This window comes from Momordica charantia, assembly GCF_013281855.1.
Source record: "Momordica charantia cultivar OHB3-1 chromosome 2 unlocalized genomic scaffold, Mcharantia_2.0 BLBB01000002.1, whole genome shotgun sequence".
NCBI lineage: Eukaryota > Viridiplantae > Streptophyta > Magnoliopsida > Cucurbitales > Cucurbitaceae > Momordica > Momordica charantia.
The window spans coordinates 11,233,358-11,295,380 of record NW_028275160.1 but is presented as its reverse complement, the minus strand read 5'-3'; the positions used below and the strand labels follow the sequence as shown (position 1 = coordinate 11,295,380).

The window sequence follows — 62,023 nt, the reverse complement described above, 5'->3', positions numbered from 1 at the left end:
TATTAAAATGTTACAACACCTTTAAGTATCTCCAATGGTATGATAATGTCTATTTTGAGCATAACTCTTACAACTTTACTTTCGTTTTCACCCAAAACATCATGGATCACTCCCATCCCTGACGATAAGTATCTCTAATGGTATAATATTGTCTATTTTGGGCATAGCTCTCACAAATTTGCTTTCGTTTCCACTGAAACATTATAGATCACTCACATCCCTAACCATGTGGAATTTTGTTTGCGCACCTTACCACCTCAACTTACTTTTGCAAATGAGTTAATGTCTTCGAATGACTATTTTAGAAACTTATTTACACAAATATCTAAAGTTTTCCAATTTTATACTTTTAGATTTCTGCATGTAGGATTTTATTTTAATATCGATTTTACCCCTTATTTATTGCATTTACACTTATTATAGTTATTTGTTTTTTTTCTAAATATAAAAGATTATAATCCTTTAATTATTGTGCTCCCATACAAATTTTCAACACTAATTCCGTAATTCACTCCTTCAAAAAGATTTATTCCTTTGATTTACCAATATTATTAATTACAACAATATCCAAATCTTTGTCTCTCCTTGTGTAATTTCCCACCGCCGTTCGAAACGATTTCCCCTCATTCAACAGGTTCATCTCTTCCCTAACCTTTAATTTCCCCTTGTTCCCTAACCTTACTGTTTGAGTGGATGTTTTGATATGTCCTCATATATACACTATAAGATATATCACCATATATACTGATGACAAATCGATGGAATCAAACTTAGTATAAGATATATCCCCATGTATACTCATATATACTGATGACAAATCAATTGAATCAAACTCACTATAATAAGATATATACCCATATATACACTAGTTCACACTTACATTTTGCACCACTGAAATCTATAAAAATAGAGTGTTAAACCGTACATAATTAGAAATCGAAAAAAACCATTGAAGATATATGGGTATGGAAGGGGTTTAAAAGTAAAAAAAAAAAAAAAAAAAAAAAAAAAAAACATGGGTTTTCAACCTTGTTCAAATCTGAAATCGAAACTTGGAGGATATATTGGAATGCAAAATATATCATGGTGACACAAAATAACCTTCCGGTCGACGAGATGAAAGAGACGAAGGAGAATCTAAACGAACTGCTCCGACGATAAAGAAAAACGGATACGGCGGTCGGAGACGAAGGAGCGCAGATGACGGATGGAGACGAAGAATGCTAACGGCGGCTGGAGAGGGAAGAACACATACTGCCGGAGACGAAGGAACAGAGCAATCTTTGAATGAGAGAGGAAGAAGAAAAGTTGGAGGAAGGAAGGAGGGGTTTTCAAAATTTTTCAATAATGGAGGATTTTAGGGATTTGGTTACTATTCTGAGGATTTGGTATTTTTTACTTTTGGAAAGTTTAATTAGACAGAATTTAAGGGATTTAAAATGTAACCTTCCAATTAACCAATTTTGGATTTTAAAAATTAATTAATATTGAGTTGTAGATACAAAATGATATACTAGTATAAATTGGGTGATGAGTACCATCTTAAATGGGGTTGTTTCGTGACAAAAATGTAAATTTTATACCTTCAATTCTTTTATATAATTATATAATTATGATCTCTAAATAACTTATCAATGTACTAATCCCTTTACAAATTAAAACTAATTAGGTAAATCTTACATTATCCAATAAAATTAACCAATCAAATAATTATTTTTAAAGCTCAAATACAGACAAAGTTCTCAATTCTCATTACTTTGACCTCAACAAATACGATTTGAGTTGGATTTGTCAACTTGTCGGTTTTTTTTAACACCCCTACTTTTTTCATAAGCAAAAGTTTTATGTTTTTTTTCTTTTTTTTTTTTTGAGAAAACAAAAGGTCTATGTTATGCTGCAATAACTTCAGCAAAATATATAAATTTAAAATTCCATAGGTTGAATTAATAAAAAAAGAAACTAAATTTATTTACTTATATTGTACTTTTGCAACTCACACTTAAGAATGTCACATTGGGAGTGATTTTGACGACACTAAGATTATTTTTGCAATTTCCTAAAATTATTTGTTCATCATTATGATTATTATAATCCATTATAACCAGAGTAATAAATTTCCATCATGTCAACCTTCGAACAACACTAAAAACTATTTTTGTCACTACTAAAATCCTTTCATTTTAGAAATAATAAAACAATATATAAGTAATTTTAAGAAAAACAGGATAAAAGTGATTTTGACTCATAAAAAGACCTGGAGCGAATGAATTCAAACTATAGTGTGGCCATCTATCTAAGATTTAGTATACGAGTTACGTTTACCAAATGTAGTAAAATCAAACAATTGTTCCGTGAGAGATGTGCGCAAACTGATCCAAATACTCGTAAACATCAAAATAAATTTGAAAAAAAAAATGATTTTGGCTCAGATCTCATATTTAAAGAGGCCAAAATTTACTTCATATTTCGAGTAGAACGGCCAAGGCAAGTAGTATCTTTTTTTTTCTCACATTGGATAATTGGTAAGCGTGGTTAAAAACCAATTTTGGCTCTCAACATTTTTTAGATTCTTTTCTTTTTTTTTTTTTTTGGGTTCTCGATTCTTTTTCTTTTTTCCTTTCCCCTCAAGAACTAAAATGAATGCAAAGGCCTTTCTTTAGTCTTTACTTACTAGCTGCAAACAGCTTCAACTGCTAATTTCTGAGTTGCACTTGGACACAAACCTCTGTTGAAACCCACTTTTCCTAGCTTTATTCTACACTCTTTTCTATTCAGACACGCCTGCACAAACACACATCAAACACCTCAATATAAATTATAATAATCTTACCACAACCTCTACACTTATTAACCAGAGCTACGGATCGATCTCTTCGGTTTCGGTTTTAGTCATCATAGTTTAATTCTTTCGAATGGGAGCTCCTTTCTCTAGGGCTGTCCTTTAATTTGGCTGTTTTCTTCGTTTGCCATTGTATATTTTTATTCATTTCTCGAGATGAAATAGCGATCTCTCATAGGCTATATCAGTTCATAATCTTCAAAACAAAAAGTTTTCTTGTCGTAAGAAGAGTGTCGACCACTTCAAAGTCACTTTTCGAAAAATAATCTCTAATGTGTTTCTTCAAAGGGTGTTGTTAAACCAATCTGATTTTTTTAAAATGCTTTTTACCAAACACGGTAGATTTTTTTTTTTATAAAGAACGCTCTTCAGCATCTAACATCACAACACACATCACTGACGAAATTAGTTAGTAATTATTCTAAAAGTGATTTTAGAAAGTATTTTTATTTGAAAAGCAATTTTTTCAAAAGCCATTTCAAACATATGAGATGAAACACTGCATAAGAGAAGGAAGCAAAAAAGTTACCTTTTCAACCAGGGAAGTAGACTCGGGATCATGACAGTCGCCTATGCTATAGGATCCACATGTTCCCTGGGGAGTTCCAAAGCTTGCAAATTTAATCGTCGCTATACGGGTGTTGTGGGGGCACTTCAAGTGGACGCTTGATTTGTTCATCCTGCGAATGTTTTCGACTTCGGACGACGACTCGATCAAGGGATGGCCTACTCCAAGATGGGCACATACAACTGTGATCTTACGTTTAGATAATCTGATTTTTGTTGGATCTCCACCCTTCTCCTCAAAAATCACCAAAATATTTCCAGTTGGCTTGAACCAAGATCTTGGAACATGGTACCTATATAAAGTTAGGCCAGACTTTAGCATTATTCCCTTCTCAAAACAAAATTCATATATATATATATATTTGTAAGAATGGGCATTTTTATGACCATCTTTGGGTTGGCTCTCCACATCCAGTTAAGCATTTGTCTGGTCGGAATTTTCCCCTGTAATCGCATTTCTGAACGCACGCATCATGAATAGAGCTTCTCCTTGGCCAATATCTTCCTATTTCTTCCCCATTCAACCATGCCAGGCCTTTACCCATATCAATCATATCCAGCCCAACAGGATCGTTACCAGATGGAGCATCCAGAATAACCTACAACATTGATTACCAACGAAATCAGTCTCCTTTCCACCAGATAACAGTAGATCTTTTTCTCTCGCAGCAAATGAATGATTATGTGTCAAATACTTACCTTGTACCAAGTCAGAGGTTGTTGCTTTGGGGGTTCGCTGGTTGATAACCACTTGACATTTTTTATCCCATCTGGCTTGTTAATACCGAGGTGCTCCCCTTTCAATCCAATCTAAGAAATACAGAAGTTAGAGAATGGATCTATATCGTGACCACTATGATAATGTTCGTTCCCGGAATCCCTTCAAAAAATTATCAGGCCCCTCTAATGTTTTCGGTTCTGAAATTGAGTTAGTCTCAATAAAACATTACATCACAAATACGGGTGGAATCCAAACCTAGGACCTTTTAGGAGAAGTTATGCATGGCTAATTATGAAAGTGAGTTGCATGTTAGCATAATATAATACATAATGTAAACCCCAAAAGAAGCTTCCATTCAGGAGGTTCTTGTTCTTCTAGTGTTTAGGAATGGAGAAGATGAGAGATAATAAGTTAGAAAAAATGAAATATTTTGACCAACATTGTAATGCATGTTCTTTCTCTGAGGCCAACATCATTATTAAAAGGAACTTTACGGACAAGAAGCAACAGTTCTTTTTGTATATATCTTCAAAGATATATAAACGGAAAGACACGTCCACATGCATCTAAGTTAAATTAAACGATTGATACCAATACTTTCCACAGATAAATATTGGTTATCTAAATATTTAGGAGAATATTTTGTTGACTGATGAGAGAGAGAAAGAGAGCTACCTTGTAGGACCAAGCATGAGAAGACAAGTCCAGTATACCATTGTTAAACCCCTCTATGGCAACTTTTGTAAGTCCCGATCCAACCCACTCATAAAACGGTCCTGCATTCTGCAATGTAGAAGAACAGTAAGATATCAAAAACAAATAGAAGTAACCCCAATCAAATGAGGTTGAGTCAATTGTTTCAGGGTTTCAGTGTGAACTTTTATGAAGATATATGTGTTATCAGTCATGATTCTGCAAGGCCTCATATATTACAAAAAAGGCAGCAATAGTTAATCCCCTCACGGTGATTGGTCAAGCCAGCTTTTAAAGGGTTTAGAGGGAATGGTTTTAAACTATGAACTACAGTGATCACCTACTCAGAATTTAACCTACAACCTACAAATATCTTTAGCCACCAAATGTAGTCGGATGCGTCCAAACTGACTAACACTCACAAATATGTAGAAAAAAAAAGAAAAGAGAAAAAAAAACAACAAAGGCTCCAATGGTGAGAATAGGAGACAAGATAGACAGACACCCCAAAGAGAGGCATGTTTAAACATAGCCATAGATCACATCTCCCCCATGAGCTTTTAAACAACAATACTTCAATTTTTCGATTGCTTCATCCACTTAAAATACAGTATGGTTTGTGGCAATGCGGATAACAGCAAAAGGAGCAACTCACTTGTAGACCAACGGTCATGCTTAGCAGAGCAATGTCATTTTTTCCCGCCTTGAGAGAAATTCCTTTCTTAAATCCGAACGTAATATCTGATCCGTTTCCACTTGCAGTAACTGTATAAGACAATTGAAATAAAATTAGTTGTTGCATCCGAAATGTTTTAGTGAGAAAGTTTAGAATGATTTATTGCATAATCTATTCTATACATGAAAAAATAACTCGGGGAGAAAGTCATTTCATATAATGATTGAATAAATAATTAACTTCATTGAAAACAAGAAAATCATTCATTAAAAATACGTGTTTCTATTATCTTTTTAATTAGTGGTCACATTTTAACTATTGAAAATTATAAACTTGTCACTCCAATAAATTACTTTTAATACTTTGGTTCCATACTATAAGAATAAAATATTCGTATAACCTACAAAAAACTATTATTTCATTTATAATAAGAAAAAAATGTTTACTGCTGATTATTTGTTTATAATCTGCAGAAGTTTTCTATATAAAGTAATCAATTAAATTACTTGCAAATCATAACCTAAGTTATCTATTTACAAAACAAAAGATTAACTTACACGCCATCCATGTACAGTAGGCCTGTAAATGGATGTGAAGCTAAATATATATGTGGTATTAAAGAATATCCTTCAATAGATAATTAAGCACCTTGCAGTTGCTTGTTGATAAAAGCATGAAGAGCATGGCCTTTTGATTCAACCGCAAGAACCGGTTGACTTCCCTTCTTTAGAAACTCTTCATTTTCATTCACAAAAATGCTGCCAGTAAGGTAAAATATCAGTCATTGAAAAGTAGACACAACCTCATTTTTTTCCAAACGAAATACAATTGTAAAAGACTGCAAATAACATGCATTAAGACTAAGATACAGAAAGGCTTATGTATATTAACGTATGAAAAAACTATATTCCTATTGGTAGCAATGAAACATTGACACAAAGGACTGATAAAAAATAATAATAAAATAATTAAAAAAAAAAAGAAAAGAAAAGAAAAGAAGAAAAGGCAATTACAAAATTTCCACATCAGAAGGAAACCAAAAGTATGGTCTGTCTTCCTTCAGTCCTCCAATATATAAAAGATAACAGCAAAGTTGATAAAACCCTGGAGAAATGTTTCGCTTAGATAGTGGTCTAAAACAATGTAAGGAATGATGATTAGTGACAAATTCTAAACTGAGTAAATCATTTGCTCTGTCCATTACCATCTTTATCCATTTTCATGTAGTAGCAAACCAATAAACCTAAGTCTACCAGTCTTCTGGATCGTTATATAGATATAATTTTAGTTACTTATTCAAAGACAAACCTTGTTGTATACCACAGGTAGTCTGTAGTATCTTTCGTGGTATTGAGGTGGTCAACAAGTCCATTTTGAACAAAGTCAGCATGATCCCAAATTCCAGCTTGCTCGGCGAATACTTCCCATTTTAGCGATTTCAAGTCTTTATTTGTTAAATCCGCTGATGGATGCAGAACTTCTGGAACCATTTCGACCCTAGAGGTTTGGGACCTAATCTGTTGAAAGTGTTATGTCTAAATAGCAGACTCAAATTCCATAGAATAGAATCAATCATATTTAGCGTATCCTTTTCTAAAGAACACACATAATATCTTTTCTGAGAGGACACATTTAAAAGGATCGTAGCTTTCCAAAAAAAATCATCAAAGATAACTATAAAATAGATGCAAACAAGATGGTGTTCGGATTCGAGCAATAATGGGTCAAGAGAAGCACGGAAGTATTATAAAATTAAGCAGGTTGAGGACCGATTATTCAGCTTTAGAGTTTAAAAATGGAAATTTAATCTGCTTCTGGAATGATGTTTGAGCTGCTGATTATACCTCAAAAAATATGCTTATGAGGCTCGATGCCATCCAAGAACTTAACTACCGTTAAGCATTTGGATAGCATCTAAGAGTTGGGACCTAAAATTTAAAACCCTAGTGGAGTGAGGTGGAAAAAATGGTAGCATTGTTCAAAAAGATTTCCGGAAAGCAAGCAACCAACATGGATGGCGAGCAAATCTAGGACTTGCTTTCATCAGGGTGGTTTTCTCCTAAATCACTATCCTTAAAAATGATACCTAGAGGAACATTGATTCTAACATACTTGACGAGAAACAAACACGTGCCTATAATAAGATGATAACATCCAAAACATGACATTAATATACATAAGATATGACTAAAACTGGATCAAGGTCATGATATACCAGAATAAAATACGGAAAAGCATCAGTATTTACCATTGCCGTGTTAAAGACAACATTCTTGCAGTCAGGCAGAATACTGACAGACCATGCAGGTAAATTATATGATACATTTCGGAATTGGACTGTCTTGTCATCTTTTTCATCTACGTTTGCAATAAAGGCAGCACAGGCTCCAGACGAGTCAGTGTAGACATCGGCCTACACTTTACCAAATAAAATAATCAATAGGTTTTTCCAAATAACATGAAAGAAAACATGCTCAATCAACTTTACTACCAAGGTTAGAGGAAGAGGAAGGTAAGATAATAAATTTTTTGGTTAAGTTACAAGGTTGGTCCCTAAACTTCTAATTTTGCGTCTTGTCCCATTAGATATATTAATCAATGACTAATTTAAACATTTAACAAAATACTGATTACAAAAAATGGAAGTAAGCACCAAGTAGCATGGAAGAACATTACCTCTAGAGAAGGACCTAACGAGGTATAAGTTGGCTCACTGTTAAGCACAACACTCTCAGTCAACTTTATAGCCCTATGAAGTTCCTTAAGGTGTCCCCATTTTGGTTGCCTGGGTAAGCCTATGGATTGTACAAGAAACAACGTAAAATCATGATGCACTGCCAGTAGGATTCGACAAATCAAATGCAGAAAAGACAGATTACCATATTCATCAATAGGTGCATCGTAGTCATAACTTGTGGTGATAAATGGCCCACCAGAGGTACGACCAAAATTTGTTCCACCATGATACTAAAGCAAAAGAATATTATTTTATAAGACATGGATAAATTACTTTAACAATAATAGTAAACGTACATAGTATAATAAATAAATAATATTAAAGAGCAATTCAATTACCATGTAGTAGTTTTGTACATTGCTGCTTTATAAATAAATAATATTGAAGAACAATTCAATTACCATGTAGTAGTTTTGTAGACTACCGCCTTTCTGGAAAAACCGAGCAACTGAGAAAGCAATATCTTCTGGAGGCCTGTGAGGATCCCTTGCCCCAAATGTTTTAAACCTGGAAAATGTGGAAACTGCTGATACCAAATAACTATATGACTAAAGCACAGAGCAGAAAGGCAGATCTGCAAATTTCTAATGTTTGACTTGGATGAGGGTAGATACAGAAAAAGACATTAAATAAAGTTAGTGAAACAAAATTTAAGAAGCTTCCGTATCAGATTTTATCTTAAAACAATTTCTAACCACCAAAATTTTTTTTTTTTATGAGAAAGCAAGCTTTTCATTCGTAAAACAAAAGCATATGAACAAGGGCATACAAAAAAACAGCCCGCAAGGAGGAACCCCACTAAAGAAAGGGTCTCCCGTCCAAAAGATAGCTAATGAGGAGACATTGAATCTAATGAGGTCCCAAACAGACTCCCGGTCTCTTTCCACTCCCCTAAAAATCCTATTATTTTTCTCAAGCCAAATCCCCACAAGATAGCTAAGATAAAAGCTTGCCACAAAAACTCCTTTTTTCCCGAAAGGGAGGAGCCAGAAGCACTTCCTCCAACATAGCCTTGCACTCCAAATTCAAATACCTCTGCTGAATCTACCAAAGTATAAAATTTATAAAATTGGGGGGGGGGGGGTTATTTTTTAGCATCCCTCCCAAAGTTTACCTTCCTTCACTAAAGTGACAAAGGTATTGTTCATTTTAACGGTTAAATTATTCTAAAATTTTCAAACACTTAAATGTGAAAATTTCACAAATATATTTTATTATGCACCAAATAGAGTTATCACACATTTTTTTGTCGAGCTTACCTGAGAGGTAATTGGCACTCCAATCCCCACCCTACATGTTCATACTCAAAAAATAAAAAATAAAAAATAAAAGTTATCACTCATTAATGTGTTTCCTCTATTTTCATATATTCAGGCTGTATAAACATAATTATCCAAGGTGGAATGGTAAAAAAAATAAAGAACTCCATATAGAATGCGCAGTTACAAATAAATACAAACTATGACCAAGTGATAAAAATAATATTACCATCCAGGCCAATTCTCAGTCCAAAACTTGGGCTTGTTTGGAGAATTAGGTGTGAATTGGTCACAGTAGAATGAATTGCAAGTATTAATCTGAAAGGGAGAAGAACAGCTATTAATTATTATATAGGGCAATATCAATATGCTCAAATATTCAAATGTAGCTAGTTTAGAGTGTATGGATGGTGCAATCTCAAAATCAGGAAAATCATAACTGTAGGAAGGGAAAACTGCAGAAAAAGTAATGTTAGTTTGAATTCCTATAGTACTGCCCCTTCACACGAAGCTGTCACAGTATGCATGTGCTAAATTTCAGCCAGCAACAAACAAGAATTTTTTCCGTCATGAATAGTATAACTGGAATTCCATTGGGTTGTAACAACTGTAGCTTGGTAAGAAGTAAGCATATGAATGTTCAAAAAACCAATAATATGAAACATAATGTGCTAAACCAGAAATATTAAGGAATTACAAGATGACCACAAGTTAGGGAACTCATTATGGATGCTAGAGCTATTGATTTCAGCTTTGAAATGAGTAGAATAATCACTTACACTTAGAATAAAGTGTCAAGTCAACATCTCAATCCCTCGCATGTTATTAATTATGTATGCAACCAAGTTAGTAGTAGTATTTAAAGATTTGCTAGCTAGAAAAGAGCCTGTACCCCAATCACAATAAATTAAGAATTAAAATGAATGCTAAGTGCACTATTTAATAAATAAAAAATATATATACATTCTCTGAATTCACAAGCAGTGCTAGAAAATGATTGATAAAAAATCTTTAGATTGAAGTTTCAGTTTTGATCAACTACACAATTCAAAGGTCAACTTCTCAAAAGAATGTAATGGAAGCCAAAATAAAAGATGGGCCAAACCAAGAAAATAGGTTAAGTTACAAGTTTATTCCCTAAACTTTCAGAATTGTCTAATAGGTCCCCAAACTTCATAGTGTCTAACTGGTCTCCTTAAACTTTAAAGGTGTATAATTGGTTCATTAACTTTAAATGTGTATAATATGTTCATGAACTTCAAAAGTGCATGTCAGGTTCATGAACTTCAAAAGTGTATGCCAGGTTCATGAACCGTTTAGGGAATAAGATCTTATTAAACAACACAACATTTAATTGTATCCAATGTCCATGAATTTGAGAAATATCGAATAGGTTAAGGACCTATTAGACACAAATAATTGAAAGTTAAAGGACATATTAGGCACTGTTAAAGTTTATGACCTAAACTTGTAATTTAACCAACAAATCATGACCTAAACTTGTAAGTTATCCAACAAATCATTACCTAAAACTAAATTAACTCCTTTCAGATTTTTGGTTCTATCGCTCATGAATAACTAGCAAATAAGTAAATAAGTAAAAATAGAACAAATAAGTTGTAATTGAAAGTGATTCGCACCACAGGATCAGGAGCATCATATTGCTGACACATTATCCAAGGAACACCTATATTCTGAGAAACAGCCATTTGAGCTGCCCACATAGCATATGGCTTCCCTCCTTCTCCATAAACTCTTTCTATATCCCCATACTCATTTTCCACCTACATGAGAAACATAATACATTAAAAAATTTCAGCACTCAATGCCTTTTAGCTTGAGGATTTCTCACTCTCCTCCATTCTTGAAACATTTTTCATTTTAATAGTCTTCATTTTCAATCCGAGAGAAATTTATGAGGAACAGCACTCAGTCGCAGGCACTTTAAAGAAGGCCTGGAAAACGAACCAAAAGATCTCGTCAATAATAAATATAGTACTAGAACTACTATAACACTTGCCTGAGACAAGATGATGGGACCCCCTTGTGAAGCAAAAAGCTTCTCCTGTTTCATTAGGTTCACTATGTATGTAGTGAACTTCTGCATGTGATTCTGAACTCCGACATAGTCATAATAAGCCACATTGACATGAAAAAAGTTAAATAAAACTAGCTCAAACATAACGAAAGGAAAATACTCAACAGAGCTGTGATAAATTCAAATACTAATTAAAGTTCAAAACTGCCATTTTCATACCTTGAAAGATGCATTATCAGTGCGAAATACAGTATTAGGAATGTAATGCAGCCAAACAGGCACTCCACTGCAAATAAAAAGCTTGTCTAAATAATTCAGGCGATGGTTAAGCATAAGCTGTAAAGAAGAGTGCAGTAAACTCTGTGAATGCGATGCTCCAAAAAACTACTTTTTATTTGTTCATTATTAATATTATTATAATCCTTGACTAGTTGAGCTGTGATTTGAGCTGTGATCCTATTTAGGAAAAGAAGGAAAAAAACCTCATGTTCTTAAAGCTTAGTAAAGGTGCTAAAATATCCGCAAAATAGCCCCGAATCTTTAAGGTTTTTCTCACTTTGATCTTTAATCCTTTAAATTTCTAGCAAATAAATTTATTAACATAGAGATAATTGTCATTAATTATTGTGGAAAAAAAAATGGATTTTGCTAATCGTCAGGTTAGATTTATGTTAATGCAAATCAGAAATACTCTCATAGCTTTATGTTAGATATTTAATTTCAATTTCTTCATGAAATAATTATTTAAAATTTCATATAAATTTTAAATTACAAATCCAATTTTTTTTTACCCTAAAGTATTTGATAAAATTTGAGAAAATAATTGTTATAAACAAATTATATTAAACAAAATGTTTTTCCAGTTTAAATATTGAAAAATGTAAGAAAAAATAAACTCTATCAATTAAATGAGAGGGTAAAGCTAAGTAATTAAAAATTAAAAAAAAAAAAGAGAAAGAGAGTAAATATTAGAAGTTTTAAAAGTTTGTTGTTAGCAAATGTGTCAGATATTTGGAAACTAATTCCAAAAGCTACTGATAAATGATAATGCAAATCAGCATAATTGAAAAAAATAATTTTACTTAGATTAAAGAATAATACTTACCTGGTCATTAGATTGGAATCTCTGATAAATTACAGGATTAAGTCTCAAGCTCAGCAGTAACTGATACTTATTTCTACGTAGGGTACTTATCTCTAACTCGTGAGTTTGAGTCCTCACCCCACTCGTAAGAAATATTATTCTTAATTTATAAAACAGTTAATACTTTATTATAGTCCCGTTTTGGAAAGATTTCAAATCAATACCTAACGGGACCTTTAAAAAAAAAATACCAAACGAGGGCTAAACGTCAAATCTCACCCGAAGTTCCATTCGGCCGCAACAAATGGACCAATGCGCAAAATCACATACAATCCGGCCTGCTGAACAATCTTCACGAACTTTACCAGATCAAACCGCCCGCCAAAATAATACTAAAGAATCAGAAAAGAGAAAAAAAAATTCAGTGAGAAAAAACAACAAACAGTTAGTAAGAGATGAGAAAACATTTGTTTATAGAATCTGCTCACATGATCGGGGGCAAGTTCATGCCCATTCCAGAAGACATAAGTCTCAATGGCATCGACTCCTCCTTCCTTGGCCTTCTGAACCAGACCAGGCCACATCTAAACAATCCAGGGGAAAAAAATTAAGGCGTAAGAGCTCGATAATCTCCTAGTACATTCTAACCAGACGCAACGAGGAAAACAAAAAGTAGAATCCAACAAATCGAAAAAAAAAAAAAAAAAATCCGTCTCACAATTTCCTAACACATTGCTAAGCAGACGCAACTAGAAACTTGGCGGAAGAAGAAGAACAACAACAACAACAACAACAGAAAGCCGAATCAATCAAACAGCAAGTGAAATGCGCAAGAAACAAGGCATAAAATTAGAAGATAGATAAAAAGAAAGAAAAGAAGCCAACACATTGCTAAGCATACTTGAAGAAAGAAGAATAACAGAGAATCGAATCAACAAAACAGCAGAGCAAATGATGAAGCAAAAGAACAAGCCGCTCATTCTAATCCAACACAATGAGGAACTAGTACCAGAAGAACAACAACAAAAAGTCGAATCGAACAAATCGAAGAAAAACAACAACAACAAAAACAAGAACAGAAAGTCGAATCAATGAAACAGCAAATGAAACGAGCAAAGAAACTCACTCCGGGGACGCTGCGAGGGTAGTGGATGGAGGCGGAGATGAGGAGCCTGCGGCGGCCGTCGATGAGGAGGGAGCGGCGGTCGTAGGTTACATTGGCGGAGAAACAGAGAGGGAAGAAGAAGGCGAGGAAGAGGAAGAAGAAGAAGAATGAGAGCCTCATGGCGATGGTGTGAAGAGAGAATGGCAGTGGGCGTTGGTGTATTTATGAGAGAAGGGGAAGGAAGGCAAAATCATGTGCTGCGGTGACGGTGGGGAGTGACACTGCACACTCCACCTGCCTTCTCTTCTCTGATAAATAATTACTGCCTAAGAAACACTATCACTTTTCCATTTTCAAATATCCAACCTGTTTTTCCGTTTCCCTTTTTGTCTTTTCTTTCCTTTTTTTTTTTCCTCCGGCATTAGTTTACCCGATTAAAAATATTTACATCTAACTAAAAGGTTGTGAGTTTGAATCCACCCAAAAATGAGAGGTTTCTCGTAAATTTAAACATTGTTTAACTAGTTGAGACGTTATTTACATCTTTAAAAGTTTGAGATTTGAGTCTATGGTGCTCCATTGTTGAACTTGAGAAGTAACTTATGGTGTTCGACAATAGAAATATTGATAGAATTTATCGAGAAATAATTTATGGATATTATATTAATTACTTTTGGCTTTGGTTTATTTTAGTTATCGTAATTTTTAGTTCATATTTACAAAGATTTTATATACAACGAAAACTCTTTAATACAATTTTATTACTACATTTCAAGAAATTTTGTAAATGAAGTGTCATGCTGAGATTGTGTTAAAAAAATGATAAAAATAAAAGTTAATGGACCAAAATAGTTACTCTTCAAAAGTAGGGATCAAAATGAATATTTTAAAAGTACTTCGAAAATGAACAATAATTAAAAGTACAAGGATCAAAATGAACGTTTTGAAAATAGATGAACTTTTTAAATAATATAAACAAAAAATCTCTAGAATGAAATATCAACTCATGTGTTATATCAATATAAAATCCACGAAGATATACCAGAATAATATTCAGGTGTTTATTATTGGTGAGTACTTTATTTTTTGAAACTATTTTTTATACAAAATGTGAGAATGGAGAATCAAACTTACAATCTCTTGGTTGGAGATATATGTTAATTACCGCTATACCTATTTTGGTTTTTTTTAACGTTGAGTACCATCTGACAACATTTTATATTTTGAAAAGCATAAAAATATATATTATTATACATATATCTTTCCTACTTGTAAAAAATTTAAGGGTAATCTACAAAAGATCAATGTTAATCACCGTAAATGTCTAAGTATTTTTCATATAAAAATGTAGATGAAAATATCAAATAGGTAAGATAGAAATTTAAGGACCGCCATTTGAATTCGGTTAAATCAAATTAATTCAGTGAATATTTATTTGCATATATATATTTTTTAAATCATTTTCGAATTACGTGATCCAAAATAAAAATAACATTATTTTTATGTTTTCAGTATTTTAAAATTTTGAATTTAAAACTTCAAAATGCATAATTATATTTTTAAAAATTTGATAAATATATTATTTCATGTTATAAACTCATTTCATTTCTATTAAAATTAAAAAATGTAAAGTATGATATATTATAAATTATATAATATTATAAAATAACAATTCTACAAAATTTATAATATAGATGTTAATAAATTAATTAATATTATTTTAGATCGAACTAAATATTTAATTGTAACTACCGTTAGTTTACAAATATATTATTAAACAATTTGAACAATTTTTTAAATTAAGGTTCAAGTTCTATATCTACTATCAAACACATATTCGAAAATATTGATAATATTAAATATAACTTGTTTTTTTATTGAAGCGTTTGTTTTAAATTGAGATTCAATTTCCAAATCTGCTATCAATACATATTTGAAAACGTTGAAAATATGAAATATAACTCTGTTTTTTTTTTGTTTTTTTTAAATCCATTGTTTTAAAATCGAGATTCAATTCTCAAATCTACTGTCTAACACATATTCAAGAACGTTGAAAATATGACATATAACCATGTTTTTTCTATTGAATCTCTTATTTTAAATCGAGATTCAATTTCCAAATCTGCTATCAAACACACATATTCGGAAACATTGAAATATGAAATACAAGCTAGTCTTTATAAACGTAAAACCCTTGACCTTTCTAGTCTTTAATCGAGGAGGGACCCTTAACAACTATACATGTTCCTTTCCGAGTACATATATCATGCCTAGACTCAATCTTGGGGATATACTTAACAACTATACATGTTCCTAGCAGCTAGTCTATAGTTAATAGCTTGGCATGACCCTCATCTTCACGCTCTCTCCTCTCGCACTCTCTCCACCAGAGGTACTATAGCACCCATAAGGCCATACAGAGTCTCCCATCTATTGGGAGCAAGCTGTACATGCACTAGGTTGACATCGTTCAACAACTCCTGAGCAAAGGCTGAAAGTGGAAGATGCACACCGAACTCGAACAGACATGTCCAGTAGGCGACTCCTCCAACTTCTCAACCTTCTCAGGGTACCTCATACCTATGCAAGAGGGTACGTCATACTTGGCTCTAATGAAGTCTATCCACCCTCTACCGAGCTTTGACGGACAATCATCATTTCTAAAGGTTTCTTCCCAACCTCCGGGAAGAAGAGCTGAAATCTAAACTAGAATAGCTCCCCAAGCTCTCCTACCATTACCAGCTCTAGATATTTCTACGAAAGTGGCTAAAAGAAATAAAAAGCTAAATGAGAAAGATCGACTTCTAAGGGGGAACGCTTGGTAGCTTAGCTCGACTTGAGAGGAAAACTTTTTGAAAACGTGAGAAATGAAGACCTAAGAGGGTGCCTTATATATATGATCCAAGATTCAATCTCAGCTGTACTCCACATATCATCCAACGTGCGGCCCAAATCACGCCTTAGATCGACGGTTCACTACTTAAGTGCATCGACCTTATCAAAGCGATGTTCCAACTTCCGTCATAATGGCTGGATCTGCAACTCAGCTTGATGTGTCGTAGCTCAACTGTATTAGAATTCAACTCCATCGGTATCCTCTACTAGGTCGAAGCTCACCAGAGAGGCGTCCAATGTTAGACGGAAAAATACAGCATGATACGTGGACAAATCAACTCAGTTCGGTATTGTCAGATCCGTTCAACTAAGTTAACAAAGAAGATCAACCTATGCTCTCAAGATCGAGCTGGCGATCATAACTCAATCGGAGAATCACCCTTCTCTTCAACCAACTTGAGGACTCCGACCTCGTGCCTAACAACCGACCTGGGGGCCCGACAGCCATAACCTTGGGTCAGAGCGGTTCCAATGACCTTGTCCCGCCCCTCGCCCAGTAGTCTATAAAAAGGCACACTCTGCCACTCTGTTCAAGTATGCAATTTTATTCCGAGAACGTCTTATCGTAGCTCGCTTCTATTCTAACTTAAGCGTTAGAGTATTTTATCATTTAGGTCTTTCTTATTTAAGATTACATCTCACCAGCTCATCCAAATTATCTCATAGCCCACCTTCAATAGCTCGACATAATCCTACCTTAACAAATCTCTTATTTATAGATTTTTGTTTTTCCGTTGGAAACACATGGTGGATAAAAATATCAAACATATTTGATAAGAAATTATAATAGTTGGTCGAAACTTGGATAATAAAACCAAAAGACAAAAAAAATCTTGTATAGTGTGTGGGGCCAGAATGAAGCTGAGTATTTATGGCCAACAGCTGTTGATGTCATTTTGTGTAGGATCCGAAACTCTGACATATTTCACTGTCGCGCATTGTCGGTTCCTTACAAAATAAAAATATTATTAATTTACATATAGCGGTAAAATAAGATTGGATTGGATTGGATATTTCTATATTTTTTAAAACAAAATTCAGATCAAATCAAATTTTAGATCTCCCTTCTACATTTCTTTATTTTGGTTTATTTAATATCAATTTCTGTATATTCGAAAGTATTTTAGTTTGGTTTTTTTTTTCATTCATTTGAGTTCTTATATTCTTAAAATATTCGTTTTTTTCCTCTATAAAATGGTTTCTATTTACATAATTTTATCGTAAATTCTATACACAATAGAAAACTATGTACTATAAAGTTACGTTATGATTACATTTCAAGAAATTGAGTATAGTATCAATCACAATTCATGAGTTTCATCTCAAAATTAATTGTCAATGAGAGAAGTAGTTCATGTCAGGTCTTTTATCTTTTCAAGGTGAGATCCTTAATAGTATCGCGTTGAAATTATGATTAAAAAATAAGATAAAAAATGAATTGACCAAAACGGTTATCTTTTAAAAGTATAGAGACTAAAACGGATGTCGTGAAAGTATGAGACTAAAATGGACAAAAGCTAGAAATACAGATATCAAAATAGTATTTAAACTTATTTTAAAAATTTAGATGTGGTTTGAAAATTATTATTTTTAAAAATGATGAGCAGTTTTTAAGGGACAATTGCATGTGTAGAAATTTTGCCCAAAATAATAGCAAATATGTAACAAGCTAAAAAATTGTAAATATAGCACAATTTTTCAAACAAAACCTAGGTAAAAATATGTGAAAAGTCAAAATACTCCATCAACATATCTGAATACTGCAAGTCTATGAGATGAATACTGCACGTCTATGAGTGACATACGTGTATCAATAGTACAGGTTTATTATTGATGTGTTTTATCGGTGATACACATCTATTACTAATGAACCATATCAATGGGATGAAAATAGTAAGCCAATGATTATGTAACTTTTGTTTTCTATCAGTGTTCTTTTTACGTGCTTATTTAATATTCAATCTATCATTGATATATCATATTAATAAAGTTAAAATGTATTAGTGAAATCGTATATTAGTATATATATTTTGAATTCTTATTTAATACTCTGTTAATTATTGATATGCCACATCACAGTAGAATGAAAATGGTACATCATTGATGATGTAACTTTAGTTTTCTATCAATATTCTTTTTGCATATTTATTTAACATTTGGTACGTCATGAATATATACCATATCAATACAATGAAAATGAAAATTGTAGATTTGTGACTATATGTAGGTTTCATTTGAAGCATATTTATTTTATATTTGGTATATCATTTCATGATAACTTATATATCATTTTCATTTTATTGATGTGGTTATAATAGAATGAAAATGATATATCAGTTACTACGTAATTTTCATTTTTAATCGGTGATAAGCTATAACAGTGATAAACAATATCACTTATAGACTCGTGTCGATGATGTAGTCTATGAAAGATTGATAAACTTAAATGAGTGATATTAAGGGTAAAAAGATGATTACATCAAAATGTTCAAATAGATGCGCAAAATTTTTTAAACAAAACTTCCATATTTACAAAATCATAATTTTGTTGATTTATTTTCAAATAATTTCCATCCATTAAAATTTCTAATTTTTTAATGAGAAATTTTTATTTGACAGAGATCTGGGAAATCTTCAGAACCAAAAAAATATTTTTATTTCCTATTTTTAAATGAATGGTTTCCTGCACAATTATTGGTTACTGTTAAGTATGGTTTTGATTTAAAAAATACTATATAAAATAATCAAAAGAAAATAAATAATAAAAAGACATTTCCAAATAATTTAAAAAATTTAGAATTGGTGGTAAAATAGTTTAAAAACATATGCAAAGAGAGCTTCAGTTGTACAACCCATGTAAGGAAAGTATAAAAAATCAGGTTTTACCAAATGCCTCTGGGCCCCTTTATTTACCTGCAATGAATCCAAAATTTTGATTCCCCGTTTACTGAATTGTAGGAATGTAATCAAATGGTGGGACCACCTCAAACTTTATAATCTATTAGAGTGTAATCTCATTACACTCCTACAATTCCATCCATCCATTCTCATTCCTTATTCCGTGGATCCCACATATATAATATAATTAATGTACCACTTTTACCATTTCTTTCTCATCTATGGATTAGATCCATATAATTTTTAATTAGTTTTTTTTATACTTTTATAATTTATTCTCCAATTTTTATTTGTTGATGTGATTTTATTATATAATAGGATAAATTAATATTAATTAATATCAATAAATGTTTTAAATAGATATTATTACTTTTAAAAATTAGAATAATAAAACTTAATAATATGTTATATTAAAGTTTGGTTGTTATAATAAAAAATATTTTATTTGATGTCATTTTTTATTTTAATTATTCATTATGTATTAATATTAGGTAAATTTTTATAATAAAAAATATTTACTATCAATAGTATAGTAATAAATTAAATTAATTATTATTGTAATTTAAAAAAGATTAGCACAATAATATACTTGTAATTAGCTAAAAAGGAGAAAATGGTATATTAGCAATTGTCATATATCTGATTCTGGAATCAGTTTTAGTAAACAATATCAAAGGAATTTTGATTACGATTCAAGAAAATTTATAGTAAACATCAATGGAATAATATTACGATTCCGATTGATTTCATTACGATTGATTTTCATTATGATCGATTTCCATTACGATTGCGGATAGGTAAACGTGGCATAAATTTTAGAATAGATTTTAATGATGTTCTTCAACTTTTAAAAGTTTCATTTTTACCTCAAAATTATTTTAAAACAATCATTCTACTAAAACTTTCATTAAAATAAGATGAAAATGTGAAGTGCTAGCGATTTGTGAACTTTGAGGTAGACTTCAACTACGTCTCAATCATTTGAAAATTTTCATCTTAATCCTTAACCTTTGAAATTGTTTCAAAACAACCAAACTCTATTAGCTTCTCCATCAAAATGAAGATGAAAGTGTGGTGTGGTGGCAAACTGTATAAAAAATCAAAGAGTTTTTTAGTCCCAGTCGAAATTGTAGCCCTAAGAAGCAACCCCATTGGCAAGGGCATGAGGCCTTTTGTGGTTTCATCAATTATGAGATCTTGTGTTCGAACCTTTAGGTGAGTTTAATACTAAAACTCTTGATGCCTCCCAGATTCGAGCCTTGAAGCGAGTACGAGTGCACCGGTTATAGAGATAAAATACTAAAGAGCTATTGATTCTAGGTTATAAAAAAAAGGCGAGAGAAAAATCAAAATCGTGTGCTGTTTAATTTGAGGGAACAAATTTGGGATTAAGGTGAAATATTGTTTTCCTCCTCTCACCATCAAAATATTTGGGGAAGAAAATTTTTAAGGGGTAAGTAAAGGACAAACAAAATTTGGAGTATCTATCTCACAAATAATGGAAATTAGGATTAGGACATGAAAGGAGAAGAGAAATGGACAAATAAAGAAACCAAGAAAAAATTGAACTTAGAACCATTTCGACTATCTTCCTTTGAAGATAGTCGAAACATTAATTCTTGTCTTATGGTTTTTCCAATATTTCTTTTCACAATTCATGAGGATTAATTTTACTAGTGTTTTTTTCTCACAATGTGTGGCTTTTTCCTACCATTTCGATTAAAACTCCAACTCCCAAATCTACTTCCCCTTTAATCGACACTAGTATCATCTTCATTTAACCTTTATTTTTATAACTCATCTTCATTTTAATGGATAAGCTAACGAAATGGTAACAAAAATCTATTGGTTAAGAGTTAAAATAAATGATACTTGAAAACGACAAGGGAATATTTAAAATCTACCCCAACGTTTAGGGGGCATAGTTGAAGTCTACCACCTATATTCACACGTACCATCATTTTCATAACTTGACTGAAATGTTGTTCTGAAATAGCTACCTCCCTACTTCAATGGAAAAGGGAGGAATCGTGTAAAGATAAGCTTCGAAAACTGGCAACCCGAGAGTGCAGTTAATTTGCTTATTCCAATGAACAAAGAAACTTCATAGGTGGGCCCAACAATCAAAGTTAATGGTAAAAATGAAACTTTTGAAAATCCGAAGCATATGAAACATGCCCTAAAGTTTATACACATTTTGTACTGCTCGTTCCTTTGACTACTCTTGGATATTTAAGCTAAATATATCAAACATGCCCTAATCGTTTAGATCTCAAACTTATCCTCATATTGAAAATTCTGACATTGTTAAAAAGAAACATTGCCACATAGTTAAAATGAGACTCATAAATTGTGTTGTTTTCATCATAAACCAATCCCCAACCCTCCCCTCTATGAAATATCAAAATCTCAAAAGACTGTCTCTGAACCACCCAATTATAAGTGTTATCAAAGGCGCAAATTTCAATTTCATTTAGAAAAATGTGTTCATTCTACGTTACAATGAGTCTCACAAAGACTATAAGTCTCTACCCAGCAACATCCTCACCAAAACTTGCTCTACCCAAGCCGTTCAACTCCAACTGGACCGACCCTCGATTAAGACTGCATTACTATTCTCGGAATGCAAAATTGGCATGGATCACGAATATTAAGTACACTTAAGCTAAAAAGAACTTGGTCTCTACACTTTCAAGACTCCATGCACTACGTTGGCTGCAAATGGATGTTCAAGACAAAACTCAATTCTGACGGGCGATTTGGTTGCAAAAAGATTTCATTAATATCTCGGTATTGATTTTTTGTGAGATGTTCGGTCCAGTATCCAAAGCTCCTAGTGGCTAATAATTTTCCTTCAAAGACTTAGAACACTCCATTTTTTCCTTGGTATCCAAGTTTGTAGATCACTTTCCTTTATCCATCAGAGTAAACACATAGCAAACCTCCTTTGACTTTCAGATCCTCAAATCCTGCAAAAGCCTATTAATGTGAGTTCCACTCTCTTAGCTTTCTTTAGTGAACAGCTTCAAAATCTTACTGTCCAGTCACTCTCTATGAAGAACCGTTCTCTCGGAGAACACATGACGAGCTTTTGCCTGATCTAGTTAACTCAACCTCTTCTACTTCATTTAATTATTGTATCCCACAAAGACAATTCGTATAACAGAATGAAAATTTATCTTGTGTCAGCATATAAACTCCTGTCTTGTCATACTCATATCGTACTCGAAATTCTTCCAGACAAGGCCCCCGCCCCTAACCGGGTTAGAAATCCTCGATTCAATCGAGGATAGGTAATGGCGAAGGCATCCCTGCCCTAGCCCTATTGCCATCGCTAGTCTACTTACATAATTGGATTAAAGTGCTATAAAAATTAAAGTTGGTACCCATGGGCACTCATTTCTTATTTGTAAAGTAACAAAATAATTATGAAAAACACTGTACAAGAGATACAAGCTAAAAGGAATGGAGACGAGAATTTCTTCATGGATAATTTTAAATTACAAGATGCTAATACCAAATTAGTAGTCAATCAAATGAAAGAGTACTAAAAATTGCTCTTATGAATCAATCCAAGTAGCTTACCATAATTGAGAAGCTGCCACCTTAAATCAAGAACTATCTTAAACATAACTACAAAAGTAAAAAAGGAGTTGTACATGGAACTAAGAAACAGAATACAAAATCTTAAGTCAATGAATGCAATCATGTATCACCTAGACACATTTATTTCAAAAATTATAATTAGCTTGTGAGTTCTATTTGTTCCATGTCTTTACTTTTGCTTGTTAGCTACAGTAACAGAAAACAGACCAGCATTTAGATGAAACCCTTCTCTCCTCTCATCGTCCCCTCTTTCCAATCTTCATTTTTCATGTTTTTATAGTTTCATTTGACCTAGTTTGCAAACGCTAAGAAATGTCCGAAAAATTCCTAAAGTTATGTCCTTGTATAATTTGGCAACCTGAGCATAACCATAGATAAAGGGCGGAAGTTATATATCACTTACAGGATGAATGATAGGCCAATAGTTTACTTCTTCACTAGGTTGAACAAATCAGCTATATGAACCATAGCTTGATCCGGCAAAGAGATGTGACAAGCTTCCGAAAGAGCTAAAATTGTGTTCAAGAATTAGAAGCTAGCTCAACTATTTTCTTGAAAGAACTATAATTTATTTCATATTCACGATTTCATAGGTAGCTTGCTGAGAGCTGTAACAATTCTCTCCTCTGTTATCATTCTGTGGTTTTCGTAGAAATCCAATATCTCAATTGAGATGTTTTTGACCTGTCATTAGTAAAAGAAATCTTAATTATAATCATTTCAAGGGGGTGAGTTTCTATGCAAGAATGACTATAGATCAGCAAGGAGATTAATGTTCTAATTGTGGGATTTTAATACTTGTCCTATGTCTAAAAACGTGGTGCATAATGCCTGTTTTCTGCATTGAAAGACACAGAAGAAGAGGAGGGAAAAAAACTGTTAGGAAGAAATACGCAAGCTTCATGATGGATAAAAATAGCATCAACATTCATAATTCAGTAAGCCAGTTTCTCTGATTGTCTACTGAAAATATAGTTCTGCCTTGAGAAAACTAATTCCATTCTGTTATTTATTTATTTTTTTTCTAATTCTGACATTGCCATACAACGTAACGTTTTTCTCCTTTATTAGTGGCTTTCATGGTAAGATTCCGATTTCCAACATTTTCAGCCAAAGTAAACCAAGTTCAAGATCTCAATTGGCTGTTCATTTCAAGATCTCCATACGAATCTTTAATTTAGATTGGGCTTCATGTGACCATTTGATGAGGTTTTCTCGCTTTCTTATGCTAAGGAACATATACCTATTTAATAGCCAAGAAACTAAACATACAATTCTGATAACACAGAGTCAATTGTAAGAAGACAGATAAATATGAAAACTTGGGGAGAAAATATACTCACCACATTCATATCAACATGAAGTTCTTCAAACCATGCAGTTGTGTCCTTCTCTCTCAGTACGCTAGCAATATATATGCAAGCCAAAGCTATCAAATAGGGTGGATGTACAAGAATTAGATCCATCTTGTAAGTGTCATTCACAAGTCCCCTACAAAATTCAAATGTCATCATTACATTTTCTTACAATTAACTAGGTCAAATAATATAAATGTCAAACTTTAAGGGCATCTCTGCAGAAGCCACGTACATGACAGCTGAAAAAAGATAAATTCCATGAATAAAAACAGGGCTGGTCGCATAAATAAACAGAACATGAAAATCCTTTGGATAATGATATCCCCAAACAGAGTGATATGACTATTGTTATAATAAAAGAGATACACTTTGATATACTGATTGTGAAAGAAAGTACAAGCTCTCAGACTATTTAAGAAGTCAGCCTCTCCCTTAATGGTATACTTGCTAAACACCCCACTCCTTGCATAGGTGAACTTAATAGGAGCTTTACTAATCCTATAAATACCTCCCACCCCGACTTTCACCTTGTCTTCAAGGTGAAAGAAGCACTGCTGGTTTATCAAGTCATATGGTTCCCAAGATGCTTCTTCTAGGGGCCGTTGGGGGTGATGACACGTGAGGGAAGTAATCTGACGCCTGAGAATCAAAAACCATGTATAGGGTTGTGCGATTCAGAAATCTGTGTCTAGAGTGCAGCTATGTAGGAATGAGCTTCAGAAGCGTAGGAGTGTGAAGTAAATGTTTATTGTGTAGATTTGGATTTGAGAATTAGTGGTATAGAAATTTAATCATTTTTCATTCCTTAGCAAGAAAATATTTAATCATGTACAGTTGAAATTAACATTACATTTGAAACCATTGTTAATTTTTTTTAATATCACATGTTGTAGACGTCTAGTCTATGACTGATGTGTGAATAAATGCCCTGATACAATGCACTGGTGGCTGATAGTACACTATTCTCATTAATATAAAATAAAGGTTCTACATGTATATAGAATCACATAAGCTAACAAAAATACTTAACAGGCTAAACAAATCATAATAGAACGAATGACCAATAATGCCGTCCTTGTACTTCACTACTTCTTATAATTTATTCTTTATACGTGTACATTCTTGTCCATGCAACATGCGTGCTTGAAATGAATGACTTAACCTTATTTATAATGGAAGGAAAAAAGTTCTGGTAAGTTACATACAAAAGAGTTCACGGATGTACAAGTTTTTATGCTCAAACTCTTTACCTACGAAATGAAATATGACGAGAAATAATGACTTAAATAAGGGGGGAAAAACATTTTACTGAATAGCGCATCTAGTAGATACCTGAAATGATTAATGATATTACCCTTACCAAGTTAATTGAGTCATGCTTATGTCATTCAGGCCTGCATCTTGGAGCAACCTGCCAGAAGTTTTTTTTTTGGGGGTGGGGGCGGATGTTATTTGAAATATAGATTAAAAAACATGTAAAAAGGGAAACTTAACAAAAAACACAATAAGGATTATTGATAAAAGTTTACTTTTCAATAAACGTTAGCTCTTACATTATCGTTATAGCTTACTCTCATATTATCAATAATTAATTAGAATATTGATATAGTTTCCTTTTCTGGTTCTGGGTCTTTTTTCTATATAACAAGTCCTAGTTCTAGTTGTGTGAATAAAACATAATATTTTTATTCCTCTTAAAATTTTGTTTTATTAAAGCAGAAAAAACCTTAAAAACCTGTAGAAACCTATTATATTGCAGCCTTGGCAACGCTGCACTCTACTTCCAGTAAGTGTCTTTGCATTTGCATTCATTGTAGATCTGGTCTTACATAAAAAATTGGCTTCACACGTCTTTTGTCTGGCTTATTCATGGTCAGATCTGTTGTTGTTCTTCTTCTGCTGTTTGTTCAACATTGTAGTGGTCTATGTTTGTTCGACCTCGTAGTGGTTCAACTGACGAGGTCATGCGCCGCTATTCCTTTGCGCACCTCTGTTAGTTCTTTGTGCTAACTGCCAACCATCAATCGTCAATCACTGCCTACCTATGATTGTCAACAATGTCTTGTTTTATAGAAAAAGATGTTTGCAGTCTGTTCTTTGTCATTCGTATATGACCTTCATTTGTGTTTGTTTGCCATCCTCGTGGTTTGTTCATCATCACTGTTCATTTGTCATTTGATCAAGTCATCCAATCAGGTTCTTGGTGGGTGTGTTTGTGGTTCATCCAGTCATCATGGCCCTGTACTTTGTGCATTTGTTTGTTGTCTTCTAATCTCTATTTTATGTGTTGAGATTTGATTGCCCTTTTCAAGATCAGTTGCTTTTAATCTTTGTTCCAAATCTGTTGCTTTTGAGATCCATCTGTTTGTTAGTTTTAGGTCTATTTGTGCATTTGTTCCATAATTGGTCTTGTTTTCCAAGGTTACCCACCATCATCACGTTGGCCAAGGTCATATCAAACCATGTTTGAGACCGACAATAATAATGTCCATGATAGGCCTCTAGTTATTAATGTAATGTTTATCATAGAAAGAGGAGTATGGAGGGTAGGGAAGGAGATGTAGACATGTGAGTAAGAATGCGTCTCTTAAGAGTGGGTCCCATGTCAATAAGTGTCAAAGATATTTGAATATCTTAGGAATTAATTAGTTTCCTAGTCTTAATTAAGATACTACATGCAAAGATACTATCTGACAATTAACTGTAGAAGCAATCTGTGATTCTGTTCAAGCCTACTCTGAGGAATATTAACACCAAAGAAATATGGAAAGTTGTTCGTTTAGTATACTCAGATTTGGAGGATGCCTCACAAGTGTTCAAGTTAAGAAATAGCGAATTGAGACAACATGACCAAACAATAAAGAAGACTTAGTGAATTGGATTCATTCAATCAGATCAAATGGAAAGACTCAGATGATGCTGCCCTATTTTGGAAAATTTTAGCCAAAGATCAAGTCTATGATTTTTTGGCTGGTCTCAACAAAGATCTAGACGAGGTTCGTCATTTGTGGATGAATTTTAGGACTCAAACCCTAAAACCCTTGCTACCTTCCATTGTCCAAAGTATTTATTGAGGTTCGGCGAGAGGAAAGCCACAAACGTGTTATGTTAGCCATTGCATCATTGACAGTTCCACAAACGACAGAAAACTCGGCCCTAGTAGCTCAGATGCCAGAGGTCAAACCATTAAAAATTGGAAAACTCTAGTGTGACCATCGCCAGCACCTGTACTACACAAAGGACTCATAAAAGCCTAACTAACTAAAATGAAGACACCAAGAAAAAGTGTACTGTAGATCCCTTAAAAAAATATCAAAAGTGGAGGTTTTATCTTCAAATGTGCGACGATTTAGCACGATTCCTTTCCAACTAAATGGCCATTGGACAGCTTTAGCTGCATAATTCCAAAGAGCTCCGCTAGAACTTCCGATAGCCAACAGTCTATTTGCTTGGGAAAACAAACTGAGATGCCAAAAATATCCCTCAAGAAAGACCACCCTCGAGCATGAATGACACATCAGAAGTAGTGCCGTTCCCTAAAAGCCTAACTAAATAGTAATTACATTAAATTCCACCCCCCTACAGAATAAACTCGTCCTCGAGTTCAAGTCCTAGTTGAAATCCATTTGGAGCATGATATTCAAACAAATCTGTAACATTGAATGTTTGTGTGATCTTATGATCAGTAGGTAGGTCCACTAAGCATTATCTTCATATTTCTTCGAGCTTCTCTAGAGACCAATCTCCTCTTGTGTGAAGTTTATTATAAATTTCAACCTAGTCTAAACTTCCTCAAATGTACCATAACAAGGTCAGCTTCTTGAATGACTTTTACCTTCGATGATTATCTGCTTAAGCTCTCTACTCTGAATTTGATTTATCTAAATGTGCTAGAGTCAGTAGTTGTGGTGCAAATAAGCTAGCTGGACATGAAATGAAAAACAAAACAAAACAAAACATATGATGGAAATGAAAAGAACAAGAGTATTGGGATAAGTTAAGAAATTTGCTGTATGTGGGGTTGCAAACTTTGGATAATGATTATTTATCGGTCAACAGCCTCATTGTTGATTCAATCTGTTCTTTCAAGGGTGCTTGAGATTTTTGGGGCTTTGTTCCTTTTTGGGTTTTGATCAGGCAGGTTCCTTTGGCTCTTCTCGTGGGTAGTTAAGTCTGGATGATAAATTTCTCATTTTTCTACGTTATTTTCAGTACCTAGTTGAGCTTGTGCTTGGATGTTCTATTTTTGTTTCTTTTTCCAGTGTTTGAGAAATATTTCCTTTGGTTCTCAAGAGGGTTTGTTTTTCTCTATTTGTATTTTTCGATTTGTGCGTGTGCTCTATTTGTATTTTCCTGGACGACTTTTCACATTACCGATAAGAAGTTTTGTTTCCTTTTCAGAAAGATAAAAATATGCATGGCAATGTGAATCACTTACTGAGACAATGCACGATAAGGGTGGAATATCACCAAGTAATAGTCAAGAGCTTCTAAAATCTTCATTTCCATTTCCAGTATGTGTTTGATCTCGTACCTGTACTTTTCATCAGAATCTGTAAGACGAAAACCACAGTTATTAACTATGTCACATGCTACCAAGAGCATGTTATATTGAGGGAAAGCAAATAATTAAATTATAGTAAGTCAAAAGAGTAGATGATTACGTAATTTTTTAATGTAAAAGACTAGAAGTCTAGCTTGCACCGTGCTTTCTTCTGCTTTTGAAGCCAGATATAGGCAGGTTGGAGTCACTAATCGTGGATCATATTCTGTCATACTCTTTCTGAAAAAATCAGTTGCAACTCCATTAATGTACGTCATAACTAATTGACAGACACTAAAATTTATGGAATTCTATGTAAAACAAAAAGGCTACGGATTTAAGACAAATGGAAACGACAAGAAAAATAAAAATTGTCCATCCTTAAAATAAATTAATCAGAAGGTTGTGATGATGTAAACCAAAAGAGAGATATTATTACTTGATCCTATGCTTCTTTTACAGGCGAATACTAGTCTTTATACTAGTATTTGCCAACTTAAACCTAACTAACTAGCTAACAACCCAACAGCTAAACAGCTAGCTGATCTCGTCCAGTTTACTGCCTAAAGGGTATTTATATAGAACCCCAACTGGTTAAAATGGTAAACCATAGAGAATACTAAAGGTTTATCGATTTTACAATAATAACCCCTAAATCAAATTCCTCCAACCCTAGAACAACTCGCTTTTTAATTAATTTGATAAAGAGAAGTCATATGGGGCGTGGTATTCAATTTGCTACATTGAAGGTTGAGTTGATGTGCAGCATGTGTGGTAGCTCAATTTTGTAGGCATTTTCTCCAAATTTCTCCAGAACTTTCGTTTCTCAATGAAATAGTTTTGTTTCTTAATTCTTACCAAAGAAACAACAACAAAAAAAGGAAAACCTCCCCAGTACTGTGCAGCTGCAGTTGTTGAGCTAGAGTCAAAAGTTTCACTTTTGGTACTACTGCAAAATCTTAAGATTTACATATTCTGTTTGCTTCATTTTCACGATCCTTATCAAAAAAAAAAAGGCTTAAAAATAATGCTAAACAACAGATACGAGTCCATGACCAGTTGAGTTTTTCCCCATTCTGGGGTTAGATTTCTACTGTACCTGGTGTAAACGCGTCTCATATATGTAATGGCAGTTGCAACAACCCTGAAAAAATGATTGAACGTCAATGCAAATAACTTGTCAATGGAAATAATTTTATAAAATAAAATGCAGAATTCATAAAAGATCAAGGATATATCTGGTCCCTTAAAGAACACCTGAGCCAGGTGAATTTCCATCTGAATACGTGAACCAGTTTTCATGACAATTACTGCGTAAAAATGAGGGTGTGTTGTGCGAAAGATCCAAGGGACATGACTCAGAAGTTTACTAGGAAATACTTTAGAAATGATGTTGCAAACGCTGGATATACTTTCAGACAAAATGTGTTAAGACACTCCTAGCAACAATACTTCCTTTTCCTCTTTTTTTTTCCCTGATTATTATTATTATAAGAAATATTGCATTGAGCAATTGACAAGATAAAAATACAACCTACAACAGGAGAGAAAATCTCAAGGAATCAAATTAAATCAAGCAAAAGAAGATTATAGCAAAGCTTCCAACTGGTGCAAATCAAAAAGGAAGAGTAATTACGAAATTCATGACCAAGAAAATTCAATATAAAGACTAGGAAGAAAGTATTCTCTTTGATTTACCTGCACGTCTCAGGAAGAATTGATAAAATTTCAATTGCTTCTTCCACATTAGATTGTCCAGGATGCTGCTAACAGACCACTAACTCATAAGTCTTAATGCAAATTCCTCTGTTTCTTAGTGGGGGAAAAAATAACCCTTTCAGCAGGCAGCAATTTGAAGGTAAGAAAAGGAAGAAAGGAAAAAAGAGTTTTCCATATATCTGCGTATGACTCAAAGTGAGATATTAATATTATTAAATATCCAGGTGTACGGAACAGAGGGAGAATTCAAGAGGTCCTGTTACATTCAGCCAAGCACTCCTACAGTTGCCTTTCTCATGCCGCTCTTCACTCTCTTATTAAAGAAATGTAACTAATTCCCTAGATTCTCTAGATTGTCTCGTCCTCTTAACTAGTAACTACTACTCATATTCATTACATGATGACAATCCTACAGAACAGGTTGCGACCTAACAGTTTATCAGAAAAGGAACAATGAAATCCGTGGCTCTGATTCTTGGCACAGCTTATGCAACAGAGATCATATTTCATCCTTCTGAGGCCTTAGTGGTGCAGTGTGTGCAAGGACTTGAAAAGTTCGAATCATGATTTCTAGGATTGACACTTCACTGTGACAACAATTTTTTTAGAAGCTTTTGGTGTCCAAAACGGCTTGTAATTGTTCATGCAAGACTATGATAGAGGACTTATACTACCATCACCTTCGAGATTGAGGGAAGGCTATTTGACATGTTTTCTTTGTTGCCAAATGGATCATCTAGCTTCAGAGAAATAGGAGGGTCGTAGAGATGTGGAGTGCTCTTGGGAGGAAGTTTGGGCCTTGGCTAGGTTCAATGCTTTTGCCCTTTTTTTTGTGAAAAGAAACGAGAGAATAAAATATTCAACCGTTTACAAATCTACCTCCATAAAAATATTGTGAATATCCGATTGATAACAAACTTAACATTACCTTTATTGGATGCAAAGCAGATCAGGTGATGACAATGAGCTTACAAGCTTCCTTTTTTCTATCCATTGAAACCAAGTTAAAGCTTCACCCATCATGCCCAGAGCAATGGCATCCATCCTCTTCAATTTTGCCTAGTGATTCACCTAAAAGTATCTCTCTACTTGGAAATCCCAAACATGAGGATCACCCTCGTTGAATAGAGGAAATTCTAATTTCCTAAGCATTGATTAGTAGTACCTTTCCTCCTTAATTGACGCACTAATCCCTCTCACTCCACGACCTATCTGTGGACAAAGAAGCTTATTTCCCTCTGTCGAATTTCCACAAATTATTGGATCCATGTTGGTCCATTCCAATTCCTCTTGTCTTCTTAGCAGCTGGCTTACTACTTCTCCAAGAAGCACGATAATGTTCCTCCCCCTATTGAGGAAATATTTTGATCTTCTTCCACTATTAGTCACACTTGCATCTCCATAGATTCCATTTGATTCTCCATCTTCTCTTTAGTCATATTCAAGATAGAGCTCAAATACCAATTCATTGAGCAATTGTTCGTACACTAACTTGGAAGTACGTACTATTATTCAAAGGAATGGAAAATACAAGCTTTGTAGGCTTTTAAGAAGTTTGGAATTGGATCTCCCACAATGATGCCATCTAGCATCCAGGGGAGTAATCCCCAAGAACGCTTAACCAAAAGTCTTTATTTTTTTGATAATCAAGAATCAGAGCTTTGCTACCCTATACCCAAGAAAACCCGTGCCGGCCCTAAAGCCCGGACCCGGGAGACATCAAGGGTTTTTGGTATTAAGATGGAAAAAAGGGGGAGGAAAACCTAAACCCATACAAAGATTCTATCTCTGATATAAATAATAATAAAAAAAACATGGTCAATAATACTAGAATTATAAAAGGAAACCATCACCAAGTCCATAGAATCAAAAATCAATAATTGAGCATGAATTCATGCATTTAGAAGCAACAATCTTCATGCAAACAAAGATGCAATCTTGATCACATTATGGAAAAGAATTATGTAATAAAATAAAACAACCACATCATGGCTACCTTTGTCTAACTTTCACACTCTGGGCCAACTTCAATATATCTGAAAGAAAAGGAAAACAAGGATCAAAGAACAAAGAAGCCTCCTTTTTTTAAACGAAACTAATTTTTTTCTTTTAAAAAATGTAATATACAAGGCTAGAGCCTATCAAACGCCAAAAAAACAAAGTACAACAAATTGTTAAAAAAGATAAATATAAATACTCTCCAATTGGAAATAATTAAAGAGGATAACTGCAAACCTCTTTGGTACTTGCGGTCCAAAGAGAAGCTGAAAATAATTAAATCCCAAACTTTCATCAACAAATTCTACTCCTCCCGGAAAATACTCTTGTTTCTTTTTAACCAAACATACCAAAAGATAGCTAGCATTATCTTAAACTACAAAAGCCTATAATATTGTTGATTGGAATTGTTTGCCAAGTTGACAAGAAAGCCCCTTGGAACAAAATGAAGATAATGGATCAGAGGATGCCTTTATTAATTTCTTTTCTTTGGACAACAATATATTTTATGAATGTGATGAAATATACAACAGAAAAGGAAGTAATATAAAAAAGCTCCCAAAGGTTGTTTAAACTATAGTGTGAGAAAAGAGAGAGAAAAAAATTACGGCAAAATAAAGCAGTTTTTTATTAGAAAACCTACTTTCATTGAGATCCAATGAAAGAATAAAGAAGGGTGTGCCACGAGCTTCTCTGACTTGATTTCCTCAAATTAGTTATCGAGAAGGGTTGGTGAAGCAAGTCGTGTAAATCATTCATGGAATACAAGTGGCCCGTGGGATTCCAGGAAAAGATCATCTAGTTGTTAAGGCAGTGGGATGTTATAAAAGCCCTCAGTTTGGTATTTCAAATCAGTGGAGATTGGTAGAGCAGTTCACATCCTTTAACGTTGGCAATGGCAAGCAAACTTTATTTTGTTATGCAATCTGGCAGGGTGATTCTTCCTTCAACAAGAGATTTCCTATTCTATTCAGTTTTCCGGATTTGTTTCAAGCAATATGAAAGTCTAAAAGTTCAAAAAAAAAAATACTTTTAGTTGGCCCCCTTTTCTCTCCAAAGCTAATTTCATATGGGTCAATGCGATTAAAGCTATTATTTCTGAATTATGGTTAGATTGCATTTTGAGGATTTTTGAAGATAAGCTTTATCTTGGAGGGAAGATTGTTTTGGCCAAGCTTTGATTGATAATTATGCTTTTAGCGATATTTGTCTTGATTGGGATGCCTTCATATTCCCTTGTTAGTTTTATGTTTATTTTTCTACTTTCTTTCTCTCCTAATGGGAGATTGTATCCTTGAACTTCTTTTTGTTTCCTTTCATCAATCCATGAAAAGTTTGTTTCTAGTTAAAAAAGAATGAAAGAATAAAGGGCATAAAGAAACAACACAACAAAAGGATCAACCTAAACCCTAGACTATCTATACAAAAAATGGGTCCAATCCAAAAGGACATTGCCTAAAGGATAGTAACAGACACCCAAAGAGACGTGGAATCTAACAAGTAACAAGAGACCACACCTCCTCTCAAGTTCTCTCAAACCCCTCAAAAGTGCCCCAATCCTCTCTTTCCCAAACAATAGCAAAGAAATCACAAAGCCACACCAAGATAAAGCATGAATAAAGACCAACTTAGAGGATTTACCAAAAGAAAGAGATATGTTGTAAGTTGTTCCTTTATATCCACATGTTCCAAGAGAAATTTCTCACCATCCGGAGCCAAAGTCTCTTTTTCTTTTTTTGAAAAGATGGCCCACCAAACTAGAGAGGATCTCTTTTTTTTTAACAAGATACGAACTTCTCATTGAAATAATGAAAAGGAACAATAATGTTCAAGGATACAAACTCTCAAGAGAGTGAAAGGAAGAAAACATAAGCAAAAGACAAAAAACAAAAACCTTAACAAGATACAGTGAAAGCTTTCCAATTAAAACAAACCAAGCTAGGGGAGTACCTTCTAATTGAAATAATGAAAAGGAACAATAATGTTCAAGGATACAAACTCTCAAGAGAGTGAAAGGAAGAAAACATAAGCAAAAGACAAAAAACAAAAACCTTAACAAGATACAGTGAAAGCTTTCCAATTAAAACAAATCAAGCTAGGGGAGTACCTTCTAAAAGTAGATGATAAAGAACACCAATGAGAAGCTTTAAACTTAGCTAGATTGAAGCGCACTCCCGGAGGTTGTTTATTTCCTTCGAAAATTCGGAGGTTTCTTTCAAACCATAACTCATAGAGTATTGCTTTTATAGAATTAAGCCATAGAAGATTGGCTTTAGGACTTAAAATTAGCCCGAGGAGTAGTTGATGGTCATTCCCTGCCACTGTGTTTCCAAACACCCAAATCATATTGAACTCCTCAAAGAAAAGTTCCCAATAGTTCCGAGCATAAGGACAAAGGAAAAAGATGTGAACTGAACAATCCTCATTGTCTTGGCAAAGAGGGCAGAATGAAGGCAACAGAGTATGACTAGAGAGCTTCCTTTAGAGGACATCAGTAGTGTTCACCTTTCCGTACAAGAGAATCCAAGTGAAGAAACTAACCTTCTTTGGACTCTTAGTCTTCAAAATAGCTTTAAATAGATCTGGCGGCATAGATAGATCTGAGAAAGGCTTGCGAATTGAGGCCACTGTGAACACTGTGAAACTACCTGATGGATCCAAGGACCATACCCTGTTGTCTGGGCTAGTATTGGGAGAATATAGGTTTAGGAGTGACAGAAGTGAGGTATATTCCTCAATCTCATCATCTGTCAGCGCCCAACGAGAAGGAACTTTCCAAGAAAAAGTATGTGCATCCCAAAATTCTACAACAGCACCAGAATGAGACAATGATAGACTATAAATTTTCGAAAATATGACCGAGAGCAGTCTGTCCTCTAGCCAAATGTGATTCCATAACATGGTGCTGGATCCGGATCCTAGTTTAAAAGCTGAAAAATGACTGTACTGCTTCCAATGTCGAGAGATATTAGTCCAAGGGCACCTGAGACAGCCATTTTTCTTCTCCCCTGTCGACCAGCCGAAATCAAACTCCCCATACAGACTTGCCACAACCTGACGCCAGAGAGCATTGGTTTCACTACCGAAATGCCACCCCCACTTGGCTAAAAGAGTACTGTTGATTTTTGAAAGATCGCCAACTCCCAGACCTCCCTCTTCCATAAGCTTGGACGAGATATTCCAAACTAAAGAGGGTCATTTTTAGGTGGCCATTTTAGCAATTGAAAAATACTATTGGAGTTTGGATAGAAGAAGAGAAAAAGGATGTAGAGAAAAAGAGAGAGAAAGATGAGGAAGAAGTAGCAAAATTAGAGCAAAAATAAGGGAGGAGAATTTTCATATTGATAGCAAGGGAGGTCGACCATTTAATTGACGATTACCGCATGTTCCAAAATCCATCAACAAAATTGCACAATGTGAGTAACTTCTATATTATTCTAAATGGAAAGGTTAGAGGGAAAATTTTGGGGTCGGCCTATGGGTGAGGTGATGGCATCCAAAGTACCAACTACGCAGACAATTCCAATAGGTGCTTTACTCATAGATCTATTGTTCAAGGAGTTAAAAGCAAATTCAGCATGGGGTAAAGTAATTTCCAACATTAAATTCTTTATCTCGTCTCTTGCTCTCAAAATGATAGGTGTTAGTGAGAGAATTACGAAATCCGTGCTTTTCTTGGGGGAGGGTTCTTTCTAACCTCCGCCCTTAGGCTGTTCTTCCCCCCCCCCCCCCCCCCCCCCCTTTTAGGGTGTTTTTGAATATATTCTCTTACGCTTCTCATACAAAAAAAAAAAAAAAAAAAAAAAGTGAGAGAATTACGAAGACTCCACCAGATACCTATCTAAGCCTTCATAATTCAGAAAAATGTAAAGAAGAGAATTCTGGTCACCTCTTTATCCACTACATTTCTTTTCTGTTTAGACCCAGGTGATCATATTGGGGGAACACCAACAAATCTCAATTTTTTCCAAGCTAATACCAACACAAGAGTTTAAGCAACTAATCTATTAATTTCACTCTTTATCCGCTCAATAGTTTTAGTTGGATACCTACTGACCTCCAAATACATACACATACAGACATTACAAAAAATTTAGTACCTATTTAATTTAAATTCAGAGACACACGAAAAAAAGAAACAAAGAAAATAGAATACGGCAACCAATACAAGATCAAAAAGAACAGAAGAAGACGCAAAAAGAGAAATTACAATTGGCCATATGCATCTTAATGAGCTTGAAGTCATCGAGAGTGATGCCCCTATCTTTATCGAGCGATTGCACCACATCGACCTCCTCTTGGTCCAGGAGTTGCTTGCTGCAAGTTTTACATCCGCACAAAGAAATTAAGAACGAGAAAAATTGAGACGAAATTCGCATAAAGAATGAATCGATTAAGCGCGAGGATGTTGTAGAACCGTACTAGTGCGATGAAGTCCAGAAATTAGCAGCCATAGTTGAACAAATTTTCCCAAGTTTTGGATTTTGGGCACCGGAATGAGTTCTATAGACGGTGTTGAGATGAATCCACCAACTTTCTGCAGCCAGCAATTGGGGTTTGTTTGCACGTGTATAGAAAACTATAATTTCATCATTTTTGTTTAATCAATAAAAAATTATACGTAAAATTTATACCTCTAAACTACGGTTGAGCATCGGTCTGTCGGGTTGGTTTTTTGCCGACCCTAACGTTGAAAATTAATAACATCGGTTTCCAAATTTGATAACGGATGATTTAGCTGCAAGAATTGGTGTCAATTGTCGGTTAGGTGCAAGAAAAATGATATAGAATTGGTGTCAATTTTATTTCGTTTTTCTCTTTTTTCCGTTTTGCAATGTCAAAAAAATAAAAATAATAAAAAAGAAAATTACACATTCTAAGTAAGTTTTAATTCTTATCGACAACATTGAAGAATTGAAGTTCGGACATTTTCCGATTGTCTTTTGGTAATTTATTATTACGTTGTATTTTAATTATTCTATTTGGGTAATTTTTTTTACCATCAGGACAATCTCCGGACGCAAATTCGTTAAAAATGCACAAAAATAAACTAGTTTCTAACACGTGACATATTTTTATTTTAAAATATAACTATTTTAAAGAATTCTAATCAAGCATTAAATTTTAGAACAAAAAAATGATAAAATTAGCTTTTTCGATTATAAAAGAACGCTATAATCGGTAAATATAGAAACGTCTTCATCTTCCATTCCAATACGATGTTGTATAATTGGTAAATAATGCAATGCTTACTAAAGGTATCAATTGGGTATTTGATATACATCATCTAGCTTTTTGAAGACAAAATAATAGGATAGCCGATTTCGCTAAAGAAAAAAAAAAAAGTTGCTGCTAATATTTTGTCTTTGTATTAATTGTTGTACTCCATACTGTACTCTTTCCCCTTTCGTTTTCTATCATGCTTGAAGATGAAAGACTTGGTCAATTTAGTAGTGTCCACTATTATATTCTATCCCACTAAATATAGAAACTTTAGAAAAATAAAATGAAGAAAATAAAAAAAAATACACTAAGAATAGAAGGTACAAAAGTTTTGTGAAAAAAAGAAAAGAAAAGGTATAACTAGGAGGGGAAGATCATAAATCTATTCCAATTTCGTTATTAATTATAACAAAAATAAGCTAATAAATTTTAGAATTAATCTTTAGAATAAAATTTCCAAATTTTTTAATATTAATATTCTCATATTTCATTATTAATTTTAACTAAAAGTAAAATCATAAATATTTTAATTAATCTTTGAAATAAATTGACAAAAATTTTCATATTCAAACTTTTCACATTTTTGCCTGGTTAATTTTATGCATTGTAATTATTCATAATTTCAATTTACATTTATAGCATTATTTTTTTAAAATAATTTAACTATTTAAATTTTAAAACTTTTGAAATTTATCCTTTATTTATTATAATTAAAGAAAAGGTAATAAATTTTAAAGGTAAAATTAATAAAATATGGGAAAGTGTAAATGAATTTTTTATTTTTAAAAAGTGAGAGGGTGGTAATTTAGTTATAAAGGCAATATTGATGGTATTTATGTGGAAATGTGAAAGGGCGCAGGGAAATAATAAGTGAGGTGATATTTTAATTATTTACATAAGTGAATATGATTTGGGTGCGTGGCTTATCACCACAAATATGCGTCCATATTTGAGATAAGAAGTCGTTGTGCAAAAAAATAATAATAATAAAATAAAATAGCAATAACAACAACAATTAATTCGACAGGAAAATTAGGAAAGCTTAGCAATAATTAGTAAATTTGGTGAAAAGAAGTGGGGATAAAGCGCAACCACTCTCTCCATGAATCAAGGAGATTGGCAACTATAAATCTTATTAGTTTCAACATGGTACTATCTAAAAATGTAGTTTCTGTCGTGATGATAATATATACCATGACAGATGAAGGTGAATCATGGAAAACTCTTTACCGAATCAATATAATGCCTTGCGGAAATTCCATACGACACATTTCTCAACTAACCCTCTCATGAATAATGAGGCTTTTCTCTTCACCTAAGATCTGCAATACTGAACAAATTGTTGAAGAAAGAAGATAAAATCTATGTCATGTATAAAACGAAGGGAAAATGAATCCTTTTTATAGTGGTATGTTGGAGGAGTTGTAAAAACTTTTGGTATTACTAATTCTTTTTAAATTCCATGAAGTATATAAATGAAGGTAAAACTATCCATATTCTACCCTTTTTAAACTTCCTTCATTTATCAATAATTATAAGCGCAATTAATTTTTATTTATAAATTAAATTTTCCAACAATTCTAGAAAAAGTTAAAAAAAACAAAATTAATTTAATTTTGATGTAAATGTGTGGGTAGTGCTTATATACATTTTTTTAGTTATTTAACTATTGGAATTGTAAAACCTTCAAAATTGCATCATAAATAGACACTTTTATTTTATATTCAACTTTTCATATTCTAACTCTACAACATTCTTATTATTCTTCAATTTTATGATTTATGGATGCATTTTATTTTTATACTATTATTTTTAGAAATGATTTAATTATTAAAATTCTAAAACTTTTATACTACTACTATTTTTATATTAACTTTACCCCTTATTTAAAAGAAATATTGCTTAGTAACTTATTAACAATTAATTAAATAAGATGATACTTTAGAACTTAAATACTTTATTTATTAATGAATAACTAATTGTTAATTACATGCCCTATAAAATTCAAATAATTATATTCTAAATAAATGGATAAAAAATTTATAAGTTTCAGACAAAAATTGAAAAGATAGGAAAGAAAAAATAAAAAAGAAGGAAGACAAATAATTAAAAAGAGAGGATACTTAATGTTTAAACTCTAAAATTTAAAAGCTATAGACAAAAAAAGAAAAAAAAAGGAGGAAGGAAAAAAAAAAGAAAACAAAAAATTAGAAAGAAGAAATTTGAATGAGAGAGAAATGAGTAGGAGAGAAGGGAGAGATATACGTACAAGGAGGTGGGAGAGAGACATAAATTTATAGAAGGATAGTTTGGGCATCATAAAATATCGTCTAGTAAATGCTTCTTTCACATTCGTACTTTTATATATACTAATGCGCTACCACGTTGCACGAAGTATGCTTAACTTAATTAATTTTATAATAAAAAATCACTAATGATAAAAAAAATAATAAACAAAGAAAAAAATTAAAATGAGTATCTATATAAACTTCATAATAAATAAGCATATATATATACATTGTTTTCTACGAAGGATTTGACTTAGTATTTTGTCTGTTTTTAATTTCAAGTTTTTTATGAATTTTAAAGTTATCACTTAATTTCTATATCAAGGCTCAATCCAACTAAATTCATAGTATCTACCGATTTCACCATGTCCCTTATTTTAATGTTAGTATATTATTATTGCAAGATAAACATACCTAGCTTCAAAATCAAATTGTAACATCTATATTCCTTTGCACACACCATCGTAAATTGCTTTTGAGTTTATGGATACTGGAAAAATGAAGGAAATGAGAGAGAATAAAAATAGACAAAATAGAACCGGGATCATATTGTGAGTAGAGTAATGGGAACGAACTATTTTTCATAATAAGAGAATAAAATAGTAACAAAAAATAAAATAAAATCCCAACTATACACTCATCTGTTAGGTATATTACCAACTTCATAAAATTGTAAAACGGTAACGTTGCAAGCCTGATATTCGAGATATATAGATTTGGCACGTGCATCCTTTGCAACTTACATCTTGAGATGCTTTAGAGATTGAATAGTCTTTTAGAGATGTTTTGATAAGGAAACTAAAAATAAAGTAGTGAAAAGTGTTCTGGAAAAAATAGTAGAATAAACCTATTTTTATAGTAGTAGAGAATAAAAAGTTACAAAAGTTTTTGAAATTCTTAAACTCTTCAAATTCTAGTATGAATTAAAATTAATTTTATGTTAGTAGGAAGTCTTTTGCATTCTAACCTTTTAAATCCTATACATTTATTAGTATTGATAATTAAAGAAAAAAAATTAATTTTATGTCGTAGGAAAACTTTTTACATTCTAACTTTTTGAATTCTATAAATTTATTTGTATTAATAATTAATAATTAATTTATACATAATATATTAATGACATAGTTTGTAAATTAGTAAATTTAATAAGGGACAAAAGTGTCCAAAAATATTTTTCCTACATTCTCCATTTTTAATATAGTATAGATATAGATTGTAAAACAGTAAGGTAGCAAGCCTAGCTTGGTATTGGAGATATATAGATTTGACACGTGTATCTTTTGCAACTTGATTAATATGTCATCAACGTCTTGAGATATTTTAGTGTTGTGGAAAAAATGGTGGAAGAAATCCTATTTTTATAGTAGCAGAGAATAAAAAGTTACAAAAGCTTTTGAAATTCTAAAACTCTTCAAATTATAGTATGAATTATAATTAAAGAAAAAATTAATTTTATTTGGTAGAAAATTCATTGGAACCCTTAAATCCTATAAGTATCGATAATTAAAGAAAAAAATTAATTTTATGTTGCATTCTTAACTTTTTAAATTCCATAAATTTATTAGTATTTAAAATGATTTAACTTTTAACTCATTCAGGCAAAATATTATTAAGTATTCTAAATTAAATTTAAATTTAATATGTTATTTTTATTTTATTGGTGAAATGTTTTTTTTCTATTAAGTTAAAAAAATTAGATTAATTTAATGAAGGTTGAGTTTGATCTTTTAAAATAAAAAACTCTATCAAAGGAAGAATTTTGGTTAGGATTTACAAATATTTTTGAAATCTAAGTTTAAGAAAATATTAATAAATAGAACATCTTGTTTAGAAACATAAAACTAAAAATTGAGTTTTGATATCTAAAATTATTCTATATATATAACTTTAGCTAAATAGATTTTTAAATACTTCTAATTTATATTTATGTTATTGTTGGAGTTGTTCTTAAACTATTAGGATGTAGGTAAAATAAATGTAATGTCGTGTATTTTATTTTTGACATTTTTAATTGATAGTAGTTTTTAAAATTTTTAAATATGTAGAATATGTTGGTTAATAGATTTTCTCAATAAGACATTTAAGAAAACCTCCATCCTAATATTTGCTATTAAATATGCATATGAAAGTAGATTAAATCAATGATAATCACGTATTTTTTTTTATTTAAGAAAACCATAAAAATTAACGTATCAAATTTTATCTGTTTCATTTTTTTTTTTACGTCTTCCATGGGATGAGATTCAATAAGTTATTTTTTCTTCATATTATTCTAAGCTTAAAAAACCCAAATAACTTAAATATATGTTTTAAAAGTTATATTGATTTTATTTTTTTTTTTTGGACACAATATTGATTTGATATAAACATTACAATTTGTAAACGATCAAATTTCTTTTGTTTTTTTGTTTTTTAAATGGATGAGAATTTGACTTCAGGCTGTATATTGTTCGATAATATATATCTTAACCAATATAGTCATGCTTAAGTTGATAGCCAGTAATCAATGTAAAATGATAATCGAGCATCTTCTCATTCATGTCGTCCCAGGTCGATATTGCCACGTAAAAAATAATGGAAAAAAGCCAATTTCATTTTTCATAAATTTTATTTATTAATATATAAACATTTGGTAGAAGACTCGTAATTTAACATTTTATTTTGATCTCTATACACAGAGATATTAGTAAATTACTATTCCCAGGAAAATTAAGTCATTAGAAAATTAAAATCAGTTAGAAAAAAAGAAAGAAAAAACCTGATGCTTGTCTTCCAACAATGGCAGCAGGCTGGACACTCTCCATCGCCCATTTCTTCACTCTACACTATTTGGTTTCTGCTGCTATGTTTTTACAACAAAAAACAATTAAAAATAGACAAAAACTAAATAACATAACGTTTCTACACTATACTCTTCTCTCGTCAGTGCAGGAATCGTGGTAAATTTGTTTTTCTTTGTCTCCGTGTTAGCACAAGTGAAATTCGTGGGTCTAATGCCAAAGCGAGCATAGTTCAACGGTAAGTGACATATATGTACCTCCAACCAAGAGGTCGTGAGTTTGATTCCCTACCCAACATGTTGTACTAAAAAAAATTACCGTGAAAAAAAAATAATATTTAAAATTGCAACGTAAAAAATTAAAGTCAGTATTTCGAATTTCAAAGTTTTATTTAAAGGTGGTAAATAACATGTTTGTAATTCATTAAAAATGAAAAGGGTATTATGATCTAAAAATGTTAAGATGTTTGCTTTTTAATATAGTATAGATTATAGATATAGATATTGATAAATACATTACGAGAATTTAAATAAATAGAGAAAAAACATGGATGAAGAGAAGATGAAAACTTATAAAATTTCAGTAATTATGCATTCAAGAGATCTATAGACTTAAAGAATTATATAATTCTTTTTCTTTCAATTTTCTTTGACTTATATTTCTCCTTTGTATTTATTTATTTTCTCTAAAATTTATATTTTGAATCTTGTTTTTATCTCTAAATTTTTTCCACTACAATTTTTTCTCTTTCTTTCTAATTTATTTTTTTCGTTAACATATATTTTCTTTTCAACTTTACTTTTTTTTCCTCTAAATTTTTTCTCTGTTCGCCTTTTAACTTTTCTTCCACTAATTTTTTTCTAAATATTTTTATTTATCTCTCTAAAATTTATGTTCCAAAAGTTTATTTACATCCCTATAAACTTGTATTTTCATGTATCTAGGATGACAAAAATTCCCGTAAGAATAGGAAATGCATGTCCCGACCTCACCCTCGATTCAAAATTTTAAATAGTTAATATATATATATTTATTACACTTTTTTTTATTTTTTAAATTCGAAAAATCATTAAAATTAATTATAAAATCGGCACATGCGAAAATTTTTGCCATCACTAATATAGAGACAGAGAAATAAAAATTTAGAGAGATGTAAATAAACTTTTGGAAGATAAATTTTAGAGAGATAAATAAAAGTTTTAGAAAAAAATTAGTGAAAGTTAAAAGACCACAAGAGAAAAATTTTAGATAAAAAAAGTAAAGTCGACAGGAAAAGATATGTTAAAGAAAAAAAAAGAAATTAGAACCAAAGAGAACAAAAAAATATAGTGGACAAAAATTTAGAGATAAATACAAGATTTAAAATATAATTTTTAGAGAAAATAAATCTACGAGATAAATAAAAGTCAGAGGAAAAGAAAATTGAAAGAGAAAATAATATATAATTTTCAGAGAAAAAAATCGATTAGGAAGAGAGAAAAGTTATTAAAGACGAAAATTTAGAGAGAAAAAAATTCAGAATAAATGCATAAGATTTGTCCGGATTTAATTACAAAAAAAATAAAGTTTCAAAAATGTCGTGCCAAAATTACATTAAATGCCCAAGATTTAATTGACCATAAGGGCTAAGAAGTGGAGATAATGCAAAAAAAAAAAACTGAAATTTGAGGATCCCAGTCCGGGATTGCAGAATCCTGGACCAAATAGTAACCACCCGATCCGGGATTCTGCAATCCCGGTCTGGGATCCTTCAATCCCAAACCAGGATCCTTCAATCCCGGTCTGGGATCCTCCAATTTCAGGATTTTTTTTGCGTTCTCTCTCCTCTTAGCCCTATTGTTATTAATTAAATCTCGAGCATTTAATGCAATATTGGCTCGAGATTTTTGTAATATTGACTTTTTTGTAATTAAATTCGCACAAATCTTATGTAATTATGTAATTAATTATTGTGAGAGATTTGTGGAGGGAATAAAGATTGGAAAGAGATTTGTGGAGGGAGAGATGTTGATTTAGAAACATGAGGGTACTATGGTAATTTCACATTTAAAAATTATGAAATTATTAATAAATAACGAAGAGTAGGTGATATATTAATTTTTTTCAAAATAGGGTCATAAATACAAAGTGAATTATGGGAGGGGTCAAAATTTCAAATTTCCCTACCAATTTAATATGGAAAAAATCTATTTGAAAAAAATTGAAATTACATAATGAAATATTAAATATTTAACCGGTTAATATGGAAAATCGAATAATTACGGCAGATTGTAAATCTCCCTATTTAATTAGGTTACATATATCTCGACATTAAATGGCAAGAGGGCCAAGAATAAATGTAGAAAAAAAAAACTAGTGGAGCTGTGTGTATCTTGGCCTTGGATAGAACCATCTCGGATCGGGATTGTAGTATTTAGAATGAGAAAGAATTTTTCTAGAGATAAATATGAGAAAGAAAAAATATTTTTGAGTTTTTTTTTTAAGAAAAAAAATCATATTTTGAGAAACAGAAATATGTTTTTGAAAACTTTTTTTTTTTTAAATTTACATAGAATTTCAAAATGGTTTTTGAAAAACAAAAAACAAACCACTCAATTTTTAAAAAACTAAAAACCAAAAAATGAAATGGTTATCAAACGGCCATAAATTACCAAATAGATATTATGATTGGGTCTAGATTTAATATTGGTATGCATTTTTCGTACTCCGTGTCCTGTTACATTTTGACTAGCCCTTTAACCTCCTTGTCACATAATAAAATCCAAATTTCATGCTTCCTCAAATATTGGAACAGGGCATTTCCTTTACTTGTTGCTTAGGCTGACCAGCATCCGTAACAGTCCTTCATTTCCTCATTACCACTGGACTGGGACAAAAAATCGATTTCCGAAACTTTCTTTCCCACCCCATTCAATTCAGGGCTGTAATTGAAGCAAGCACTTGGCTTTAGAGCCTTATCACGTAAGGGAGAAGAAATACTGAATGTGTGAAGCATACGAGTAAGAAGTTGCCTTCTTACTCTGTCTATCATCTGGGATCAATGCACTCAATTTATCTTGATTTGGGCAGTAACAGACTCTTTGAGGTCCTCCACAAATGAAATAACATCAACCCTTTATTAGGTTTACCAGACCTGTTACCAACTCTTTGGTAGCATGTTCTTCCCCTTTCTTTTGCTCTCCACTCTACTCGTCTTGTTGTCTCGAAGAAGTTTCCCTTTTGTTTGTGCTAATGAGTAGGGTTTTCCATGCCATCTACCATTCTTTCTGCAGCAATGATCACAAAAGCCAAATCCGGCTACAATGCTAATTTACCTTTTTTTATTTATATAGACCAAGATAATACAATTATATGAACATAAAACAAAATAAGTTTACAAGATAAGTGCTGGAAGGCATAAGAATAATATAAGACAAAGATTCTTGTGACGACTTTTCTAACGTGTATTTTAAGTTAAATTAGTGAAAAGATATGTCAAATCTTAGCTTAGTAGTTAAGGTATCTATGTCTGACAGTTCGAATCTGTACTAAAAAAAATCTTAGTGAGAAATATACTAATATTTTATAAAAAAATATAGTTATAAATTTCCGTCTCTATCTATAGTTTTAGAGTAGGACTAGAAGTATGTCCCCAAGGAATAGTTTGAGTGGCTTGGGGCTTCGACGAATAACCTTGAGGTGTTGGATTCAAGGTACAAGGAACACAACTCGAGTAAGCAATGGCCATTGTTGCTTACAAATTCTTCAAACTTACATAAATGTCCCAAAATCAACCTTAAAAGTTTTTAAAAATCTTCATCTTTAAACTTTCCATAATAGAAACTCCTTAATTTTTAAAAATCCGACGAAGCCACCAGCAGCCCATAAAAGGAAAACGGACCTGGTTATTGGAGTAACGTTCTCGCTTTCAATTAGATCTCGCTCTCACTCTCGCTCTTGACGGTCAGATCTCGCTCTCATTCAAGGATAGGAAGTTAACAGTTGGACGACAAATGAGAGAGGCAGAGAGCAAGAGGGAGTGAGAGAAGAGATGCTGCATGACCTTTAGAGAGAGAGAGGAGGTGTTAGGAAGAGAGATGAAACATTAAACCATTAAAATCTTATTTTTAGAGAGAGAAAATATGTCTATGAAATTAATTGGGTTACATTAAACCAATAAAATCCTATTTATAGAGATAGAGAAAGTGTGTCTATGAAATTAATAGGGTTTTTGTTCGATTCAAAGTACAACCAAGCTAGATATCATAATTAATTGGGTTTTCGTTCGATTCTAAATCCTATTTTTAGAGAGAGAGTGTGTGTGTCTCTATCAAATTAATTAGATTTTTGTATAGTTTTTATAATGCATCATCATACATTATATTAATTGTGTCATATACAATTAACTCAAATTCCCTTCAATGAATTTGAACAATTCAAATTTTTTTCAAAACAAAATGTTCTTAACTATCATTTACGAGCTAGCAGGGGGATCTAATGGACCTACAGATCAAAAGCTCCAACGATACGAGATTAATTGATTAAACTCATTAATCATATTAATCAACATTCATTAACTGTTGGTCATTCCACTAAAGACCCAAAGCTGAACTCTTATCAATGTAGAATATTTATGTGTCCACGAATATTGACCATTCATGGCAAGTTAATCCTTCACAAGTGCTCATAACCCGGTTGTGGTCCGATCAATAATCGGAAGTCCTTTTCGGACTAGTCAGAGGGTGACACCTATGTTCAAGTCCTAGAGTCAACATTGAAGGTGACACTCATCTACTCCCCTAAAGTCGGGGAGAAGTGAATTTCATCTAGTGAAGTTATGTTCCCAACTCTCCACTTGGTCTCATCCCCAAAATGGTAGGAATGTTGAGTTGGCGACCGGGCCACTCTCACCCATACAGATCAAAGAACGAGTCCTGACAGGCAGGAGTCCATAACTCACTCAGAATTGAGAATGAGTTGTCTGGTCATCCTCTATTAGTCAACGACGTTACATCTAAAGATTTACTATTTCGCGGTCCGGCTTTATACAAACTTATTGTATAGGATACCTCCACTCGCATGTCTCTACACGAACGACCTAGATCAGGTCGTTTGTAACATTTACAAAGTGGGTCGTATCCATAGTGTTGCTAGGATAAGGTACCCAACTTTATCCATATACTATAGACCTTTTAGGTTATTCCCGGGACATTATCCACTTATATATCGAAGGTATATCAAATATATACCCAGTATATATACTGTCTCGATTACATGATAATAACCTTGGTGTTTAGTTTATTGGATTTGGACAACGCAATGTTGTAAATTCAACAACAAATTGATTAAATAAAAAAAAACAAAACTTTATTGAATATAAATTTTTTTTTACATAAATACAACCTACGAGTTTAAGGCAACACACCCAACGTTGAGATGGTATTAGAGCCAAGAGGTTGAAACCCTAACCCTAACCCTAAACCTAGCTGTCGCCGCCCACCTTCACCGTCACCGATCGCCGCATACATCATTGTCGCTGACGCCATTGTCCACTCGTTGTCGTCGTGGGTTGAAAAGTTCTTTTTTTGGGCCGTCGTCTTCGTGGGTTACGCAGGGTCACAGTCGCGGATCATGTTTGTCGTTGGGTTACAAGTCTCAACCGCAGGTTTTCGTGGGTGTTGTAACATCAGCGTCGTGGAATTGTTGCATTGCTGCCGCCACCACTTACAATTTCACAGTAGGTTTTCCCTCTTCTAGGGTTTCGATGCTGTTGTTTGTTCGCCGCTACTACCTTAGGTTCCGTCGCCATCGTCCGCCGCCGCCACCTCGATTTTTTCATTGTTTGTCGCTTTTTTTTTTTTGCCATTGTGGTTTGTTGGTGTAGAATCAGTAGCTATGGTTGATGTACCTTCAAAGAAAATAGATCGGTCATATAACTTTAAGATTTCTGAAACTCGGTTCAGCCCTAGTGGTCATCTTGTCCAAATAACTAACATCCAGCTTAATGGAGACAATTTTCTTCGTTAGTCTCAAAGTGTTCGAATGTATCTTCGTGAGCAAGGTAAAATTGGCTACATTACTGGAGATAAAATTGCATAGTAATGACTTGATTAGTTTATTCCATGGATAAGGAGATCAGTGCCAATTATAAGTGTTATTCCACTACAAATGAATTATGAGACAATGTGAAAGAGATGTACTCTGATGTAGGGAATCAGTATTAGGTTTTTGAACTGACTCTAAAGTTGAGTGAGATTCAATAAGGAATAGATACGGTTACAAAGTATTTTAATTATTTGAAAAGAATTTGGCAAGATTTAGATTCATCTGATACTCATGAGTGGAAATGCTCAGATGGCTCTAAACTTTGCTTTAAAATCGTCGAAGAAAGTCAAATTTACAAATTTATTGTTGGCCTAAATCTGGAATTTGATGAGGTCAAAGGCAAAATTATTGGTTACAGCCACTTCCAACAATTGGTGATGCTTTTTCTGAAGTTCAGCGTGAAGAAAGTCATCGGAATGTTATGCTCGGTAAAAAGAGTACAAGCAACATTGTTGAGAATTCTACATTGGTGACTGAAGCATTTGCGAATAAAGCATCAAATCATCAAAGTAAGGAGAATGAGAAATCTCGTGTATGGTGTGATTATTATAATAAATCTCGATACACCCGTGAAACTTGCTGAAAGCTTCATGGAAAACCAGCTAACTGGAATAGTAATAAAATGGGTGAAAAGAGTGGTGGCAACCAGTTGTCTTCTATTGCAAATACTGTTGACTCTCACCAGTTCAATAAAGAGCAAGTTGATCAACTCCTAAAGCTGCTAAAGACTAATCTATCATCTAGTAATCCTAGTGTTTCCTTGGCACAATCAGGTAACTATCCTCATGCTTTATCATGCCTGAATTCATCTCTATGAATTATCGATTCCAGAGCCTCCGATCAAATGACTAGTTCCTCTAAACTCTTTCAGTCTTACTCTCCTAATTATTGCAATGAAAAAATTCGAATAACAAATGGTAGTTTCTCTTCTATTGCAGGGAAAAAAAACTATTCGATTAACATAAGCTTTTACCTTAAAATTTGTTCTCTATGTTCCTAAACTAACATGTAATCTTTTATATGCCAGTAAAATCTCTAAAGACTCTAAATGTCGTGTCACTTTCTTTGGAACTCATTGTGTCTTTCAAGATCAAGATTCAGAGAGGATAATTGGACATGCTAGGATGCTCGATGGTCTCTATTTCTTTGATGAATTTCCAACTGGTAATAAAAAAGTCGAAGGCTTTAGTAGCGTTAGTTCTCCTTCTGTTGGTGAAAAATAATGCTTTGGCATCGTAGGCTAGACATCCTAGTTTTTTCTATTTAAAATTCTTGTTCCCAACCTTATTTAAAGGTGTTGATTGTTTAATTTTTCAACTTGAGAGTTGCATTTTGACTAACCATCGTCGTTCAACAGTCTCTTCAACCTTATAAGGCTTCTAAACCTTTTTATTTAATTCATAGTGATGTATGAGGGTCTTCCAAATAGTGGAAAACGCTGGTTTGTAACTTTCATTGATGATCACACACATTTATCTTGGGTTTATCTAATGACAAAAAAATCTAAGGTGAAAGACCTATTTATTCATTTTTATCATATGATTGAAACTCAATTTCAAACAAAAATAAGTATTTTCCACTCTGATAATAGGACTGAATATTTTAATGACTTATTGGGAATTTTTTTGAAATATAAAGGCATTTTTCATCAATCTACATGTCGTGACATTCCCCAACAAAATGGTATTGTAGAACAAAAAAATAGACACTTACTTGAAGTCTCTCATGTCATTAAGTTTTCAATGCATGTTCCACAATATTTGTGGGGAGAAGCAATTATCAGGGCTGCAAATCTAGTAAATTGGATGCCTTCTAAAGTTTTAAATTTTAAAACTCCCCCAAATTGTCTAATACAATGTTTTCCCATTGTTCGTCTTTTCTCTAACCTATCGAAAAAAAGTTTTTGGGTGCAGTATTTATGTTCATATCCCTGGTCCTTTTTGGTCCAAAATTGATCACCGGGCAGTCAAATGTATTTTTGTGGGCTATGCCTCAACACATAAGCGTTATAAGTGTTTTGATCCTACAACAAAAAAGGTTTATGTAAGTATGAATGTGTCTTTTAGAAAATAATATGACTGTGTCTTTTTTAGAAAATAAACCATTTTTTACCCAAAATTCCATTCATGAGGAGGAATCCACGAGGTAATTTTTGGGATATCTCTACCCCTATTCCTAATATTATTTGTCCTGATATCTTGATGTCCCTAGTTCTATTCCAAGTGTAGAAAATTCTTATTCAAGGGGAGAAACATTACAAAATGACCCAGTGATCAAAATCTTGAGCTTCAAGTTCATACTAGAAGGCGACCAAATCAATAGAATGAAGATCAGAGAGTTGACTTGTCACGAAACCAGTCTCATACTCCAAGGAATGATACTAAAATTCCTGGTAACGAATCTCCTATTCCTACTTTATCTCCCATTCAAAACATCTTCCCTAATGTGTCTGATCTTGATGTTCTCATCGCTTTTAGAAAAGAAAAGTATTTGTAGATGCATTAAATATCCTATTGCTAATTACCTTTCATATGGAAAGCTTTTAGATAGTCTAGAGCTTTCACTTCTAAGATAAATAACATGGTATTCCAAGGAACATTCAGGAGGCCCTAAATGATTTGAATTGGAAATTAGCAGTTATGGAAGAGACGAATGCTCCAAAATTGAATTGTAGATTTACCAAGAGAGAAGAGAACTGTAGGATTCAAATGAGTTTTCATTATAAAATGAAATGCTGACGATGGCATTGAGAGATACAAAGTAATGCTGTCAGTTAAAGACTTTACTCAAACCTATGGGATTGATTATCAAGAAACATTTACCCCCATTGCTAAGATTAACTCTATTAGAGTTCTTTTGTCTGTTGTTGTTAACTTAGATTGGTCTATTCACCAATTGGATGTCAAAAATATCTTTCTCAACGGGATCTTGAAGAGGAGGTATTTATGGATTTACCACTGGTTTTGAAATGGATATTGGAAATAATAAAGTGTGCAAATTAAAGAAATATCTCTATGGTTTAAAACAGTCCCCTCAAGCATGGTTTGAACGTTTTGAGAAAACAGTCACTAGCTATGGTACTAGGATAGATGAAACTGAGGGGGACGAGAGGGGAAATTAATTAAAGATTTGGGTATTTTCTTTTTTACCTAAAAGCCATATTTTCTTGACTTAGAATGAGGGTTGCGAATTTGGGACGGAGATGGAGGGGTCGAAACAGAGAAGGACAATGAAAGGGTCAGTCAACATTGGTGACAATCCAATTACTCAGATTTAGCTGTCGACGTTGGTGACTTTTGGAGCACCAAATTTTGAACCATTAGAACAAATGGCCTTTTAATTTACACACATGGATTGTTCGCCACGTCATAGTTCTGTTAATTCTAACACAATTTTTAATTGAATTTTAAAGTGTAGGACCAAATGTGATTTTTAACCTATAAATTATATTATAATGGATGAACTATGATTTTTGAAAAAGTGTAAATTTCTCATATATGTTTAAATATATATATAACATAGTATGTATTGAATTAAATTTTGTATGAAAAATTTATTCATATAGACGACGGGGACAAAATGTCTCCCAACCTGGCTCACGGGAAATCTAAAACGGAGATTTTTCTACCAGGAAACCCCTAGACCTAGATAGGACATACTATAATGACTACTTTTCTAGACCACGGTATGTATGGATGAAATAGTTTTGTTTTTTTATTTAAATAGATAAGGTTGCACTTTTGATATTTTTTTCGTTTTGTTTTTATTTAACAAAAGTAATTTTAAAATCTTAGGTGAAGAACTTAAGATTCAAAGGAAATACTTATTATTTATTTAACTTAATTTTCAAGTTTGCTTAAGATTTTAAAAAAGAATCAAGAAGTTGATTAATAAAAAAATTAATTATTAATCAACTAGTTTATTTTTTTCAAAACAACTAAATGATGCTAATATCAATCAAACATGCACTTAATTTTAAAAATCAATACGAGATTTTTTTATCAAAAATAAATAAATATGTTTTCCCAACTTTTTCTTTTATCCTAGTCAGATTAAAAATAAATTAAAAGTTTATTACAATTGATTAAGGTATATCAATCGCCGTTAATAAATTGGTAGACATATTGGGGATTAGTATAAGTATTCTAATAATTACAATTAATCGCCAATTTGAGTATAGCTCAACTGGTTATGACACCTACCTCCGAATAAAAAGCGTGAATTCGAATCCTCACTTTCACATATCGTATTAAAAAAATTATAAAAATATAATTACAATTAATCAATAAGTATAGGTATATACTATTAATTATTCTTTTTATAATTTATCAATACTAGTATATATGTTACGACTGTGCGTCTTTTAATCATTAATTTTATAATTATTAAAGTATTGAAATCGTTTTTTAAACAATAATAAATCATACATGTGTATATATATATAACAAAATTATAATTCTTCTTAGATTCTAGAACTCTTGATATTTTATTTTTTTTAGATTAAATTTCATTATATTTAAGATTCTCTGTATTCAAAGATTATTATAATAAAATTATAATTCTTCTGAGATTCTAAAACTCTTGGTATTTTTAGATGAGATGTCATTATATTATTTTGAGATATGAACACTCTTTGTATTGAAAGATTAAATAAATATAATATAATTAAAAGTAATAATTATTTGATTAATTTAGGTAAGCAAATATTTTATATTCTAATTTAACATGTGCACGCAAATATCTTTTTACTTTATTTTATATTATAATAATGAAATTAATATGTATTTTAAATTTATAAAAAGTTAATTACTCGCTTATATATTTAAAATTGATAAATTTATTTTATATATTTAAAATTGATAAATTTATTTTATTATTTATAATTAGTGTAAATATAAAAATAGAAGATTAAAAATAAATATTATTATTAACAAATATGTTAAAATTGAAAATATATGAAATATCTCAAATTGGTTATCTTATGCCACTTTTTAATGCATGCATATTTTTAATTATAAGGTAGCTCAAATTTTAAGTAATGCTTGGTAAATTATTTTAAGTATAATTATTTTTAAAAATAATTAAGATTAATTTTTAGATATATTTTATTATTATTGGCAATTAATTATTAATAATCAATGTATTATTTAGAATTATTTTTTTAAATACACTATTTATAATTAATTGGTTAATGACATATTTTGTAAATAATTTAATTAAAAAGCAAAGGAAAAAATTATCTAAGTTTTAGTGAATTTTAAAGTCACATTTCATTATTTTTAAATATTAATTAAAACAATAAATAGGTATTCTAATATTTTTATTTGTATTCCCCTTTTAAGATTCCATACAAATTATTGTTGATAATTATTCTATTAATTTATTATTTTATTAATTAAACATTTTTTTGAGGTATTGACGTAGATGATTGTTTTTTTAAACAATAAGAACATGAGCTTGGTAATTGATATATATTTTAAACAAATATTTCTAAATAAAATTGCTAAAAAAACATTCCAAATAAAAAATATACTAATTATAAAAAATCAATAGTAACAAAAAAAAAAATCTAACTATAGACTCGTCTTTTAGAAATATATACTAATTACCACGGAGCTACGCTCGCTTTGACATTGATTAATATGTTTTAAAGAATACTGCATTTTCAATTATTTTTATAAAATATTATTTAGGTTAAATTATAAGTTTTTTAACTTAAATTTATGGAGTTGTGTCTAAGAGTTTGACGTACCTTTTCTTTTAATTAAAATACTTATGTATTTGGTCACATTTTTTGAAAAGTGAGTTCAATTACAAGTTTGTTTAGTTACACTGGAGAGCAAAATCTGCACTACCACGTGGATCAATAATAATAGGTCATACCACTTAACTTACCCTATACTTACTCAGAATATATTATATGTAGTAGCCAAGTTAAGTACCTCTTCAATGGTCAACCTTTGTAGCTCAGAATTCGAGCTAGCACGTCTCTTCGACCTACTGCGTGTAACCATCTATAATTGTGTAACCACACTTTTTGGAACGGCCATAACAGAACGGTCCCCCTTCTCATCTGCCTATAAAGGACTTTCACTCTTTGTTCTTAGGTATGCAATTCAGTTTGAAACTTACTTACTCAAATCGAGTCATTGACTAACTTGAGCCTCTAAGTGTTTGTTCTTTCTGTGCAAGTCCCCTCAAGTATAGCTTGCTTCGTTTAGATTTGAGTCTTCCCAAAATTAACACAACACGCTGCATATGTAAAAAGGTGATTCTATAAATATCAAATTATCATAAGTAATTCTTAAATGATTTATGGTCTAAGTTACTTTTATTATTATTATTATTTTTGTTTTTTTTAGGAATGAACCTTAATTGATTATTAAAAAAAACAAGCTGATGGTGTGTTTGGAAATGATTTTAGCATGGCAAAAGTCATTTCAAAATCACTTTCCTTTCTGTTGACTGTGTTTGACAAATTAGAAAACTGATTTTAGGAAATTTTAAAATCACTTTAAATTGATTTTTAAAGTATCACTTGTTTATTCTGATTTTGAAAAATCAATTATACTTAAATATCTTTTTCAAAAATCAGTCATTCTACTATCGCTTTCAAAGACACCCTAATTTGATTACTTAAAAAATGATTTTTGTTTGTAACCAAACCATTTAAACTTAAAGTATATACTTTTAGTCCTCCAAAAAGCATTTAGGTCACATTTGATAATCATTTCGTTTTATATTTTTTGTTTTTAAAAATTAAGCTTAGAAATGTTACTTTCACCTATATATTCTTTTGATTTGTTATATAGTTTTAATAAACATTTTCAGAATTTAGGCTAAATTTTGAAAACAAACCAAAGTAGTTCTCAAAAATAAAAAATAAACAAATTTGTTTTTTGAAATTTGTCTAAAAATTCAAATATGATTTCAAGAGAGGTGAAAAACATACTAACGAAAGTATACAAAAACAAGTATAATTTTTTTAAAAGCACAAAACTAAATAAAAACAAAATGGTTATTAAACACAATAACATTGAAAGTTTATAGATTTATTAGAAATTTTTTAAAATATAGAAACATATTAAAAATATATTTTTATAAATATTTTAAAAACTTATGCTACCCAAATTTATATAAATCATTTATATAGGCAATCTAATTTAAAGGTTTGATCCCAACTTCGAATTACAAAAGATAAATAAATAATTGTGTGGTGCTCTAAAAATTGATAGATAAATAAATGAAACTCTTTGTATTGTATTGAATAGATGTGACACATGTCCACCGGTTTGTTATTATTAAATATCAGGTAGTCCACGTGGACTGGAGCCGTACTAAAAAATAAAGAAAAATAAAAAGAAAAAAAGTTGATGTGGAGAACCATTGGCCATAAATAATAAATGGACTGATGTTTTCAGTTGAAAAAATATATACAGAAGATAGTCGTTTGAAGCAAAAACAACCTATTGAAATTCTTTTCAAATTTGATGTAAGCTAGCTCGATTAGATGGGTCGATTGATTGTATTTGATTTTTATTACGATTAGACTATTTCATTTCGTGAGCAGGATGAGACCTATGATTCAAAAATTTAAATTAATTTTCTCACATTTTTACAATGATCGTTGATGCAAGATCAAGTCGAGGTACAGAAGACGACTTCGAAGGTTGGCCGGCGACATTTGGGACGATTCTCCAGGTACTTGCAAGGAGGCAGACCACTCCGATGCCCAAGTTAGTGTTCCAGCCGAACTAGATATATGTAAGCATCAGACAAATTCCGTACCTAGAGTCATGGACGAATGATGTATTTATAGCGGTAGTTGGGTAAATACACATCTCATCGGTACAATCCGGTGCTCGGGGAGGGGCTTGCTAAATACCCGTTGGTCACCAGCAGTGAACGGTCTGATTCCCGCTCCAAAGGACGAGGGGACGCGGCCGCCCTATTCGTACAAGTCACCGAGAAATCGACCTCCCCAGGTTGGCTCTCCGAGCCTCACCACGTCCAGGTCGGCCGTGTGTAGTTATCCCCCAACAATGATCATGCGACCACGACAAAAATGTTGAAGTTGTGACTTTGAAAAATTATCCAAACAATTAAAACTGATTGCACCCATATTTATTTGATAATTCATGTAATAATGTCATCATAGATCGATTTTTTTTAGTGAGAGATGAGGCAAAGATCGCGAGTCTCCATCGTAGATCGATTTTAGAACATGTAAACTCGTTGAATGTTATCAAATTAATTCAATATTTATGAAGTTAATATTTTGAAAAACTTCCATCATACAATATTTTTACGTGTATATTGTGCCTCCAAATCAAATTTCTGGAACCATCACTGTTAGCATCCTCCTCGCGTAAAATTTTATATCCGTCACTACTCATAAATTTCACTCACACCTCAAAATGAATCTAAAACAATACCGAAAATTAGTTTGGGATGGTTCGAAAAATGCAAGGTTGTTTGTTTAAATCAAATTTATAGTCAAATATATGAATCTTGTGGAAGAAAAAATCAATTGAATGTTTTCTTTTGACATAAAATGTTTGTTTTTACTCTTTAGTATGGATTCCACAAGAATACGGAACTTGATGTTAACATCAATCGTAGTCTCTTTGCTTGGTCTTCCAATAGTTGAATGTTTACGTCAACCATTGAACATGAAATTGGTTGGAGAAAAAAAAAATCAATGAAAGCTAAAATTGGATTTTTTTTATTTATTTTTATTTCAACGACACATCGGGTTGGAGATTTAAAGATCTCGCAGATCTTTTTAAAAGTTGAAGAGACCACTTAAAATTTAATAGAAATAATTTAAAAGTTTAGAATCCCAAAAAATTATAAATGAATTAAATAATTAATTAATTGAAATACTATTTTGGTCTATCTACTTTGAGCTTTGGTTTCTTGTACTTTTAAAAAGTGACAATTTTGGTCTCTTTATTTTATTTTTAATATCGTTTTTTCTAATCACGATTTAACATGACATGACACTACACTCAATATATATATTGAAAAGTAACAATGCTTTTATATTTAAGGGTTTCTGTTAGGTGTAAAATTTGTTTTTAAATTTTATAAATATGGATCAAAATAGTCATGGACCAGAGTACGAAGATTAAAATGAACCAAAGTTAAAAATATAGAGATGAAAATGAACATTTCGAAAGTATACGGACCCAAAATGAATCAAAACTCAAAGTACAGAGACCAAAATAGTATTTTAACGTTATTAATTTATTATATCATAATTCAAAATTTTAGAAATCGTTGCATAATAATTTTAATTATGGACCAAAATAACCAAAATAGTATTTAATTCAATCTAGATTCAAATCTCTAGAATGACAGATAATTTTCGAGGGATTTACTTAATATCCCGGGGAAATAATTTAAAAGTTAGTCTTCTCAAAATTCATAAATGAATTAAATTATTAATTCAATACATCATAATTTTCATGTGATAATTCCAGAAGCCTCACTCCAACCCAAGTGTCGGAGTTGTATATGAACTTTGTGTTACAAATTTGCAAATATAAATATTAAAATTAAATAAATAAAAATTAAGATTACGATAACCAAAATCGAAAAATACATGAACCAAAAGAGCATTTTAATTTCGAAAAAGATTGAGATATTTGTATTAATTGAACAAATTATTGGATTGGTTAATTTCGCTTTCAAGAAAGCTGAAATTATTAAACAGAAGACTAAGTCTAGAAAACGATATTCTTTTATTTTTCTTCTTCTTATCTTTCTAATTAATTAGCGGTTTATAAATTAAATAGAAATTTGGTGTGAAGATATGTGTGAGAGATTTGTAGCGATATGTTGTCTGTGAAAACAGAGCTATTTCTTGTGGCTTTCTTCTACCTTGGAGTTCATGCAATCTTCTCCTTTACACACCCAAACGATGGTAAGCTTTTTCCTTTTTCTTTCTTTGTAAAGTGTGGCTTTTTTTTTCCTTTTATATATGTTTGTCAAAAATATTCACGTGTGTGTGACGCTTCCTTTTTCTCCGAGTTTAATTAAGTTGCGGGAGAATTTGAACTTCCAATTATTCGGGAGATAAGCAAAGCTCGTTTGGTAACGTTCGTGTTTCTCGTTTCTTATTTTTCATTATTGTTTATGGTTTTCAATCAAGAAAAAATATAATTGTGTTTGGTATCTTGTTTTGACCATGTATGAAGATAAGTTAGCTCGTTTGGTAACGTTATTGTGTTTGATAACTTGTTTTTTTGCTGTGTGTGTATGAGTGTACTCTTTTTTTTTTTTAAAATACCTGGCTACTCATGTGTCCGAACCAATTTTGTCCTAGTCACTGTTAATATTTGACAACTAAAAAGAGAAATGTAAAAACAAATATTTACTGGTGGTAATAACAATATTGGTCTATCGATGAAGAGTCAAGTATTTTTTATTTTTCTTATTAGAAAAATAAAAGAAAACATGTTTTCGTAACTATTTTTTCTATTGTTGCTTGTTTTCTAAAATTTATTAAAAAAGTAAAAGTTTTATATAAAAATTAAATATTCAAAAAAAATTTATGGTGTTTATTCTTTTTATATTTATTATGCATTGTATAGGTCAAAAGTAATAAAATAATGTTTTTGTCTATGTTTGGGAGAAAATTGAAAACAAGCAACTTGATTTTGCTGTTTTCAAAATGTCTACAAAATTTGGGAAACGTTTCTTAAAAATAAAAAAACAAGAATCGTGAATAGTTACCAAACGATGACGTTTCTAAAAAATTAGAAATGAGAAACAATAAACAATAAAATGGATCGTCACCAAATGATGCTATAATTTTTTAACCAATTGAACTATACTGACATTGACGTGTGATATCTTATATTGGAGTTTTTAATTTTATACTTGATAGGTATCTAATTTGTAGGCTAACTGAGCTCGATGTGTACTCCCTCTCATTCACCTTTGGCATATCATTAAATAATATATTATTATTTTGTCACGTTTAGTATTCGTTTACTCAATACTTGCCTCAACCAACTTGCGTGACTTTAATAGATGTCCTTATTTGGCATTAATATACACATTTTGAAGTCATATTCTCAATTTGTTAAAAGCAAAACAAATGGAAAGACCAAACTAGTTGCTTTTTTTTTTTTTTTTTAAGTTTAATAACTAAAATAAATATTTGAAATTCCAACAATCCAGATATAATAAATTTGAAAGTTTAGGTACGGACATTTTATAGAATAATTCTTGAAAGTCCCATAGATTTTAAATGGTATTTAAGCCATACGTGTATTAGTATTATAAAGAATTTCCTAACACATTTTTTTTAGGTTAAAAAATACTTTTATTCTCTGTATTTTTCGTCGAAGCAACGATATAATATTTGAATTTTAGTTTGTAACGGGTTTAGTTCCTGTACTTTGGAATTAATAATAATTTAGTCTCCGAACTTTAGTATGTAACAATTTAGTCATTGTAGTTTAAAACTTGTAACAATTTAGTCCCTACTGTAAAAAATCTCATCAAAATTAAATGTCGATTTTTATTATGTTACGATTTAATCTTTGTAGTTTATAAACACATTTTGTCTCTCATCATTTTATCAATTTATATAGGTAAGAAATCTCATTAAATTTTAACAATATTTTTCACGTTATGGACCAAATTATTGCAAATTTTAAACTACAATTATTAAAATTGTTACATATTAAAGTTTAAGAACTAAATTGTTACAAATTTGAGAGGAGAGAGATTAAATTATTGTCACAAACTAAATTCACAAACTGTTATTTCAATGAAACAAGGGACACAAAAGTGATTTTTAATTTTTTTTTCCATTAAATTTTTAATCCTTTAACTTTTTCTCAAATTTGGTCCTTAATCTTTTTAAATTCTCAATTTTACTTTTAATGTGTTAAAATTTCTCAACTAGTTCATTCTACAAAATATATACCAGCATTTGAGGATAGAAAATTGATCTGTCCTTAAATTATTATTTTATTAATAAATTTAGACACACGAGCATACCATTTGGACATGTCATTAGGAAGAAATAGATTTTTTCGATGGTCGTGTCAAATTTTGGTAATGGGCCGAAAGGGTTTCATGTGTCAAGTAGGTATTAGAACAACATATTAATGTATCTAAATATGTTAACCAGAAATAATTAAATGACACCTATATGTTTTGCTAAACAAAATTTAGACCTAATTTAGAATTTTAAATTCATTAAGGATCAAATTTTGAATTTTAAAAAAATAGGACTAAATTGAAAATTACTTAAAAAATTAGAGACCATCGATTATATTTAACGAGGGATTGAATACAAAAATTTATTAACTCTTCTAGTACTAAGAAAAAAATAGTTGACAAAATATATTACCAAGTGGATAAAAGTTTACGTTTTGAAATCTTACGGTTAAATTGCAAATTTAGTCGTCAAAGTTTTGTGTCTAATCATTCTTAGAACTTTAAAAAAATATTAAATATAGATCTTTGAAATTTTATATTTCGTGTCTAATAGAATTTTGAACTTTAAAAATGTCTAATAGGTGCACGAACTTTTAATTTTATGCCTAAAAGATCCTTAAACTTTCAACTATGTGTGATGTGTCTAATAATTCTAGACATATTCAACAATTTTATAACTCATATATTTATTAGACACAAATTTAAATTTTATGATTCTATTAAATACAAAATTTAATTCTACGTCTAATGAATTCATTAATTTAAAAAACTACTAAATAGGTCAGAGAGACCTATTATATTGGGCACTTTAAAATTAAAAATCTACTAAACACAAAATTGAAAGTTTATGGATCTAACATACATTTTTTAAATTTCAGATACTTATTAGACACAAATTTGGAAGTTTTACACTTGAAATTGAACTAAATATGTAGAATTTTGTTCATGAAT

At 31.7% G+C, this 62,023-nt stretch overlaps 3 protein-coding genes and 1 pseudogene across 13 annotated transcripts in view; 2 read left to right on the top strand and 2 right to left on the bottom strand.

Annotated features, from left to right (window-relative positions):
* Positions 1–2,370: 2,370 nt before the first annotated feature.
* On the bottom strand, positions 2,371–13,992 carry BGAL10 (beta-galactosidase 10). Its single transcript, XM_022302061.2, has 19 exons — positions 13,741–13,992; positions 13,103–13,198; positions 12,894–13,006; positions 11,750–11,816; positions 11,513–11,605; positions 11,133–11,276; positions 9,722–9,810; positions 8,635–8,740; positions 8,376–8,463; positions 8,173–8,291; positions 7,745–7,909; positions 6,805–7,013; positions 6,145–6,254; positions 5,476–5,585; positions 4,803–4,910; positions 4,106–4,216; positions 3,794–4,005; positions 3,369–3,699; positions 2,371–2,781 (listed from the first exon to the last, which is right to left on the bottom strand). Exons 1-19 carry the CDS (start codon positions 13,897–13,899, stop codon positions 2,671–2,673), a joined length of 2,541 nt encoding a protein of 846 aa, XP_022157753.1. The 5' UTR covers positions 13,900–13,992; the 3' UTR covers positions 2,371–2,670.
* Positions 13,993–23,459: 9,467 nt separating this feature from the next.
* LOC111024378 (cyclin-C1-1) lies at positions 23,460–37,319 on the bottom strand. Of its 4 annotated transcripts, XM_088120683.1 has the most exons (10): positions 37,159–37,316; positions 36,947–37,053; positions 32,735–32,774; positions 30,119–30,163; positions 29,141–29,259; positions 28,915–29,029; positions 25,837–25,887; positions 24,462–24,609; positions 23,917–23,956; positions 23,460–23,802 (listed from the first exon to the last, which is right to left on the bottom strand). In XM_088120683.1, exons 1-10 carry the CDS (start codon positions 37,188–37,190, stop codon positions 23,783–23,785), a joined length of 717 nt encoding a protein of 238 aa, XP_087976809.1. In that variant the 5' UTR covers positions 37,191–37,316; the 3' UTR covers positions 23,460–23,782. The 4 variants fall into 4 exon arrangements, with proteins under 4 accessions (XP_087976809.1, XP_022157727.1, XP_022157726.2 ...); XM_022302035.2 differs by lacking the exon at positions 23,917–23,956 and having other exon boundaries at positions 37,159–37,314; XM_022302034.2 differs by lacking the exons at positions 23,460–23,802; positions 23,917–23,956 and adding an exon at positions 24,985–25,115 and having other exon boundaries at positions 37,159–37,319.
* Positions 37,320–48,901: 11,582 nt separating this feature from the next.
* Positions 48,902–49,928, top strand: LOC148212812 (uncharacterized; annotated as a pseudogene).
* Positions 49,929–58,885: 8,957 nt separating this feature from the next.
* Positions 58,886–62,023, top strand: part of LOC111024380 (leucine-rich repeat receptor protein kinase HPCA1) — a 14,597-nt gene continuing 11,459 nt past the window's right edge. For 7 of the 8 annotated variants that reach the window (XM_088120660.1, XM_022302048.2, XM_088120656.1 and 4 more), the window contains exon 1: positions 58,886–59,039. In XM_088120660.1, coding sequence (XP_087976786.1) covers positions 58,952–59,039 — 88 coding nt within the window. In that variant the 5' untranslated portion in view covers positions 58,886–58,951. The remainder of the gene's footprint in view (positions 59,040–62,023) is intronic. The other variant, XM_022302050.2, reaches the window with a different exon arrangement.

Bases quoted from the DNA above. Each gene is read 5' to 3' on its own strand.
- BGAL10 (XM_022302061.2), bottom strand. From the start codon at position 13,899: ATGAGGCTCTCATTCTTCTTCTTCTTCCTCTTCCTCGCCTTCTTCTTC. The intron at 13,007-13,102 runs GTGAGCAGATTC...CTGATTCTTTAG, and splicing joins ATGAACTTGCCCCCGATCAT to TATTATTTTGGCGGGCGGTT. The intron at 5,586-6,144 runs GTGCTTAATTAT...TGTCTTATACAG, and splicing joins TATCAACAAGCAACTGCAAG to TTACTGCAAGTGGAAACGGA.
- LOC111024378 (XM_022302035.2), bottom strand. From the start codon at position 37,190: ATGGCTGCTAATTTCTGGACTTCATCGCACTA. The intron at 24,610-25,836 runs GTAAGGGTAATA...TGAATTTTGTAG, and splicing joins AGCATGACTCAATTAACTTG to GGGACTTGTGAATGACACTT. The intron at 23,803-24,461 runs GTGAGTATATTT...TACTAATGACAG, and splicing joins TTCATGTTGATATGAATGTG to GTCAAAAACATCTCAATTGA.